Source organism: Camponotus vicinus, unplaced genomic scaffold (assembly GCF_025532165.1).
Source record: "Camponotus vicinus isolate PSW18456_S1 unplaced genomic scaffold, iyCamVici1.0 SCAF_5, whole genome shotgun sequence".
NCBI lineage: Eukaryota > Metazoa > Arthropoda > Insecta > Hymenoptera > Formicidae > Camponotus > Camponotus vicinus.
Genome location: NW_028141977.1, coordinates 4,879,243 through 4,951,331, shown reverse-complemented (window position 1 = coordinate 4,951,331; position 72,089 = coordinate 4,879,243). Strand labels below are relative to the sequence as shown.

At 37.9% G+C, this 72,089-nt stretch overlaps 4 protein-coding genes, 1 long non-coding RNA gene and 1 pseudogene across 6 annotated transcripts in view; 2 read left to right on the top strand and 4 right to left on the bottom strand.

The window, feature by feature from the left end:
- Positions 1–12,371, top strand: part of Sidpn (bHLH protein similar to Deadpan) — a 35,226-nt gene extending 22,855 nt beyond the window's left edge. For both annotated transcript variants that reach the window (XM_083100489.1, XM_083100488.1), the window contains one exon: positions 1–12,371. This exon is cut by the window's left edge and continues 784 nt beyond it. In XM_083100489.1, coding sequence (XP_082956615.1) covers positions 1–236 — 236 coding nt within the window. In that variant the 3' untranslated portion in view covers positions 237–12,371.
- LOC145971914 (uncharacterized) lies at positions 5,103–6,213 on the bottom strand. The gene is made up of 2 exons (XM_083100012.1): positions 6,079–6,213; positions 5,103–6,035 (listed from the first exon to the last, which is right to left on the bottom strand). Exons 1-2 carry the CDS (start codon positions 6,211–6,213, stop codon positions 5,103–5,105), a joined length of 1,068 nt encoding a protein of 355 aa, XP_082956138.1.
- A 4,260-nt stretch (positions 12,372–16,631) lies between the features above and the next one.
- Positions 16,632–26,363, bottom strand: LOC145971912 (uncharacterized; annotated as a pseudogene).
- An 11,222-nt stretch (positions 26,364–37,585) lies between these two features.
- LOC145971911 (uncharacterized) lies at positions 37,586–38,874 on the top strand. The gene is made up of 2 exons (XM_083100007.1): positions 37,586–38,769; positions 38,862–38,874. Exons 1-2 carry the CDS (start codon positions 37,586–37,588, stop codon positions 38,872–38,874), a joined length of 1,197 nt encoding a protein of 398 aa, XP_082956133.1.
- A 52-nt stretch (positions 38,875–38,926) lies between these two features.
- Positions 38,927–39,415, bottom strand: LOC145971655 (uncharacterized). Its single transcript, XR_014438918.1, has 3 exons — positions 39,368–39,415; positions 39,069–39,217; positions 38,927–39,010 (listed from the first exon to the last, which is right to left on the bottom strand). It is a non-coding gene; the product is annotated as an uncharacterized LOC145971655 (long non-coding RNA).
- Positions 39,416–40,524: 1,109 nt separating this feature from the next.
- On the bottom strand, positions 40,525–42,794 carry LOC145971910 (uncharacterized). Its single transcript, XM_083100006.1, has 3 exons — positions 42,676–42,794; positions 41,527–41,695; positions 40,525–40,807 (listed from the first exon to the last, which is right to left on the bottom strand). The coding sequence occupies exons 1-3, from the start codon at positions 42,792–42,794 to the stop codon at positions 40,616–40,618; spliced, it is 480 nt and encodes a 159-aa protein (XP_082956132.1). The 3' UTR covers positions 40,525–40,615.
- Positions 42,795–72,089: the final 29,295 nt, after the last annotated feature.

Genomic DNA, 72,089 nt, shown 5'->3' with positions numbered 1-72,089 from the left:
AGATTGCCAGTTCGAGGAGTTCGACCGCGCATTCTGGTGGCGTCGATCATCATCATCATCTACGGCAACAGCAGATTTCGGCCCGTTTGCCAACCGAATCTGCTGGCGGCCCCATTGTTCATGAAGACAGGCCGTCTAGTCACGCGGACAGCGAGATCGCCGTTGGCATATCGTCTCCTTCGCCTGTCGGTCAGCAACCCGTTAAAGATGAAGAAGGCATGTGGAGGCCGTGGTAAAAGACTGTCCATGATAGCTCTCTATCTCTGTAAATAAAAATATATCTCGTGGGATAGAATACGCACGAAACCGAAAATCGTACTGGTGTGTGATTGCGTCGTCTATTGCGGAAATATTCCTTGGTTAGGGTAAGATTGTGTATATATGTATGTGTATACATACATACATATATACACTCTCTTTCTCAATATATAGATATATATATCTAGAAAAATGTCAGCGATCGGCCAGTGAAATTGACATATAACATATATGACTGAGAATAATTATATGGAAGTATTTGGATAAATATATGAAAAATACTTTAATTAAACAGAAATTACACTTTCTTTTAATCCGCTTTTTTCTTTGCATAATCTTAATATTTGAATAATTTAAAAGAATAGGATGGTTTAATCATAATAACATTATCTAATTTTTCACATATAAGTCGCATACAGGATGTTTTACAAAGAATTATAAAATGTTTTTTTAGAAACTTGGTCCTACAAAAAATATTTCAGAAATTTATAAGATTTTGAGGCAAAAAAGTTGATAATCTTGAATTTTAACTAATTGTAAGATCATTTTTCAAGATTATTTAAAGGTTATAATCTAGTATTTTAAATTAAATTATCTTAATTTTTTTATAAATCAATTTCACAATATTGTGTATAAAAGATTAGTATTAATAATTAGTATTAAAAATTAATATTAAAAATAAATTAGTATTATAAAGTAGTATTAAAAAATTAGTAATAAATCAAAATAAGCCAAAAATTGAGTAGTTTAAGATATATTTTATACTTTAATTTGACATAATTTTATAAAATTAAGATATTTCATAAAATATTCATTTTTCTATTATTCATTTTTATATTTCTTGTCTCAATACTTTTACATACAAAATAAGAGAAGAGAATCGATTTGTATAATAAAATTAAAGTGGTGTTCCATTTAAAAAAGCTAAGTCGATCTTCACAATCTTGGAAAATGACCTCAATAAAAATTCAAAATTATCAACCTTTCTCTCTCAAAACTTTATAAATTTTATTTGAAACATTTTCTATGCAATGTCAAGTTTCGGAGTAAACATCTTGCAACACTATGAAATATCCTATACATATTCACGACTATAGATGATCTTACAAGACGGACACCAGACACCATACTCATCGAGATTTCGATGAACTTTATATATGTTGTAGTTCCATTCTCCCACTAAATCACCTTAAAGTAATACAACGCACCTCTCAAGTATTCGCGAGAAAAACGCATTTAAAGATTTATGCGTGTTAAGTACCAAACGAAAGTAGCAGATTTTCAGCTGACTGCATAGGACAATGGTTGAGGCGCCTGATTAATACGCTGCGTGTCGCTGGTTCAAATCTTACTTTTGAAATTTTTTTAAATACTTTTTTTTACATTGAAGTTAATTCTATTATATATTTTTATTATTTTTACAGACAAATTAATGTTTTATTTATAAAATATATTTAAAAATTAATTGAATTTATTTGCTATGCAAAAAATTATAAATAATAATTATTACATGCAATGAGAATTATAAATAATTTTTGTTAATTAATTTTAAGTTTTTTAAGCAAAAAACATTTTAAAAAAGGAAGATAGGCAGAAAAAGTTAATAAGAAAATTTATCTCTTTTTAATTTATATTTAAAACTCATTGTGTATGTGTCAAAAGCTTTTATTTTTAATAATCAAAATATTCACATTTGATCAATTAGAATCAGATTCATAAGAGTGATCACATATTTTAGGGTGATACTTATCAAAAAAACATTCAAAATATAATATATTTTTACAATAGGCGCATTGAATAAAACTTGGATTTTTACAGGCGCATTTTTTTAATATTGCTAGTGAGAGACAAATCTCATTCATATTTAAAAATATGGCCTTTCTTATTAACTCTATCTATTTTCCTTTTTATAAAAGGTTTATTGCATAAAAAACTTAAAATTAATTAAAAATGATTGTTTATAATTCTCATTGCATATAATAAGTATTATTTATAATTCTCTGCATAGAGCAAATAAATAAATTCAATTGATTTTTAAATATATTTTATAGATAAAACACCAATTTGTCTCTCAAAATAATAAAATTATATAATTTGCCTCAATGTGAAAAAAATATTTAAAAAAAGATTTCAAAAGTAAGATTTGACTAGCGACACGCAGCATACTAATCAAGCATCTCAACCGCTGCGCTATGCCGAAAATCTACTGTTTCTGTTCGGTACTTAATGCATACGTAAATCTTTAAACCTGTTTTTCTCGCAATTAAGAGCTCCGTCGTATTACTTTAAGGTGATTTAATGGGAAGGTGGAACTACACATATATAAAGTTTATCGAAATCTGTGAGTATGCTGCTTGGTGTTTCCCTTGTTAGATTATTTGATAAAATAATATTGCCATTGTGGTTGTTAATTTTCGATAAAAAATCAATTTTTGCGCAATTATATAAAACAATTTACATAATTCTAGAAAGATAAGAAAGATTGTTATATATAAAATAAATATATATACATATACAGGGTGTTCGGAAATTCAATCGACAAATTTTCAAAGATTGTCGGGGGCACTATAAGAATCATTTTTTGCAAATGAACCTGGGGTCAGAAACGTATCATTACATCGCTACGGCATACGGAGTGTTCGAAAGAGTCGGGACCTCGAAATATCACAAAAAATAGAAGTTTTACAAAAAATTGTTTCAAACAAAAGTTGTAGGGTGTAAAAAGGTCTATTTACTGGCGCCATGTATTTGACCTTGGATGGCGTCGCCAAGGTCACGACAAGGCCACCTTGAATTTTTGAAATGGAACCCTCCACTTTTTATTACATATTCTTGTAGCCCTTCTTGAGACCTTTTCAAAGCACTAATTTTACCAACTTTAAGTAAGCCGTTTCGAAGTTATTGAAGTTATAAAGTTTTTCCTGATAAGTCGACAACTGTAGCTATCGTATTATTATCCGCGAATGAAGGTAGAAGTGGTAAATGATGGTGGATCTACTTTTATAACTGACCGAAGCGTATGATATTTTGGGCCATTTTTTATTACAGATTTGAGCAAATAAAAACCTTCATTTTTTTGTAGACGAGTTTGTACTCCAAACAGTACTGTTGTGCACTGTTGATAAAGCACGTATCCGATTGAAATCATCATCTAGAAAATAAAGTATTTTATTTCTGATTTCTGATATTATTTCTTTCTGACCAAATGCTGGATCAGGCACCGATCTTGCCTTCATCGACTGGATCAGCCACCGATCTTGCCTTCATCGGCTGGATCAGCCACCGATCTTGCCTTCATCGGCTGGATCAGCCACCGATCTTGCCTTCATCGGCTGGATCAGCCACCGATCTTGCCATGGTTAGCTAGATCATCTTCCAATCTGAGAATCGAATTTGTGTTTGAATTTCTTGCCTTCGTGGGCGAGACATCTTACCATGAAAAGCTCGATAAAGCTTCGAAACGGCTTACTTAAAGTTGATAAAATTAGTGCTTTGAAAAGGTCTCGAGAAGGGCTACAAGAATATGCAATAAAAAGTGGAGGGTTCCATTTCAAAAATTCAAGGTGGTCTTGTCGTGACCTTGGCGACGCCATCCAAGGTCGAACACATGGCGCCAGTAAATAGACTTTTTTACACCCTACAACTTTTGTTTGAAACAATTTTTTGTAAAACTTCTATTTTTTGTGATATTTCGAGGTCCCGACTCTTTCGAACACTCCGTATGCCGTAGCGATGTAATGACACGTTTCCGACTCCAAGTTCATTTGCAAAAAATGATTCTTATGGTGTCCCCGACAATCTCTGAAAATTTGTCGATTGAATTTCCGAATACCCTGTATACACAGGGTGTATCTGAAATGATGCACTAAACTTTAGGAGCGTATTCTAAAGGTCAAAATAACTTTTTTTTTTATGAACATTGATCCGCAAATGAACCCCCCTCCGAGTTAAAATTCGAAAATGTGTGAAATTGACCAAACACCCGCAACGCAAATTTATTTGTCTCTCAAGAGAGGGTGATAGGTAACGTCAAAACCAAGGTCAAATAATAAGGCAATCCATAATACAGCCAATTTTCAATTTTTTCCCCAAACTTTAGGGGCCTCTAGTTCGGAGGGGGGTTTATTTGCGGACCCATGTTCATAGGAAAAAAAGTCTTATTTTGACCTCTAGAATACGCTCCTAAAGCGTTCAGATACACCCTGTATATACATATATGTATATATGTACATATATATTTATTTATTTATTTTGAATTCACGCATGTATGCGTATGTGTGTGCATGCGCACATGCACATGCGTGTACGTGCGTGCGTACGTGCGTGCGTACGTATACGTACCGGCAGGAATAGTTCTTTAGTAGTTGTATATGTGTATGACAATCGAAAAACGTCACATGCACCATGCGAAGTTCACGTACGTGAAGCGCGGAGGAGAAAATAGTAGGAGGCACTTCGATTTTTATAATAATAATTTTTATATTTTATTCTTGTCCTACAACTATCTTACTCATTCGATACTCGAATGGAGAAAGTGCGAGTAAAGCAATTGTAACATATCGCGCTGGCGAAATATCGCCAATATGCCATTATAAAAGTTAATATTATAAAAATTATTATAAGAATTTATATTATTATTCTTCTATTATTTATATTATTATTATTATTCTTTATTAAATTTCAGCCCTTTACATAATTTAATTATTAATAGACTGAATGCCGGCCTTTGGTGCACGCAATTCAGCCATATTTCTTCTTCTTCTTCTTCTTCTTCTTCTTCTTCTCAAAGGCAACGTTGCCTGTTCCAACTGGTCCATTATTTTTCCTGTGAAGTCGACTGCCAGCTATCGCGCCATCTCTTGGGGGGGCCTGCCGAGAGGTCTTTCGCCATGGAGGATGCCATCTCTGGCTATACGAGCCAGTCTACCATCCGCCATCCTGCTAACGTGATCGTTCCACTGTCTGCGGCGTGCCCTCACCCATCTAACAACGTCGTCAATGGTAGTCTGTTGTCGCAATTCAGCGTTCCTCACTCTATCCTGAAGTGTGTGTCCCGCGATCATCCTGACCGTTCTCATTTCCGATGTTTGCATCAATCTTTTGGTCTCTGCTGTGTCCGCTCTCACTTCGGCAGCGTATGTCATGACTGGCCTGACACAAGCCTTGTATATGCGAGCTTTGCAATTCGTGCTGATTGCTCTGTTTCTCCATATGCTCCTCCATATGCGGAGATGACCGCTTTGTTTATGTTCCTCTTGGCATCGTCTGTCGAGGTCTCCTTTGCTAGAGAGCCTGCTTCTCAGGTAATCGAACGTCATGATCTGTTCGATTGGAGAATCATCTATAACGAGTTTACATCTGATTGGTTCTCTTGCTATCACCATACTTTTGGTTTTAGTTTTCGAGATCTCCATGTTGTAGATGTGGGCTGTTCTGTGGAATGTTTGAAGCAGTCTCTGGAGGTCGTCCTCTGAATTAGCAATCAGGACGGCATAACATAGGAGCCTGATCTCATGGTTTCCCGTTCTATAACCCTGAGCCGTAGCTCTGATTATCTCCGCGATCTTATCCATGATCAGGTTGAAAAGCATGGGGCTGAGACTATCGCCCTGTCTTATTCCGAGATATGTCTTTATCTCCCTCGTGAGTCTATCTCTTACCCTGTCCTGCGTTGTGTTATTAGTATTGAGGTCTCTTATGACTCTGATGATATTCTTTGAGGCGTTTTTCTCCTCGAGGATGTTGACGATATCTTTGAGCTTCACTCTATCGAATGCCTTGGTGAAATCTATGAAGCATAGATAAGCTGGCGTCTAGTACTCTAGAGCTTTCTCGGCAATTTGGAGTATAAAGATAGCGTCCGTTGTCGACCTGTTCCTGCGGAAGCCTTGTTGTTCCTCGTGCAGGGGAATAATGACTCAGCTCGGTGGCAAAGATGCTGGTTAGCAGCTTCATGGTGGAGCTCAAAAGTGTTGTGCCTATATAGTGGGTTAGATCCTTTCGGCCTCCCTTCTTGAAGAGCGGGATGGTGGTGCTTTTCTTCCACTCTTGCGGGGCCTTTCCTTGGTCAGGATCTTATTAAAGAGGTGAGTTATTTCTCTTTCTAGAGTGGTCCCTCCGTATTTGATAAGTTCATTAGGGATTCTATCTTCGTTCGGGGCCTTTCTGTTCTTCAGCTTGCGAATTGCTGTGGTGACTTGTTCTGTGGTGGTCCATGGACTTTCGAGCGGTCCTCATGTTCTTCGGTTTCCTGCTTCAGATACAATGTTTCAAAGTACTTCACCCAAGTCTCTTCATTAATGGTTTTGATTTCGATGTTTTCGTTCACCGTTTTTTTCATCCTTCTAAGAACTTTCCATATCCTCTTTTGAGCTCCATAAATATCGTGTTCTAATTCTCTGCCGAATCTTTCCCAGTAGTCGTTCCTTAGCCTTTGCACCAGATTCTTCCTACTCAAGACCGGCGTGCGTGGTGAAGAGCCACACCCTAAGAGGTGCCACCGTCTCGCAGAACACGTCGGATCTAGACCAGAAAAGGTCGACAAAAAATCCTGCTTCAGCGAGGCCAGCAACTTACTGAAACAGAACCAAACGACCCAAGCTCATAATACTGGAAACATAGCCTCGGATTACGGACGGACAACTCGGAAAACGATCTCTGCAACGAATAGGAAGACGACTTGGAAAAAGAAACAATTGCGCATAGCCTGCTGGAATGTCCGAACCTTCAACAACAAAGAACAAGAGATCATCCAAGAGTTGAACGACCATCACATCGACATATGTGCAATTTCGGAAACAAGGAAGAGAGGGAAAGGGAATACGCGATGCGAGAATTACATCCTCATCTATAGTGGCAAAAACAAACACAAAGGAGCGACATCGGGGGTCGGCCTATTTCTACATGGAAAGTATGAAAACAACATAGAGAACATCGAGTATCACAACGACAAATTGCTGACTTGAGATTTAAAGAAAGGCCACTCTATATCATATCGATATATGCCCCAGACATCGGAAAACCCGACACTCAAGTAAATGAATTCTATGAACAACTCCAGACATCCATCAAGAAGCTATCAGATAATGATTGCACCATTATTATGATGACTTCAACGCTCGAGTAGGAGACAGGGTAGTCGATGAAGTGAAGCAAAGGCATAATGAAAACATTTCCAACACAAGAGGAGACATACTCGTCGACTTCTGCGCACAAAATGAATTGCGCATCAACAACACCTTCTTCCAACACAAACCCCAGCACAAATTTACGTTCTGTGACAATAGGGACAACAAATCCGTGATCGACTACATCATCACCAACCGGAACATCATCCCAAAACAGGTCCTGAATGTCAGGAGCCTCACCTCCGCCAATGTGGGATCGGACCATCTATTAATCCTAGGCAAACTGAGGATGATCACGGCCCCAGAGAGGAGGGCTCCTCGAGACGGAGAAATTCAACATCGAATCTCTGATCAACGAAAGTACTCAGAAATTGTACGAGACACGGCTCAAACAGCACATTGCAGCCAATAGCGTAGGGGAAGAAGACTCAATCGACGAAGGATGGACAAGATCAAGAACAACATCTACGAGGCGGCCAAGGAAGTCCTGGGATGTCGCCGGGTCAACGCAAAGACGCAAAACCGTGGTACTCTGCGGAGGTGAAGGCAATAACAAGAGAAAAGAAGATTGCCCACCTAAAGTACATCAACACCAGAAACGAAGAAGACCGGGAAAGCTATCGTATAAAGAGAAATCAAGCCGTATTTCTTAACGAAAGAAAAGAAAAGTATGGCATATCGATATTGAAGCAAACGAGAAACAGTGCGGTATCCTGCGCGGTATATAGCTGTCTCGCTCGCACTCTCTCCGTTCGAGCGTCGAGTGAGTGAAACGGCTATTGGACATCACTAACTCCGTATCACGTTTTGTAATGCTTTCTCTCTTGATCTTATGACGTGCGCTAAGGATGCAACAAGTGCCTCCTACTACTTTCTCCTCCGCTGCTTAATCTCTTTCGCGTTTCACATATGTGTGTGATTTGCGTGTGTGCACGGGACGTTTTCGATTGTCATATATATATATCGGAATTCCATTCCTGCTAGTGCGTGCATGCGTGCGTGCGTTGTGTGTGTGTGTCTGTATATGTGTATGTATGTATGTATGTATGTATATTTGTATGTATGCATGTATGTATGGATGGATGGAGGGATGTTCGTGCGCGCGCGCTCGCGCGTGTGTGTGTGTACATACAACAAAAAATATTCATCTCGAATCTAAGAATACATCTCTAAGCGAAAATGCGTGTATACTATAGAAAAGTACTTTTCCAATTAACATAAAACGTTATTCTTAAACAAAAATAGACGAAACAGAAATAATTTTCGCGAATATTTCTTTACGTTATTACTAAAATAGTAATGATACAATTTTGCAGTAATTCAATCAGAAATCAAAATTAAGCAATCGGCAAATACATTGAGTACAGGAAATTAATTAATTTCATTCGGCGAAAAATAGAGAAGCTGAATATTAATTGACAGGAATCAAAATTATATTGAGTTTCTAAAATGATTACCTATTTTATCAAATAATAAGAATTATAAAAAATATCTTTAATATATATATATATATATATATATATATATATATATATATATACGGAGTTGGGATGTAATGCATTACTTGTAACGTCGTTACTGTTATCATTACTTGTTTTCGGTCATTATTTTTTTCTGTCTGTATCAGTAATAATAACATTGTTACATTTTTACAGTAACGGTAACGAATTTAAACGTTACTTTTATCGTTACTTTAGTTATCTCTATTTAATAAATCAACATGAGCAGTTGTAATATTGAATACATGCAATCATATGAGAAGGCGCTGTAAGCGTTTATGGATGTTTTGAGCCTACAGAATCGATGGTAGAAATCAACGATTAGCTTAACTGTAATAGAGTGTATCCAATAGCACGATTGCTCACTAAGTAGCAATGTACTTGATTGGATCCAAAAGTAAGAACTAATCACATTTTATTGCTACTTAGTCGCTATAAAATATATATGATATGTCATTAATACTCGATCGTAATTCTGCAATCCTTGATATCTTGATAATTGGAAAATTTACTTCTATTGCAAAATATCTTACAAATATTTTGGAAAATTATATACATGCGTTTTTCTGTATTGATAAATCTAAAATTTCTAAATTGCAAATGGAAAATGTAATATGGAACATATTTTAATGTGTTGGAATAATTTAATTATCGAATATAATAAAAATAATAATTATATTATTTAAAATCAATTACGCATTTAATTTTAGTATTCTAAAAAGTAACGAAAAAATAACAAATTGTTACTTTCTTAGTAACGGTAACGAGTTCTATTCAAAATTGATAACGAGTAATGATAACGAATTACTTTTTACGAAAAGTAACGGTAATGGCAAAGCGTTATTTTTTGAAGTAACATCGGTAACGAAAGGACATGAAACACGGCAACAAAAAGATAAGAATCAAAGTACGTACAGGTCAACCTTTCATTACCATGTGACACTCGTCGCTGGCACGCCTAAAGCGTACAATAAGCGACAACGATTCTTTCCTAGGCGAGGCAAGGGGAGCGTAGAACTGGCCAATCAGCCACTGCTGTGCTGCCGCGCTGATTGGCCAGTTCTACGCTCCCTTTGCCCCGCCTAGGAAAGAATCGTTGTCGCTTATTGTACATCTTATGGTCTAGCTACGCAGATCGCGCGCGCGCGCTCATTGATCAATCTTCTAAAATTAATATCTCGAAATTTTACGTGATTGTTTACAAAACGGTATAAAACTTTTTGAATTAATTCAACGAGATCTACTTGTATATTTTCGATGGGACACCTTACATCAAACACTGTGTGTGTGTGTGTGTATGTATGTATGTATGTATTATTTCACTGACTGGATTCTTATTCTCGAAGCGAAAAAACACTGCGACTAATTTTTTCACTGTTATATTATTTGCTGAGATATGGAAATGAGTACACGCATCGGCAGGAATGTCCCGGTATGTATGTGTGAACGGTCGACGTCATACGCACACACACGAAGTGCGCACGTACGTGAGCCAAGAATTTATTCTTTATTAAATTTTCTTTTTTTATAATTTAATTGTTATTTAATTTAATAGAATGAATGACGGCCTTTGGTGCGCGGTTCAACCGCATTTCTTAAAGAAAGAAAAAAAAAGTATGTATATCGATGCTAGAGCGCACGAGACACGTATAGCAACAGCGCGGTATCCCGCGCGATATATAGCTGTCTCGCTCGCACTGTCTCGTTCGAGCGCAGCCCCCTGCAACTCCTATTCATTTGCTACCCCTCTTAGCATCGCCGTTCCCAAAGTTGCCACAATGTTCACTACGTGGCGCTATTGATCTTGTGCATTTCGGCCATGATTCTTTTCCAAATTCGACGGGTTCCCTGAATGATACCCGGCACCGCACACGCAGGAATTATGAAATAATACACAAAAAAAACTTCAGAAGTTTCACTGGTTTCACTGGTTTCACTTTACTCCACTATAACCTATATACACTGTACGCAAAATAGAACGAGTGGCGTGATGACGAGCGGGAGTGAAGGGAGTGAAGGGAGCGAGGGGAAATGTACAAGACTAACAGCGCCACTGAACTACGAACGGCGTGCTAAGCGGGGTAACGTAGGCATATATGAATATAATAGGAGTTGCAGGGAGCTGTTCGAGCGTCGAGTGAGAAAGACGACTATTGGATACCTCTAACTCGGTATCACGTTTTGTAATGCTTTCTCTCTCACTCTTGAGCGCGAAGGACACAACATCGGAACGCTCCCCACTACTCTACCCCCACTTTCTTCTTCGCTGCCCGGCCCACGTACATCCGCGCTTCGCTTATATGAGTATGACGTCTGTGAGCGTCAACACAAACATATCGGGACACCATTCCTGCCGGTGCGTACATGTACAGTATATTCAAAGGCGTATGCGCAATCTCGTCTAATAATGTCATGCTCTTGCGTGTATGACATCAATAGTATGCGCGTTGTTTCTTGCGACGATGTTAATAAAGCCTTTAATTTGCATCACGCCTAAAAGTGCCGCAATCGCTAAATTCGCTGCAATGCCATTCGAATAATGCGATCGACGCATCTATTATATTTTTACGCTGATGTCACTTGTATGACCCGAATCATAGTAGAACGAATTAAAAAATATAATGCGTCATATATGCTTTCTTTTAAAGGTTGTATAGAAATGCTTTTGAAAAGATAAGACGAAAAATCTTAATTTCCGTTCAACTATTCTAGTTTTATTTAAAATAGTTTTTCAACTCTTTTCGTAGGAAGGAAACTGTTTTAGCCAAATACGGAAATTTATTATCTATCTTATATTTCAATTTGTAATTTGTATATTTTCTTTCAATTATTTAATTAATCCGAATTATTTTTCGCTTTTCTATCGAAGAAGCAACATGAAAAAAACAAGAATAGAAATGATTCGCAATTAGATGCGAGTATGAATACCAAAGCAGCGTATATATGCGAGACAGAATTGTAAGATATATAAATGCCTAACAAAAATTTTTGTAATTTTTTTCGCAAAAAAATAATGGAGGGGCAGTCCTAGCTTTCCTCGTCGAAGGCGATTGATTCCATGAGGTGCAGTTATGTGAACGACAAAGAAAATAGTTTTAACGTAATTACGCATTACAAGATAACTGTATGTATGTAAATGACAAAGTAAGTAGTTACGATTATCGAGGAAGAAAGAGAAAAGGCAGTAAACGTGCGAGAAAATAAGCGAGTGCATTTTAGTCCGCTAATCATGTACATAGCCTCTCGATAACTATTGTCTATTTGCAAAATATAGATTTATTTTGATGTTATCTAGATCTATACGGCGAAAGAAAGGAAGAGATAAGTATGTATGTGAAAGCATGATTAATAATTGCGGCTTAACGTAGCGAAGACTCACTATTTAATTTACGTCTGTAATTACTAAACATCTTGGAATTCAAATTCCTTATTCAATGTACTTAGAGCAGTCAATATAGATATATATATATATATATATTGAACTGTACATCCAGATGTGTTTTATTTATTCTGCCTATTAATTGAGAGTGCGGATCAATATTGATGATTATCTCAATTTTTATTTTTCTCTAAAATACATATACTTTGTCTCTTTAGTAGCAAAATAAATAATTATTTTGTTCTCTTTTTCGTCAAGGATCAATTCTAACAATAAGATCAAGCGCGCATGTAAGTGTGTGTGTGTGTGTGTGCGCGCGCGTGCGCGCGCGCGTGTGTGTACGTGTGGAATAATAATTAATAACCAGATTAGGTAAGTAATATATAGGGTGTTTTATACAAAGTATTATTAGTGTTTTTGTCGAAATTTGACGTATAAAATAAATATTTTAGCAAAATTTATAGAATTTAAAAAAAAAGATGATTAACTTTGAATTTTAACTAATTGTAACATCATTGTTCAAAATCATGTTAAAGTCAATCTGATTTTTTTAAATAGAGCCGCTCTAATTTTTTTATATAAATTGCTTTTTCGCAATATTCGGCGTAAAAAGTTATAAGAATAGAATGGCCAAAAGTTAAATAATTCGCAAGATATGTGTGTGTGTGTGTATGTGTGTGTACTTTAATTTTAGATAAATTATGAAATATTTCGTAACAAATTTTTTTCAATTCTTATCTCAATACTTTTATACACAAAATAATAATAGGGATCAATCTATGAAAAGAAAGCACATAGTTCATTATATTAGTTTTTAAGAAAAAATATGAATTTGAAACGAACTATATATTTTATCATTTCAAAAATTTTTTAAATTGAAATTTTTCTCAAAAGAATAAGGTTCTTTACACTTTCTTATGCAAACATTCTACAATTATCTAATTCGCTTTACATTTTTCTCCGCCTTTCAGTTTTAAAATATCATCCGAGAATCAGCTGAAGGCCAGCTGGTATTCGTCAGGTCCGATTATTATATTTTCGCCTGACATCTCTTTTATATCACAATTCGACCTTAAGCTTTTTGCGAGAAAAAAGTAACGACAACAAAGGATTGTTAATGCAATTTTTCCCAGCTATTAAATTTTTTTTATCCCAAGTTCTAACGACTGTGCGTGGTACCAAAGAAACGAATTATTGATTGTTAAAAGTCTGCTTGTTTGCAACACATATACAGAGTGTCCCATTTTAAGTGTCCACTCCAAATATCTCTCTCATTTTTGATTTTAGAGAAAAATGGTTCAGACATGTTTTGTATGGTTTCGAGGGGGCCATAAGATGGTATCATTGATTTGACCTTGAAGAGTCATTTGAAGGTCACGTGAAGGTCACTTCAATTTTTTTAAATGGAACACCCTATATATTTTTACACATTCTTGTAGCTTATCTCGAGGGCTTCCCAAAACACTATAATTAAGTTAGTTTTCATTAAGTACTTTTCGAGTTATGAAGCTTGAAATCATTTCTTAATTTTACATAAACCGTAAAATATCTTATAAAACATTCATTTTTCGATTATCTTACCTTAATACTTTTATGCACAAAATAATGAGAGGAATCAATTGATGTAAAGAAAACACATAGTTGTTTCGAAGAAAAAAAATGTAATTGTTAATTGCAAATTACATTTTTTTTTTAAACAATTATGTGGGGGTGCCTTGTTGGCATGGGATATTATTCCCAATACACGCTGCTGCCAATGCAGTCGACAGATGCATTTAACAAATAACATGATAAGATTTGCGTGGCGATGTTCCAGACTGTCCGCAAAAATGCGAAAAATGCACATGCGAAGGAACCTTTTTTGAAAAGGTCAAGATCTATTCTTAAGTCGTCATTAGACTCCTCTACCACTTCCTGGTTAAGGATAGTAAGTTGACTTTTGCCGCTTTCCAGACGCATCTCCTGAAAAAGACCGTTATAAATTGGTACAATTTTTTCCGAAATAATGGACGTCATACAAGATCATGACTTTCGCCCAATTGGCGGAAGTCATGACGTCGTGAAGATAGACGAAACTCACTTGTTCACCAAAAAATATCACCGGGAGCGCAATCTACGCATTAACCAACACCAAGTTTGGATTTTCGGACAATCAGTCGCGCTACCGGTGATATGTGGGTGGAAATTATTCATAACAAAAGTCGCACAACACTCGATCAAATAATGGCGGTCCGCTTGATGATTTATTTATTGTCTGATCAACATAAATCTTACATAAATTGCCACGAACGTCTACAAATGAAAGGACGCTTCAATAAATCACCAACATCAATTCGTAGAAAGCACAGTGTAAATAAATGGAGTACTGCCATACTTTCACTCAGCACTACTCTTCAAGAGATTAAAATACACACCAATACAATTGAACGACAGTGGACTTAAAAAAGACTTTCGCACATGCTACTGTATATCCCAAATACCCATGTGTATCGGTGCTTTTCTTTACCATAAAAACATTTTATTGCACCTAGCTACCGTTGGAGAATAAATTGCGTTCATCTCTAACATGAAACGCGTTAATGCAAGGTTTTCGGGATATAGACGGTTCAGAGACCTGGAAATTGCCGATGCATCACATGTTAGCTACTCCAGTCACAGCGCCGAAACCGGCCAATCTAACCTAAACAACAGTTTTTGATCCATCCGAAGATCGGATAGAGGATTGGCAACGGTCGCCAGTCTATCCGGGGATCGAGAAGAGTGGCCAACAGTCCCAAATCTATCGGGGGATCAGATAAATCTGACAACAACCTTAGTTCATCCGGAAATTGGATGGAGGATGGGCAACGGTCCCCAGTCCATCCGGGCATCGGGTCAATCCGAGCATCACTCTTAACATTTGAAGTTCATTATTTCATCACAGTTACTTTCAAGGTCAATTTTAAGATTGACAGAGGCACTTTTAGAAAAAACGTTTGATACAAAAGTTTCTTATTTTTTCACGTACAATTCGAATCTGTAATAAAAAGTACCATGTTCCCCTAAAAAAATTCAACTTCCGAGCCGGATGGCGTATTTCCAGTCGGAATCAAAAGTAGAAAACATCACCATTTGATAGAGCGTACCCGATTTACTTAAAAATTGTTCGCGATTTTTGATAAAAGCCATTTATTTTCATTTAAAAAGGGGTGTACGGGTGGTCTGAGACACCCTGTATATATATATATATATATATACAGGGTGAGCCATTTTAATTAACGCACGCAATTATTTCGGAAACAAAGCATTTCAGAGAAAAATGTTTCAGACAAAAGTTTTATGGTTTCGAGGGGGCCATAAGATGGTATCATTGGTTTGACACTGAAGAGTCATTTGAAGGTCACGTGAAGGTCACTTCAATTTTTTTAAATGGAACACCCTATATATTTTTGCACACTCTTGTAGCTTATCTCGAAAGCTTTCCAAAACACTATAATTAAGTACCTTTTCGTTAAGTACTTTTTGAGTTATGAGGCTTGAAATAATTTCTTAATTTTACATAAACCGTAAAATATCTTGTAAAATATTCATTTTTCGATTATCTTACCTTAATACTTTTACGTACAAAATAATGAGAGGAATCAATTGGTCTAAAGAAAACACATAGTTGTTTTGAAGAAAAAATATGGAATTGTTAATTGCAAATTACAAATTTTTTCTTCAAAACAACTATGTGTTTTTTTTACACCAGTTGATTCCTCTCATTATTTTGTACGTAAAAGTATTAAGGTAAGATAATCGAAAAATGAATATTTTACAAGATATTTTACGGTTTATGTAAAATTAAGAAATTATTTCAAGCCTCATAACTCAAAAAGTACTTAACAAAAAAGTACTTAATTATAGTGTTTTGGAAAGCTATCGAGATAAGCTACAAGAATATGCAATGACAAATAGTAGGTTCCATTTAAGAAATTGAAGGTGACCTTCATGTGACCTTCAAATAACTCTTCAAGGTCAAACCAATGATACCATCTTATGGCCCCCTCGAAACCAAACAACTTTTGTCTGAAACATTTTTCTCTAAAATGCTTTGTTTCCGAAATAATTGCGTGCGGTAATTAAAATGGCTCACCCTGTATATATATATATATATTGATAGGGTGTTGATGCACGAAATAAAACTATATATAAAATATATATATACAGGGTGTATCGTAACATGTGGGACCCACTTCAGGGATGGATAGGGGGCACACCAACAATGAAAAAAGTTCATATTAACATGTGTCCTATTTAACCTTGTTACAAAGTTACAGGACGTTTAATATTTAAATAATAAAATCTTAGACGAAAGATTTCCACGGAAAAGGATAGGTCGTGGAGGGCCTACTGCCTGGCCTGTTCGTTCCCCAGTTTTAAATCCATTAGATTTTTATCTATGGGGTCACTTGAAGGCAATTGTGTATTTTGCACCCATTGCCAGTGTTGAAGTTCTACGTGCACGTATACAAGAAGCTTGCCAACAGATCCGACATACACCTGGAATATTTGAAAGAGTGTGACAGTCTTTGATACGGCGACTGCATGCTTGCATTCAGAGCGGGGGTAGCCATTTCGAGCACCTTATACAGGTGAGCCATTTTAATTAACGCACGCAATTATTTCGGAAACAAAGCATTTTAGAGAAAAATGTTTCAGACAAAAGTTTTATGGTTTCGAGGGGGCCATAAGATGGTATCATTGGTTTGACCTTGAAGAGTTATTTGAAGGTCACATGAAGGTCACCTTCAATTTCTTAAATGGAACCTACTATTTGTCATTGCATATTCTTGTAGCTTATCTCGAGAGCTTTCCAAAACACTATAATTAAGTACCTTTTCGTTAAGTACTTTTTGAGTTATGAGGCTTGAAATAATTTCTTAATTTTACATAAACCGTAAAATATCTTGTAAAATATTCATTTTTCGATTATCTTATCTTAATACTTTTATGTACAAAATAATGAGAAGAATCAATTGGTGTAAAGAAAACACATAGTTGTTTTTAAGAAAAAATATGGAATTGTTAATTGTGAATTATATATTTTTTCTTCAAAACAACTATGTGTTTTCTTTAGACCAGTTGATTCCTCTCATTATTTTGTACGTAAAAGTATTAAGGTAAGATAATCGAAAAATGAATATTTTACAAGATATTTTACGGTTTATGTAAAATTAAGAAATTATTTCAAGCCTCATAACTCAAAAAGTACTTAACGAAAAGGTACTTAATTATAGTGTTTTGGAAAGCTCTCGAGATAAGCTACAAGAATATGCAATGACAAATAGTTGGTTCCATTTAAGAAATTGAAGGTGACCTTCATGTGACCTTCAAATAACTCTTCAAGGTCAAACCAATGATACCATCTTATGGCCCCCTCGAAACCATAAAGCTTTTGTCTGAAACATTTTTCTCTAAAATGCTTTGTTTCCGAAATAATTGCGTGCGTTAATTAAAATGGCTCACCCTGTATGAATGTAACCGGTTATTTAAATATTAAACGTCCTGTAATTTTGTAACAAGGTCAAATAGGACACATGTTAATATGAACTTTTTCATTGTTGGTGTGCCCCCTATCCATCCCTGAAGTAGGTTCCAAATGTTACGCTACACCCTGTATACAAGGTGTCCCATTTTAATCGGTCACCCCGAATAACTTTTTTAATTTTGATTGTAGAAAAAAACGTTTCAGACAAAAGTTATATGGTTTCAAGGGAAATATGAAACGGTGCCATTAGTTTGATCTTGAAGAGTCAGCTGAAAGTCACGTGAAGGTCACCTCCAACTTTTTTAATGGGACACCCTATGCCTTTGCATATTCTTATAGCTCATCTCGAGAGCTTTCAAAAACACTATAATTAAGTTAGTTTTTATTAAGTACTTTCCGAATTATGAGGCTTGAAATAATTTCTTAATTTTCATAAACTGTAAAATATCTTGTAAAATATTCATTTTTCGATTATCTTACCTTAATACTGTTATGTACAAAATAATGAGAGGAATCAATTGGTGTAAAGAAAACACATAGTTATTTTTAAGAAAAAAAATGTAATTGTTAATTGCAAATTACATTTTTTTTTAAACAATTATGTGTTTTCTTTACACTAATTGATTCCTCTCATTATTTTGTACATAAAAGTATTAAGGTAAGATAATCGAAAAATGAATATTTTACATGATATTTTACAGTTTATGTAAAATTAAGAAATTATTTCAAGCCTCATAACTCGGAAAGTACTTAATGAAAACTAACTTAATTATAGTGTTTTGGAAAGCACTCGAGATAAGCTACATGAATATGCAAAAGCATATAGGGTCCCATTTTAAAAATTGGAGGTGACCTTCACGTGACTTTCAGCTGACTCTTCAAGGTCAAAATAATGGCACAGTCTCATGTCCCACTTGAAACCATATATTTGTCTGAAACGTTTTTTTCTACAATCAAAATTAAAAAAGTTATTCGGGGTGATCGATTAAAATGGGACACTCTGTATATATATACCAGAGAGAAACCTGAGAGAGGCCATCCCGCTTCAGCAGCCGCATGTCCTGATGCGCCCCCTGAGAAAATGAATATAAACTACGTCGTTACGCTCGGTAACAGACGTAGTATATGGTTCATGTCCATGATATGGTTCGTATCCGAACTACTCAGATGTACAACTATCCAAACCGAAAATTAGACTCAAATGAAATGAGTTAGACAAGGACCAATAATCAATCGTTCTGACTTTGTCTCACTACAACGATAAATAGCTACGCAAAGCGCGATAGACACGAGTTAGCGACGATTTTATTGCAAAATAAACTACTCTTTCACCTGTCAAGCTTTTAACATACTGCGTTGCGCGTAATTAGGGAAGAATAGGATTTATTTATTTATTAGTAAATATACTTAATAACTTCATATTATGTATAAAACATATTTTTATTTTGACTTTATATCATGTACATATTTTAACTTTATATTATGTATAAAACATATTTTTATTTTGATACTTATTATATGTTATAATAAATTTGTATCCCGCCACTTCCTCCACCTCTTCCTCTTCCACGACCTCCGCCTCCGCCTCGGCCTCTGCCTCTGCCTCTGCCTCTTCCTCGTCCCCTTCCCCGACCTCTTCCCCGACGACCGCTACCTCGCTGCACCCCGGCGATAATGGCCGCTTGTATTATTGAATTTAGCGTTTCCGTCTGTAACAAAAAATAAATATTACGTATAAAAACATTTTCCCATGCATTACGTAAGGATACGTAAAAGCGAGACAGCAAAACATTCAACAAATTTTTGTATGAATACTTCGTCGGCCGCTAGCACATGCATAATGCGGCCGTCGAATTGATGTATAAAATTTAACATAATTAAATAATTAAACATAAAATTTATTAATTTTTATTCTTACGGTTAATACAATCGGCTCGGTCGCCGTCGGGGCCGCTGCCGCTGTCGTGGCCGTCGGGGCCATTAAAGCCGAGGTCGTCCCCGCTGAGGCTGCCGTCGTCGTCGTCGCTGTCGGGGCCGTTGTGGCCGGCGTCGCCGTCGTGGTCATCGTCGCCGTCGACGCCGTTATCGGCGTCGTCGTCGTCGTCGCTGTCGGGGCCGTCGTGGCCGGCGTCGCCATCGTGGCCATCGGCGCCGATGTTACCATCGGGGTCGTTATCGGCGTCGTCGTCGTCGTCACTGTCGGGGCCATCGTGGCCGGCGTCGCCGTCGTGGCCATCGACGCCGTTATCGGCGTCGTCGTCGTCGTCGCTGTCGGGGCCGTCGTGGCCGGCGTCGCCGTCATGGCCATCGGCGCCGACGGAGTCGAGATAACGACGGTTTCAGATCCGTCCTATAATAATTTACAGAATTATACATAATTATATATAATATGAGATATAAACTATATAATTAACATTTATATGTATACTCACAAAGTTGCTCTGGGTCGACAGACTTCGCACGTCGCACCAGGTGGCAGGTCGCACCAGGTCGCAGGTCGCACCAGGTCGCACGTCGCACCACGTTTCACGTAATGACGCCAGATACGAGACTCGGCAGCACACGCACACAAATGCGAACGTACACGTGTGCTGCGTAAAGCGTACTGCGCAGCATACGTACGCGTTCGCCGCATGCAAGATCGCGGGATAGCTTTTCGCATAAAATATCTTATTTTTTAAATTTTAAAATATTATATTTTTGCGTAAAATAATTTTAACATGTTTGTATGTATATATATATATATATATATATATATATATATATATATATATTGTTGCGCCCGCGGCGACGACCTCGAGATACGCGCGCGCGACACAAACGATCGGCACACGCTAACCACGCGGCACCCGCGCACTCGTAAATAATAACACGGTTTAAAGGAACGCAAGAACTTTAATAACTGAACACAGGATTATTCACAACACAGAGAACACGGAACATTGATAACGATAAGCCGCAGATCGAAACGCGACCGCTCAGCTTGACAGCTGGCTTCCGACTCAAATGACGGCTGCTCCATCAACAATTCCTTGACAACGAGATCTTCCTCTTTCAAGACAGACTCGACCGCGACTCAAACCAGGGACGTAACACTTGCCCTCCTCTTCGAAAGATTGTCCCGACAATCACAAAATGGCAAGTTTCTTCAGGAATCTGGTCGAATTATAGTTCCCGATGTGCTTCCATGTTCTCTATGAACTGCTGTTCCAGGTTACCGAACTGCACACCTTCTTGGGACCAAACGACTCCAGTGATTCCACAAATTTCCTCCAAAGACTAAAATCTTCAGGCCAGAGGGGGGTATCTTCCCGTGGACCCTCCGTTCTCTCAAGAGAACTCCTCAGGCCCCTGCCTCGTCATTCGCCCGAAGACCCACGGGAAAACCACGGGTCAAAAACCGTGGGTGAGGCAGCCTTCATCCCTTCCGGTAATCGTCGTCTTTCTCTCTCCTTCCTTAACCCTTCTTTCTTCCTCGTTGTCAAATTCGGAATTATCACCAAAATTTCTTTCCCTTAAACAACAAAAACAATTAAACGAGTAACAAGCACCAAACTTTTTCATTCAAAACTTTCTTTTCGGGCCTCGGATGTAGAATCATTCCCTAATCAAAATAAATTTGGGAATCCCTCCCACAACACTTCGAGGATTACTCTACCAATTACAATTCATTTAAAGATAATTAGAACCAATACAACCATTATTAAAACAAGCACCGGAAATCACGAATACTGCCATCCAGGCATACTAATGAAAGAATTAATCCCCTATCCAAGATACATCCGAGTCCGCCTTAACTTACACACACCAGTTTATTTAAAATAAATTCTTTAAACATTTCAATATTCTTTTACAAACTACGCGGATCTGATCGCGTGCGATCTAGCCGCTCCTACAAAACTATAATTATTTTTTTTTAATATTGGCGACTTAGCTGTTTATTCGAGATTCTTTCGCTCGTTTCTACAGTCGTCCGCTGCGCAATCATTGAATCGGGCATAGTTGCCCGGAGCGTGTTTGACTCCGCTGATAGTCGGGAGTCGCAGCTCGCATCCTCTTCCTGGTTGAGACGCCCGTCGCCAAATCTTGCAGTTCTGTCGTCGCCATTTTCCACACGAAATAAATTTTCGTCTCAGCTCAAAGCATCAACAAGATCACAGTCCGGTCGATCCCGGCTGGGCAAGTGTTACGTCCGTGTTACGTCCCTGGTTCAATTATCGGTCGAGTCAGCTTTGGAAAGCAAGGAAGATCTCGTTGTCAAGAAGAATATTGATTTGTCGAATGACAGTCGAGTCTGGTGCCAGCTGTCAAGCTGAGCGGACGCGTCTCGTTTTCTCGTGTTACCATTATCGTTATATCTGTTATATTCTGTGTTGTGTTCATTAAAGTTCCTGTGTTCTTGTTACAAATACGAGTTCTCATTTACGAGTGCGCGAGCGCGAGCCAGAACGCGGGTGCCGATCCTTGTGTCGCGCGCGATCGATAAATATCGTTCCGCGGACGCAACAATATATATATACACACACACACACACACACACACACACACACACACACACATACAGGGTAGGGCAAAAGTGTTACAAATGATTATCTCTGAAAGTTTACATTATATCAAAAAATGTTTCAAAAGTTATTTGACTCGAAGGGGGACATAAGATGGTGTAATTAATTGACCTTGAGTAATCGTGCCAAGTTTACGAGAAGGTCACCTTCAATTTCTTAAACAGAAACCTCTATTTTTCATTGCATATTCTTGTAGCTGATCTCGGAAGCTTTTCAAAACACTATAATAAAGTATAATAAAGTATCTGATGCTGAAGAATGAAATAGTCATGTGAATAGTCATAACAATAAGCTGTTTATACTTAAAATATGATACACATGTAAACAACTTATAAATTTACGAAATAATATTATTATTCAGTTGTAGTATTTTATGAACTATTTACAGAGTTTGCAACAAAAAAAATATAAATATATTAAATTAAAATAAATTAAAAGAGTTAAATAATTGTATTCTTTATTCGAGAAACTATTTCTCTATTTTTCTGCGGTTTAATGATATATTTTTCATGAATGACTTTATATAATAAAAAAAAACTTTATTATACAGTAAAACTAGTACATTTTAAGTATATTTTAGTATATAGAAAAAAGCAAGTTACTTACTATTTTGCGTGAGCTTGCAACGAATGAGATAGTTTCTAGCTCACATCGTTCATATGATAATTATAAATTGTAATATGTATTAAGTTATATTAGTATATATAAGGGAATATTTCACTTTTTGACTTTGTAATAACATTCTACATTTATTTTTTATTTGTTACATAGACATGCAGCTTCGTTTACTTTTTACTGATTTTCTATCTTCTTTTTTTAGTTTTTAAACAAAAATTATATTGATTAATAAAAACTTATGTTTCACAAATAAACAATATAATAATATATTAATATTATTATAATATTAATTATTTCACTGTGAGGTACGGAGATATGTGTATTATATGTGACGCACGTATATTAAAAATATCAATATACAGGGTGAGCCATTTTAAGTTACTCACCCCAATAACTTTTTTATTTTTGAATGTACAACAAAATGTTTCAAATAAAAATTGCTTGACTTCGAGGGGGACAGAAGATGGTGGCAAAAATTTGACCTTGGATAGTCATTTGAAGGTCACATAAAGATCACCTTCAATTTCTTAAATGGAACCTACTATTTTTCATTGCATATTCTTGTAGCTTATCTCGAGAGCTTTCCAAAACACTATAATTAAGTACCTTTTCGTTAAGTACTTTTCGAGTTATGAGGCTTGAAATAATTTCTTAATTTTACATAAACCGTAAAATATCTTGTAAAATATTCATTTTTCGATTATCTTACCTTAATACTTTTACATACAAAATAATGAGAGAAATCAATTGGTGTAAAGAAAACACATCATTGTTTCGAAAAAAAAATGTAATTGTTAATTGCAAAAATATGTAATTTGCAATTAACAATTACATATTACAAAAAATATGTGTTTTCTTTGCATCAATTGATTCCTCTCATTATTATGTGTATAAAAGTATTGAAGTAAGATCATTGAAAAATGAATATTTAACGAGATACTTTATAGTTTATGTAAAATTAAGAAATTATTTCAAGCCTCATAACTCGAAAAGTACTTAACGAAAAGGTACTTAATTATAGTGTTTTGGAAAGCTCTCGAGATAAGCTACAAGAATATGCAATGAAAAATAGTAGGTTCTATTTAAGAAATTGAAAGTGACCTTTATGTGACCTTCAAATGACTATCCAAGGTCAAAGTTTTGCCACCATCTTCTGTCCCCCTCGAAGTCAAGCAACTTTTATTTGAAACATTTTGTTGTACATTCAAAAATAAAAAAGTTATTAGGGTGGGTAACTTAAAATGGCTCACCCTGTATATTATATATAATGCATAGATTGATATATAAAGAAAAGATTTATGTTAATTTAATATGTACCAATAAAAATAAATATTAGGGATATGGATAGATTAGGTTGTAAATAAATAATACCAATATCTGGCTTCGCCAATAACTATGTATACATTACTATTCTACATTTATACACATTTGATAAAAATCGAAAACAAATAAATGAAGTATGTAGTTTTTATTCGCGAAACCAGGTAGTAGCTTCATTTCAAATAATATGCATAACTTTTTTTATTCAGATAACTGCATAAAAATATTAATTACATAAAATTAACTGCATAAAAATATTAATTTTTAATTGCAACGTATAATATATTACATATTATGACATATGTTATATATTATGATATATGTTATAATATATAATATATTATATGTTGAATTATATATTATATATTATATATAATATATTACACGCGTAATAGTATGTGACATTCTTTGCAATGTCACTTTCAGTTCGAGATCTTTAATTTCTTGCATGCTGCTTCTTCTTCATATCAATTTTAATTTCAAAGTCATTTAATAATAATAATTTTATCAATATTTTTTACTATATTTAACACAGAACGTGTATGCAAACAAAAAAATTTTAGAAAGAAAAATTTATTTCTCGTTGACATTAGTAAGCATGACGTAAAGATCGCAATCACAATTTAAAAAATTGCATAAATGAAAAACTAGCAAATCTTCACGGGGAAATCTATATGTAGATTTCCTTGAAGTGTATGGACGTTTCTTTTCTCTGTAATTTTTAATTTTTATCGACGTCCTTTTTAGTTGTGATTTCTTAAAAATCACTGTTATATTTTTGTGTGTAATGTGTTATATATTTGCATGGTATTCGTTTACATCTTTTTCTCTAACTATTTAATATTGAATACCATGTGCCAACGAGTAAGATAAATAAATGCATTTCATTAAAATTTTTGTATTATTCGTGTCTTACGATCAATGATAATAAGAAATTTAATATGATTCCCCAATTTCATGGCATACTCGCCAACTTTTACAATTTTTTATTTCTTTCTTTCCGTGAGAGATTTGCTAGTTTATTTCATTTATGCAATAATTTCAATTGTGATTGCGATCTTTTATGACATTGGGAAATGCATATTACTTTTTCTCATTAAAAATAATATATTAGAATTTGGTTCTAAATTTATTTGCACAATGATCGATTTCTAAGACACTAATAATATAAAAATAATAAAGGAAATGCTTTTGTACCTTCGTGCACAAGTTATAAAATAAATTTTAAGTACGTTCTATGTTACTTATGTTTTTAACTGTACTCTAATTTTTTTACAAAATTTTATTTATTTGACAAATTTTTTACTTTTCTATTAAATGCACCGATTGTCTTTTCAGCACGATTATTATATCGATGTACGAGAATATATTTTAACGGTTAATAAAAATTTTAATGCTTGTATATGATGATTGTAACACTTCATCATTTATGTTAAACCATCCAGCATGCATTTTATTCGTTACATACATACCCTCATTCGCAATCTTCTCAAGAACCTCTGTGGATGCCCAATGATGTTGCCACGTACGATTAAAACTCATCATTTTGATGACATCGGTAAAGAGGCTTGTTGGTCTTGCTAATTTCGTAACTGTTGGAGCATCCTCATCTGCGTTGGAATATTCACGATATTCAATGTATTTTTCGTTTGGCGTCGCGTCTTCCATTGGCATTTTCAACATTGTTGCACGACAGTTTTGACAATTATTTCTTTCGATACATCGTCGAGTCACATATCCTGCAAAAAATGTTATCGCATTTTCATCATAATTACTGAGTATACTTACATTTTCTGTATCTAAATCACATTCTTCGAGAATGTCTGCATGTTTATTAAATAAATTTGTCATCGAGGCAACATTATCATCATCATCATCATCATCATCATCATCATCATCATCATCATCATCAACATCATCATCAATAATAGCAACATTATTTTTATTCATACGATTTTCAATCGTCTTAATAAGCTGATTTGGTTTATTAATAAGAGCCTCACTTTCAGGACATTGCACATTGCCTTTATCACTTGTTGTTTGAATGTAACCTGTGGAAATTATATGTCTGAATGACAATCGAACCATTCTTGCAGTTGGATTAGGATTAAATCCTCCACGTTGCCGAATTTTTGAAAAGAAATGTTCTACTACAAGTTCAAATCCTTCATTTTTACTTGCAAGTTCCTTATATAGCGAAAGAATTGCTTGTGTTGTAATGACAAAACCTTTGAAGCAAGGAACTTGACTTATTTTATTCGGAAATTTGGACCATCCTAAAGACCATTGCATAAAGTTTGATAATAGATCTTCAATGTCAGGATTTTTTCTTGACAATGGCCGTTTTCCACCGAATGTGACGTTAATACTATACGAGTTACAAGCATCAATTACGTTGTTCATACGCTCTGCAAAATCAGCTGTTGCTTTCCAAGTACTTGAATTTAATTCTTTTTCGTCACCAGCTATTTTAATTGCAGCTGCGAATGTATGGCTAAATAATTGAAATGCTCTTTTTACATTCATCGCTTCAAAACAATTTGGACGAATGTGTGCTTGTGTAATATGGGACAATAAATTTGTCCTTTTGTCGCATTATCGATGCACCAGGTATTTACAAAATCAGAATATGATGCAATTATTTCTCCTTTGCAATATATCTTGTCATGCATCCTAAGGAAACTTGCCAGTCTTTTTACTAAATGCGGAAAATCATATGAAGCATGATATCTTTTATTATTGTGCATGAAATACGATTCTTGTACATCAACGCCTAGTTGATTATAAGCAGCTTGATTATTTGTACCTTGATCACATGTTACTAGTTTCACGTCAGCACCCGTTTCAATCAATTTATCCAGACACATCTTGACTAAGAAAACTATTTCATGTGATCTCATATATTTGCCTGGGAAAAAATACGCCAATGGTTGTCGCCATGGATGATGTGCGTTCAAACTATCAAGGCAAAAAGATAAAAACGCATTTGGTTCTTTCTGGTTTTCTGCTCAGAGATCCTAGATCAACAAGACCTTCTATCTGGTCCAATTTTGAGGAATATTCTTCATAGCTTTTTATAGACATTTCATCCCATTTTAAGGCACACACTCTTTCTTCTTCAGGAATTTGTGCAATTTTTTCTTTTAATTTTTTAAATATAACATCATAAAATCCTGGTTTTATATTGTATTCTTCTATCCATCTTCCAATTGTTCTCTGTCCAGGAAAATTGCAACCTGCTTTCTTTAAACGGAAAAATGCTGAAGCTGAATAATAATATAATTGCTTGGAAAGTATTTTCTCTTCTTCAGTATATCGTGTACGTGGCATATGCAGTTGTAAATTTATCATGGTTTTCGCCACAGGATGCAATTTTTGTTCATTTATTAAATTCTTTAACATTTCTTTTTTCTGTTTTTTTCTGGTTTGTTTCGTTACATTTTTGTGCCATACATCGCAATTGATATTTTAACCGCTTTATTTTTTGACGTAAATTGAGATTCTCTATTTTCAATTTTCTTATTATTATTTTTGGATTGTTTTTCTCATTCCATTTCTAAAAAAGGCATGTTATTGATTCTCGAATGTATCGAAGTCATCTCGAAAGTCTCGAAGTGTATTGTTGCCTTTATTCCGCGGTACTGATTGGTTCTTTCGCTGATCATGCCGCATGCTTCGTAGTGTTTGATCGTTGACAGTTTTTTTCGTTTTGACAGTTTTTACACATTTGAATGTGGAGTATATAATATAATTGGTTAGGATTGAATGAATTAAAACAAACAGCTGTGATGATGCATATAACGTAATAGTATTAAATTTACGAATGTACAGTTATTCAAATTAAATGATATTAAACATTTTTAAGTAAATCATGAGTGTCGAATCTCATCTAAATTAAATGAAACTAAACAACAAAATATTTATATACATGCAACATTAATATTATTCAGTACATGTATTATATAAATTTTTCGTCTCAAATTTGGTTTAGGAATTTTTTAAATTTTAATTGCATGGTTTTTTGATCAACCCGTATATAACTATGCATAATATATATAAAAAAATCTAGAATATTAAATATAACTAATTTAAATATAATAAAATATAATTAAATTATATTAAAAACCAGAATTAATTTTTTAGATAGTCCATCTTGATGGTGTTCAAACCCGAGCACCTAAAATTGCAGCCTTTAATAATGGGAATGTCCTATTTGAACTTCATATTAGAAGCAACACTGTTGTTTCTAATTTAGGAAAATACGAACCTATTAATATTATTCGTCTTAAACCCGAATTTATAGAATTAAGTGACCTTCTAAATACGTCTCAAAATTATATAATATAAGTAAGTTTTATATTTAATTATATAAATTACTAAAAAGAACTATTTTATAGTTGTTTCTTTTTTCATTTTTTTGGTGGTTAGCTATTCAGTCGATAGAGAAATAATTTCGTTCAATTTTATGTACTCAAATAATCCTCTTGAAAACGAAAAAATTCGAATCTATTTATATTTATTTAATTATATTTTCCGTCATTTATTTAATTATATTTTCCACCACATTATTTATTTTTTATTATTTTTAGAATAAATATTTATAAAATTTAATCAAATATTAAAACAATAATTTATAAACATCATTTAAATTAATTTATTTAAATTGATATTATTTAAATTATAAATATAATAAGAATTTTTTTAATAACAATATTTTATGATAATAGTAACATTTTATAATAACATTTTATTTCAACAATAAAATTTACGAGTTTGAAACAGAATTTAATTAATATAATATAGAAAGAGATTTTATAAGATATTAATTAAATGTGAGAATCACAACTCTTCTTATTCTGCACCTAAAAGAAAGGATTTTAATAATTAATTCTAATAATCAAAACAATTTAAAAATTAACCTAAATATATATACAAATAAAAGAAAAATCGAAAAAATATAAATTGAATATTTAATACGAAAAAATTTACAAATAAAAAATTCGAAAACAAAAAAAAATAAAAAAAAAGCTAACAGGGTGAAACTGAAAATGATTCGTTTTATAAACAAATGTTTAAAATTTAAAACGCTTGATATTAATAGCAGGAAAAACATATAGAAAAAAGTAGATAAATAGCTATATTATACATATTTAGATATTAGAAAATTTTGAAATGTAACATCTTATTGCGAAAGATTAATATTGAAGGTGGTATGAAAGCTAAATTAAAATATATATCAATTGATTACTTTTTAAATTAAGTATTTTAATTTTTTGCGCAAAATAATTAACATTATTCTTTTTCTTTAATATTCTTTTTATAAATGTATTATTAATTATTTAATTTTTTTTTTTGGCTTCCGGTTCCGGAGAGTGTGTGAGTGACAGGTGTGAGAGTGTGCGGTCAGAAAATTGTGAGAAAGTAACGGTCAGAGTGAGAGGAGAATCTGAGAGTGTGGCGTGGGCTGCAAGGGAGAAAGAGAAGAGTGGCGAAGGAGGAAGCGGAGGAAAGGGGAGTGGAGGCTAAAGAGAAAATACAGAAGGAAAGAGGCAGTGAGGTTAGGAGGTAGGGTGGCACGTGGAGACGGGAGTGTAGGAAACGGGTGCAGAGAGTAGAAGGTAGGTGTAGAGTCACTAGGAAAGACACTAGGGAAGGTGCTGTCGGCAGGGACAGTTCGCTTAGGCCATAGAGTCTGTAAGAAGCAAGGTAGGATAGCGGAAGATAGTTCTAGGTAGTGATAGAATTTGAATAGTGAAGAACGGAAAAGAGATGGAGGATGACGGTAGAGAGGGAAAATTAAAAGAGGGTGAGGAGGGAAGATTGGGAGGGGAAGAGGGAAGGAAAAAAGTAGGAAGGCCAAAGAAGATAGAGGAGCTGGGCAAGGAAAGGAGAGGTAGTACAGGATGTATTGAGGACTTCCTAAAGAGGAAAAGGGAGGGGGCAGGAGATGAGGAAAAGGAGGAGGATGAGTGGACGTTAAGGAGGAGTAGAAGGTCGGAGAGGTTGCGGGAAGAGGGGATGTGGTTGGAGAAGGAGGAAATAGGTAAAATGATAAATGAGATGGGAGAAAAAATGATGGAGAAATTTTGTGAGGAGTTTAGGAATTTGAGGTTAGAGATATTGCAAAGGGATAAAGGAGTGGAGAGAGGAAAAGAAGGAGATAGGGCTAAAAATGGAGACTATGGAAAGAAAAATAAAAGAGTTAGAAACCAGATTGGGGGAAAGGGAGAAAGAAGCAGAGGGAGTGGGGGTGGGGAGTATAGGAGGTTGCATAGGCCTGGATGAAGCGACAGTAGATAAGATGAAAGGAATAGGTAGGAAGATAGAACTAAAGGAAAGAGAGGAAAGGAGGAACAACATAGTGATTCGTAGATTGGAGGGGGGAACAGGAGAGCCGGAAGTGAGGGTGAAGAAAGTGTTTGAGGCCATAGGGGCGGAGGTAAAGATTGAGTGGATTAGGAGGATTAGGGGGAAAGAGGGAGAGAGGGGAAATGGTGGTGGTAAGGCTAGGAAGCAGGGAGCAGAAGAGACAGATGATGGAGAAAAAGAAGGAGCTAAAGGGGAAAAAGATCAGAGAATAGATGACGATCTAACGTGGGCTGAGAGGAGGATGAAATGGAGAATTGGGGAAATAGCGGAGGAAGAAAGGAAAAAAGGCAATAAGGTATGGACAGGGTACGGAAAAATCAGAATCAATGAGTGTTGGTGGAGATGGGACGAAGAGGAGGGGAGACTTAGGAACTGGAAGGGGGAATTAAGGAGAGAAGAAATGGATAAGGGGAAAGGAGAGGTAGTGAATGGGGAGCTGAAGATGTTAGAATAGATTATGAGGGGGAGAATAGAGATGAAGGGGGAAGAAAAACGAAGAGGAAAGAGAGGGAAAAGGATAGGAGTGAGGGCGAAAGAAAAGGAGAGGGATGGAGGAAAGGGGATAGAGGAAGAGAGGGGTGGAAAGTAGGCTTCTGGAATGTAGCGGGGGTAAAGAATAAGGAGGAAAGGTTTTGGAAAGAAATTAAGAGATGGGAGATTGTAGTAATGGTGGAAACTTGGGTTGATGGGAAAGGCTGGGACAGGGTAAAGCGAATGTTACCAAAGGGTTATAGGTGGGAGAGACAATTAGCGAAGAAAAGGAGTAAAAAAGGAAGACCGATGGGGGGGATAATTATTGGAGTAAAAGAGGAGGGGGGAGTAGTCTCGGTTGTTGAAGTAGAGGAAAAAGAGGAAGGGGTGTTGGCAGTAGAAGTATGGGTGGGCGAAGAAAGATGGAGGATAGTAGGAGTGTATGTGAAGGGAGATATGAAGGAAAAGCTAGAAGCGTTGGAGGGATGGCTAGAGGAGCAGGAGGAAAGCAAATGGACAATAATAGGGGGTGACTTTAACGCGAGGACGGGAAAGTTGGGAGGAGGTGTAGAGGAGGGTGAGGAGGAAGGAAGAGTAAGAAAATCAAAAGATGGAAAGGTTAATGAAGAAGGAAGGAAATTGATAGGGGGACTAGAAAAAAGGGGATGGGGAATACTGAACGGAATGGTGGAAGGGGACGAAGAGGGGGAATTTACATATACGGGGGGAAGAGGAGAATCAGTGATTGATTATGTGGTAGGGGAGGAAAAGGTAAGGAAAAGGGTGGTCAGGATGGAAGTAGGGGATAGCGTGGAGTCGGATCATCATCCAGTGGTAGTATTTTTAGAAGGAAAAGGAGAAAGGGCAAAGGGGAGAGGGTGGGAAAGTAAAGAAAGAAGGGGGGAGATGGACAACAGGAGGAGGGGAAAAATAAGAGAGGAGATAGACTGGGAATTAATGAGAGATAAGGGAGTTGATGAAGAGTTGGAAATGAAAATAGGGAAGATAGGAGAGAAATTGAAGGAGGGGGAAAGAGAAAGTGGGAGGAGGAAAAGGGTAGGATGGTGGGATGAAGAATGTGAGGGTAAAAGGAGAGAAGTGAGGAGAACATTAAGAGAGTGGGGGAAAAGGGGAGGGGAGGGGGAAAGGTATAGGAAGGAGAGAGCGGAATACAAGTTGCTATGTAAAAGGAAAAGAGGGGAGGAAAACGAGAGATGGATTAAAGAGGCGCAGAAAGTAAGGACGGAAGGGGAGGATGGGGACGGATGGGGGATAGTTAATAAGGAGAGGAAAAGGAGAAAAGGGGTAAATGAGGGGATAGAAGGGAAAGAATGGAGAGAGTACTTTATGAAGTTGTTAGGAGGGGTAGAAAGTAGGGTGTTAAGAGGAGGGAAGGGAGGAAGGGCAGAGGATGGAGAAGAGGATCTGAGGAGAAGTGAGATAAGGTATGTTTTGGAGAAGTTGAAAAAGGGGAAGGCGGCGGGGGCGGACGGGGTGCCAAATGAGGTATGGAAGTGTGGGGGCGAAAGGATAGATGAATGGATCTGGGGCTTCTGTAACAGGGTTTGGAGGGGAGAAGGGTGGCCGGAGCAGTGGAAGGATGGAATAATTGTTCCTTTAGTGAAAAAGGGAGCAGGAGAGAAGGTAGAGGACTATAGAGGGGTAACGTTGATGCCAACGCTATACAAAATATATGTGGGGGTGTTAACGGAGAGGTTGAAGGAGGAGATGGAGGAAAAAGACATGGTACCTCAGAATCAGACAGGTTTCAGGAAGGGGATGGGAGTAATAGACAATATTTATGTTTTAAATTTTCTGGTGAATAGGCAGCTAAAGCGGAAAGGTGGAATGGTGGTGGCGACGTTTGTGGATCTAAAGGCGGCGTTTGACTCAGTGGACAGGGAAGTGTTGGTGGAAGCAATGAGGGGAAGAGGATTAAGGGAAGGATTAAGGATTAGGATAGAAGAGGTATATAGGGAGACAAGGAGTAGAGTGAGGGTAGGAGAGAAATTAGGAGAGAATTTTTGGACAGCAAGAGGAGTGAGGCAGGGATGTCCAATGAGTCCGTATTTATTCAACCTAGTTTTAGCGGATGTGGAGGAGGTGTTGAGAAGGGGTGGATGGGGAGGGGTGAAATTAGGAGAGGAAAAAATTTATTGCTTGGCATATGCGGATGACATGGTGCTGTTGTCAGAAAATGAAGAGGGGATGGCACACATGTTAGGGAAATTAGAGGGGTATATGGATAGGAAAAGGTTAGAGGTAAATGTGGGGAAAACGAAAGTTATGAGGTTTAGAAAAGGAGGAGGGAGGAGGAAGACGGCAAAGTGGAGATGGAAGGGGAAAGAGATAGAGGAGGTGAAGGAATTCACATATTTAGGATATAAGATGCAAAGGAACGGAGGACAGGAGGCGCATGTGAAAGACAGGGTAAGGAAGGCAGGGGCAGTGATAAGACAGGTGTGGGGGATAGGTAAAAGGAGGTTTACGGGAGATTGGAAAAGAAGAATTTGGCTGTGTGAAAGGTTGGTAGGAACGGTAATGGAGTTTGGTGCAAAAATATGGGGGTGGAGGGAATGGAAAGAGGTGGAGGCAATGCAGGAAAGATGGATTAGGTGGACGTTAGGGGTAGACTGGTGCACACCGGGGTATATGGTAAGGGAGGAAACTGGGAAGGAGAAGTTTAGGATAGGGACGGGGAAAAGGGCAGTAGGATTTGAAAAGAAGCTGGAAGAAGGGAGAGGTGGAGGCTTAGCGAGGAGATGCTTTGAGGAAATGAAGAGGAAGATAAGAGAGGGAGGGGAAATGACAGGGTGGGAAGAGGAGAGGAGAAAATTTTTTGAGGACAGGGGAAAAGGAGTGAAAGAGATGGAGGAGAAAAGAGGAAGGGGAGAAGAAGTATATGATGGATAGGAGCAGAGGGATAGAGAGATGCAAAAGGAGGAAAGATGGGAAAGGATTAGAGATTCAAGGTACAATAGATGGTATGGGGAGGTGAAAGAGGAGGGAATACCGGCATATTTGGAAAAGGGATGGGGGGAGAGTAGATGGAGGAGAGTGATAAGGTTTAGGCTGAATAATGAGATGAGAGGAGCGAGATATTGGGAAACAGAAGAAAGGAGGAAGTGTAGGCGATGTGGGGGGGGGTGAGGAGACATGGGAACATGTACTGGGAGAATGTAGAGGAGAAGGAAAAGAGGGGAATTGGTGGGAAAGAATGGAAGAGATTTTGGGTCAGGAAGGGGATGAGGAATGGTGGATGAGGGGGATAGAGAGTGAAAGAGAGATGGAAAAGGGGGAGCAGTGAGCAGAGGTGGAAGGAGAGGGTATGGTGAATGGAGGGGAGTGTGTGGAGTGAAGGAGAATATGTGGAGTATGTGGGACCGGAAGTCGAAAGTTAGGGATAGATCTCTCTCTCTCTTAGTTAGGTTAGATAGGGTAGTTTGTAAGTTAGAATGTAAGGCAGACATAAGCCGAGGATAGTAATAAGTTAGTAGTAAGCAAAGCGAGCGGTTGTCGGATAAGCGTTGTCTTCCCTGGCGCGGTGAATTACAGCATAGGTGTTAGGTTTCTGCTGTACGATTTATGGTGTATTTTTAGTTTTATTTTTAGTTTATTTTTATTTTTATTTTTATTTTTTCCATATTTCTTTATCTTTATTTACACCTTGATTTATTGTATTATATTGTATTCATTTTTATTTTTTGTTTTTATCTTATATTTTCTTTGTATTTTCTTTTGGTTTAGTTGGATTTGCATGATTCTGTATTTATTCTGTGAAAAGGTTGTAAGAGGTTCGGGTACGCTCCTCGAAAAAGCGCCTTCAATCCCCAAGGGGACGAATAAAGATATCAATCAATCAATCAATCAATTATTTAATTTTTTAAAATGTAAAAAAATTATTTTGGAAAATTTACCTCTTCTGAATTTTCTTGAAACATACGCTTTTTTGGTGTTCTTATGGCCTTTAATAATATAGAAAGCCATATGTCCGTCAATTTTTGTAATATCGGTAAAATTGGTGACATTTAAATATGGAGGATCAACTATATTCAAAGAGAAATTGTGTATACATATATATATATAAAATTTTTTCAAAAAAATAATTTAATAAAATAATTATAAAGGAAAAAGAAAAATAAGCGTAATTCGATGTATTATTTATATTATATTATATTTATATTATATTATATATTATAGATTAGTAAGCAAATAAAATTTATTACTTCATATGTTATGCAAATTGTATTAATACTTTTTAATTAATTTATAAAATAAATAAATTTTAATTTAGATACCTGCATTACTTAGTATTCCAATAATTTCAATTTTGTCTCCTTTATTTAAATTTAAGTTTAAATATTCTTCATTGTTGAAATTTAGAATATGAACTTCTAATTTAAAATTTCCGTCTGTTATGGATCCATATCCAATAATTTTATTCAATTTGTTATTGAACATTTCACTGAAGTTCGTTTTAATATACACTCTCAATTCTTTAAAAAAATATATTTAAAATATTAATATTAGAATTAGTAGTAAAGTATGTGTTTAATATATAATAGTGTACACACACACACACACACACACACACAGAAAAACAGACACACATGCAGACACAAAAACAAAAACATATTATATATATAGATACACATACTTTATATATATATGTGTGTGTGTGTGTGTGTGTGTGTGTGTAATATATACATATATATACATATATATAAAGTATGTGTATCTATTTTATTAAAATATATTTTGTATATTCAAACAAATAAAGAGTCATTGAAATTTAATTATTAAACTTTAAAAATGCATTTCTACAAAAAAACATTACCATCATTATTATTAGAAATATCATTGTCATCATTATCATCTACAACAACATCATCAATATTAACAGCAATATCATCATCAGCAATATCATTATCATCATCAACATAATCATCTTCATTTTAATGTTTGTGGGTGAATATTCGTGTTGCGTATATTTGCATGTGTGTGTGTGTGTGTGTGTGTGTGTGTCTGAGTATTTGTATGGGTGTGTACACATATAAATATAACTAAAAGATAGTCTCTAACTATTTAAAACTTGAAATCAAAACTAGATAACATTGAAATGTTAACGTTTTAAAAAATTTCAAATTTGAATTATATTGATTAGAAAAGCATCAAAATTAGAATGGAAGCTAATTTCATAACTGAGAATACAAAGGTATGACGGAAAATATAATTAAATAAATATAAATAGATTCGAATTTTTTCGTTTTCGAGAGGATTATTTGAGTACATAAAATTGAACGAAATTATTTCTCTATCGACTGGATAGCTAACCACCAAAAAAATGAAAAAAGAAACAACTATAAAATAGTTCTTTTTAGTAATTTATATAATTAAATATAAAACTTACTTATATAATTGTTGCGAAAACAAGTCTCAATCAGTTACACGAATTTAAAAAGATCGCGTAACGTTTGCGCGGCCGTGCGCAAGATCAAGCGCGCGTCCTGAGTGCGCTGCGCAAACGATTTTTGGGCTGATCGCGGATCACTGTGACGTAGTAACCAATAAAGTATCGCCACAACCTCGATAGAGTGAAATTCTATCTCTCGATTCGGCGAATCCCAGCCTGATTTCTGGAAGCTTCCATACGCGCACCCCCGGATATGAAATTTTAATTCTAGACGGTAAAGAAGCTTCCAGAACTTGAGCTGAGATAAGTAGACGCTCCTGCGAGGGCTCAGCGCAGTCTATCTCGCAATCCCGCTTTAGATCGCGCTAGAATCAGAGTCATTAACGGTGTCGAACGGAAAGTCTCAGGCAAAACGAGTGGAAATAACGTACTTATAATTAATTTCTATGCGTAATTAGAGAATTGTTGTTTTTTAAATAATTATTTGTGTTAAAGAATAAGAGATCTTCCTTCAGAGACCTATTCCAGCCCATCGTTGGCAACGATAACAGCCTCAGTAATGTAGAGAAACTCCATTACCTAAAGGTAAGCCTGAAAGCCGAAGCCGAATGTTTAATAAAAAACCTCCCGACTATTGCCGAAAATTATTCTCGAGCCTGAAAACTACTCAGCGACCAATATGAGAATAAAAGACTTCTAGTGCGATCGTGTCTAGCAAAATTTGCGTCGCTTCAAAGGATGAAAACGGAGTCCGCGAGTGAGTTGCGTAAAATTATCAACGGCGCATCCTCGACCACGGGAACTCTAGAAAGTATCGGGCGTCCTGTTTCAACTAGCGAAGATCTATTCGTATTCTTTATTACGGAACTACTGGATGCTCGAACGCGACGCGAATGGGAAAACTCCATAAGCGATTCTCCGGAACCGCCTGCCTTCTCCGCGTTAAAGTCATATCTAGAGCGCCGACTCCAAACGTTGGAGATCGTTCAGCCGTCGAAAGCGGATGCCCCGTCACACAAGGCGTCGGACGGTGGGAACCGCAGCGCACGTAATCACCATGCTCAAAAACGCGACTCAGCTCCCGCTCGATGTGGCCTTTGCAAAAGACCACCTGCTGATGTTGTGTGACGACTATAAAAAACGATCGGCAGCGGAAAGAAAACGTTTCGTCGATAACGAGCTCCTTTGCGGTAACTGCCTGGGAAAACACACAATTAGTAATTGCGCGTCAAAGAAATTGTGTGCTGTGTGCGGAGAAAAGCACCATACTTCACTTCACGATGCTCTCCGGAAGGCACCAGTTGAGGCGAACGTCGGACGAACCGCTCTCTCCGCCTACAATGCCTCTCGTCGCTCGTCAGTGTTGCTGGCTACTGCTCGAGTGACGATCTCAGACCGATTCGGAAATCCCCAGGAGGCAAGGGCGCTGATTGATCAAGGTTCGGAGGCGACGATAGTCTCAGAACGCCTGGCACAAAGACTGCGCTTACCACGCCAACGCGCTTCTGTGATGGTAATTGGGGTCGGAGGACAGAGAACCGGTGTCGCCCGGGGCCGTATATCTCTGCGCGTGTCTTCACGATCAGGAGACTGCGAGGTGACTACGACCGCTTTAGTTTTGCCGCGCCTCACGGGTTACACTAATCCTGCCAGCACAACTCTGGAAAGATGGTCTCACCTCCGTGATCTTGACCTAGCCGACCCAGATTTGAACCACTCCACAGATCCAGTCGACATCCTGTTGGGTGCGGATATTTACCCCACCATCCTACTCGAGGGATTGCGCAAGGGCACTCAGAACCAACCTATAGCGCAGAAAACGATATTCGGGTGGATTCTATCCGGAAAAATCCAAGCAACTGGACCGGACTACGATGTTGCTACTCACCAGTGCAATGTAGCAGAATCACTTTCGGAGCTCGTTCGGTCCTTCTGGGAACAGGAAGAATGGCCTTCCTCCTCCTCGTCTCTTACGCCGGAGGAGCAAGAGTGCGAGGATCTGTTCGCTCTTACACATACTCGCAATCCAGATGGTCGATATATCGTTCGATTACCACTCAGGAGAACGTTGCTCGACCTCTCGGAGACTCGCGTAGCAGCTGAACGATCACTCAAAAGGACAGAAAATCGCTTCCTGAAAGAACCAACATTTAGACACTTGTACACGGAGTTCATGGGCGTTTATGAAGAGTTGCAGCACATGAGTCGGTTGGATCCAGCTACTCACAACCCCAGACAAATGTGCTACCTCCACCATCATGGAGTGCTTCGGGAATCCAGCGTCTCAACTCGTCTGCGAGTCGTTTTTAACGGCTCTTCCCTCACTTCCTCAGGGATTTCCCTTAACCAGCATCTGTTGGTGGGAAGAAATTTACTGCCTGCGCTGCAGGACATTCTCCTCCGTTGGCGGTGGCACCGGTTTGTGTTGACTTCAGATGTGGAGAAAATGTACCGTCAGATACTTGTCCACGAGACGGATCCTCTGAAGAAAAAATCGAGATGAGGAAGTCTCAGAGTTTCGTCTTAACACAGTGACTTACGGGTTGGCTTGCGCCCCATTCCTAGCCATCCGTACGCTACAGCAGCTTGCTAAGGATGAAGGTCAGCGATTTCCTAAAGGAGCAGCGGCCTGATTCGCGACACTTACATGGATGATGTCCTCTCAGGAGCCGACAGCATTGAAGAGATTCTGGAATTACAAAGTGAACTGTTGGAGCTGTGCAGGGCGGGCGGTTTCCCATTAAAAACCGCGAACGACCCGCGTATCCTAGGTGGAATTCCCAAAGAGGATAGACTGCGGCAGGAACCCGTAACCTGGACGCTCGGCGAGGACACTCACTCCATTCTGGGATTGAGATGGAATCCGGACGAGGATTGTTTCTCTTTCTCCGTAACCTCTCTCCACGAATCCGCCATCACTAAGCGCACTATTTTATCTGATACAGCACGCCTATTTGACCCTCTAGGTTGGTTGACCCCTGTAATCATCAAAGCTAAAATTACTATCCAAACCACTTGGTTGCTGGGTCTCGATTGGGACGCTCCGTTACCGGAGGGCGAGGCAGTCCGATGGCGTCAATTCCAAACAGAATTGCCCCTGCTGACGAAAATCCGGGTTCCTCGGGCGATCGCCAAGAGCTCCTCCTGCGGCCTACGGACACTGCACGGCTTCTCGGATGCTTCGGAGCGGGCCTTAAGCGCCGTTCTCTATCTAAAAACAGAAGAGGGCTACGAATCCAGGGTAAGCTTACTCACTGCGAAAAGCCGGGTTGCTCCCGTCAAGCAGGTGACACTACCCAGGCTGGAACTATGTGGAGCACTACTATTGGCTCGGCTGGTCAACCACGCGGTCAAAATCCTTGAGCTCCAAGGGATACCTACGTATTTGTGGACAGACTCAACGGTCACCCTTGGCTGGATACGGGGTCATCCGAGTAAGTGGAAGACTTACGTTGCCAACAGAGTCGCAGAAATCCAGAGACTGGTCCCAGACGCTCACTGGAATCATTTACCTGGACGAGATAACTCGGCGGATTGTGCTACGCGGGGCCTTCAGCCCGGTGAGCTGGTGGAGCACACCCTGTGGTGGCAGGGACCCCCGTTCCTTCATGAGCGAGAACCGCTAACTAAAGCGCTAGCTGCGACACCTCTGGAAGAAAACCAGATTGAGACTCGAGTCATGACTTTAATGACGACGGCTGACACAGACCCTGAGGAAAGTCCCTTATTAGCTCGGTTTTCCAGGTTACATCGATTCCTTAGAGTGACAGCATGATGTAGGCGATGGTTACCGAGTGGAATCCGTACTAAATCCACGGACATTCCGAAGCGGGCATTTCAGGACATACGCCCCTTGTCAGCGATGGAACTGCAGAGCGCGGAAAGGACCTGGATCCGTCTAGTTCAAACTGAAAAATTTAAATCTGAACTGAATTTGATTTCAGCTAAGGCCAACCTTCCTAAGAAAAGCCCACTTACTGCACTTAGACCGTTTCTGGACTCAGAAGGCGTTTTGCGGGTCGGAGGTCGAATCAAACACGCCCCTCTCATGGTGGACGAGCGTCATCCTATTAGCCTGCCCTCCTTGTCAAAATTCACCAGCCTTGTGGTCGAAGCTTGTCACTTGCGGGCCTTGCATGGGGGCACCCAACTGACGCTCAGTATGGTACGTCAACGGTATTGGATACCGCAAGGCCGCAATCTGACGAAGCAAGTAATACGCCGCTGCGTTACTTGCATCCGTTGGCGGGCAACAACATCCACGCAATTGATGGCCGATCTGCTAATTTGCAATTAACAATTCCATATTTTTTCTTAAAAACAACTGTGTTTTCTTTACACCAATTGATTCCTCTCATTATTTTGTACATAAAAGTATTAAGATAAGATAACTGAAAAATGAATATTTTACAAGATATTTTACGGTTTATGTAAAATTAAGAAATTATTTCAAGCCTCATAACTCAAAAAGTACTTAACGAAAAGGTACTTAATTATAGTGTTTTGGAAAGCTCTCGAGATAAGCTACAAGAATGTGCAAAAATATATAGGGTGTTCCATTTTAAAAAATTGAAGTGATCTTCACGTGACCTTCAAATGACTCTTCAAGGTCAAACCAATGGTACCATCTTATGGCACCCTCGAAACCATACAACTTTTGTCTGAAACATTTTTGTTTGCTGGGCTTAGTTTTTGAGATATTTTACTGTCCAAGTTAAAATGGGGCACCCTGTATATCACATACAGCACTAAAAACTGTTATAATATATTAAAACAATAGATTTTATAATTTTATTAACATGCAATAATGGAACTATTTTTAAATATTTTATATTTTAAAAATAATGAAACGATTACTAATTATTATTTATAATTTATTAATACTAATTAATAACTATTACGTAAATCCTTGTAGGGCAACTCGTATATGAACATAATAATTATAAACAAAGTTTTTTAATTAATATAATATAATAAAAAAATACTTAACACACTTACAAAATTGGTTTTTATTAAAGGTTCAATTTCGTCGATGTCATCATTCCAAGTTATAATTTGAATACGTCGTCCATTTCCATTATTTAAATAAAATTTAAAAATTTTATATTGATTATTAGTTCCAACAAAACGGGAAGAATCTATTCCATCCACATAACCAATAACTTCGCTATATAAAGTGTTTAATAAAAATGATCAATGATTTGTATATTGTTAATAAAACTGTTTGTAAATTAATTTTGAAATTAATTATTTTTATTATAATATAAATTTTTGAAAAAATGCAATTAATTTATGCTAATAAAAATTGAATAAAATAAAAAATAAGGAGAACTATAATAATTAATAATAAATAGAAATGACAATAGAAATAATAAATAACTAATAATAAATAGAAGAATTAATTTATTATTTTATTGAATCTATTCCGCAAAAATAAGAAAATTATAGAATTTTATTGTGTATTTGTTATTGTTATTGTTATTGTTAATAAAAATGTTTGTAATTGTTAAATTAGTTATTTTTATTATAATATAAATTTTAGGAAAAATAAAAAATTACATTAATAAAAATTGAATTAATAAAATTTGAACTAAAACTGTAAATTAAATTAAATTAAATTAAAACATTTTTTTCTTTACATTAACATTTTTTTTAAATATTAATTTATTATATATTATATATTAACATTTATTATATATTATATATTAACATTTTTTTTAAATTAATATTTAAAAAAAATGTTAATATAAAGAAAAAAAATATTAATTTATTATATATTATATATTAACATTTATTATATATTATATATTAACATTTTTTTTAAATTAATATTTAAAAAAAATGTTAATATAAAGAAAAAAATGTAGGAAGAAGTGTTAATATAAAGTAAGAAAATATGTATATAAATTTAAAAATTAGAGAATGGTATTGTTTATGGTTAATAAAGATATTTTCTATTGTTTAAATTAAAATTATGCTTTATATTAAATTTTTGGAAAAATGAGAATAATTTATAATAAGAAATTTTGAATTAACATATTTTAAACTAAATTTGCAAAATAAAATAAATTCAAAAAAGAAAATATAAAAATTTCATTATTAAATTAAACTAATATTGTGAACCCCAAATAATTAAAATAGACTTACACAGTTGAATCAAATATTTTGATATTATCCAAAGCTTCATTTGAGGAAAATGAACTTATTGGATCAACATCTTCGTCATCCTCATTGATTACGGGATTAGGAATATCTTTTTCAGTCATAATTTTATAAATATTCTAAAGGAAGAAAAAGATTGATTATAAAGTATATATCTAATAAATCATTGTTTATAAATGAAAATTAAATAATCAAAAAAAAAGGTTTATAATTCTAATGTGCGTTAGGATTATTTATTATATTAATTTAAATTAATTACATAATTTAGTAAAATTTGTATTTTATGTGAAAAACTAAAAAATTAGTACAATCAATGTTCTTTAATAATGTATAAAATTAGTATATTAAATATTTCATTTTTGAACATTTAAATTATGATAGAATAATGGAAAATTTATCAATAATTTTGAGAATTACAAAGTTGATTCATTGCGTTAAGATAATGTATTATATTAATTTATATTAATTACATAATTCAGTAGAATTTATATTTTATGTGATATAAATTTAAAAATATGTACAATAAATGTTTCTTAGAATGTATAAAATTAGAATATTAAACATTTTATTTTTTCTTAAACATTTAAATTATGTTAGAATAATGAATAAATAAAAAGATGTATGATATGATTTCTTACTTACGTTATTGAAGGCACATAGTAAAAAGATATATCAATATGATAATTGCTCTGTAGAAATTCAGGATATTCAACAAAGAAAGAGATGATATTAACACTAAGAGTAGTCGCACAAGATAACTAATATTAAATCAATAAACAAAAAACACTAAATTAAACAAAAAATATTTTACATGAAATTGCATGCAAGTCAAATGACGAGAATTTATAATGCATCTTCCTTTCTATATATAAGATGTATGATAAATATTGGACCAATAATTGAACCTTAAAAGAAAGGAGAACAGATTAATCTGAATAGAAAAGTTTTTGAAAATATGGTATTTACGCAATTGAAATGAATTTGAAAAAATAAATATATAACAATAATAATAATATGATAATAATATAAATATAAATAATATATTATATAATAACAAAAATGTATATATATATGTGTGTGTGTGTGTGTGTGTGTGTGTGTGTGTGTGTGTGTGTATGTGTGTGTGTATGTATATAAATTAAGGAATTATATAGTAATATAAAGAGAAAAAATGGCGCGCGCGAAGCTCGCGCAAAGTAGTGTTATAGTAAATTATATAATAGATGTTTCAATCTGTACATTTGATATCATGACGCTCTACTTTTATCTTGTATCATCATTTTTAATTTTATCTTTTGATGAAATGTTTTGATTCTTGACATCATTACTTTTGTGAAATGTCTGTTCTATGTAATTTATTTTAATTTAAAAATTGATATGACATCTTGTTGCATTAATGCTTTTTTGCAGTAATTGCAATTATATTGGTATTAGTTTGTGACTTATATGATTTTGTGCATATATCATTAAAAATGTATAATAAAAGAGAATAAATGACGCGCGCGAAGCGCGCGTTTTGCGTTGTTCTAGTATCATATATTTGAGATTTGCTATTATCTTTGTATTTAACATTTTGATCTATAGATGGCTCCAGATGCACCCATTCCATTACGTCTTCCTCTTCCGCAGACATATCAAAATTTAAAATTGCAGGTTTGTATGTTCGCAGAGTATACTCTTGAAGCATTTGTTCCTTTATTGTGTTTTCATTATTGGGAGAAACTGTTGTACGTCTTTCTTTCGCTTTAATATTTTGTTCATTTACGAGTCAGCGTTGTTATATGCAATTGGTATAGCATCCCGTCTCAATCGTACTTTTGTTGCGTTTGTAAATGATGTATCAGAGAAATGATCTTCACATAATCCCAATTTTCTAAGGGTATTATCAGACAGTTTATACAAATTAGTATTTCCTGTAACAGAAATATAACAAAATAAATGAAAATTACGATTACATGCATGTTTACTTGAAGTATATACTGGGTGTTCCATTTTAATTGTGCACCTCGATTAACATCACAGAAAGTCGTCGGATGAAAAAATGTTCTAAACAAAAGTTGTAGGATTCAGAGGGGGACATCTAACAATGACATTAGTTTGACCTTGAATGAAGGTACCAAGGTTATATGAAGTTCAACTTTGTTTTTTTAAGTGAAACTGTTTATTTTTTATTGCATATTCTTGTAGCTTATATCGAGAGCTTTTCAAAACACTATAATAAAGTATTTTTTTGTAAAATACTTTTCGAGTTATGAGGCTTGAAATTATTTTTTAATTTTATATAAATTATAAAGTATCTCGTAAAATATTTATTTTTCGATAATCTTAATCAATACTTTTATACTCAAAATAATGAGAGAAATCAATGGTGTAAAGAATATAAATAGTTAAAGAAAAATATGTAATTTGCAATTAACAATTACATATTACAAAAAATATGTGTTTTCTTTGCATCAATTGATTCCTCTCACTATTATGTGTATAAAAGTATTGAAGTAAGATCATTGAAAAATGAATATTTAACGAGATACTTTATAGTTTATGTAAAATTAAAAAATTATTTCAAGTCTCATAACTCGAAAAGTATTTAACAAAAAAATACTTTATTATAGTGTTTTGGAAAGTTCTCGAGATAAGCTACAAGAATATGCAATGAAAAATAGTTTCATTTAAAAAAAACAAAGTTAAACTTCATATGATCTTGGCATCTTCATTCAAGGTCAAACTAATATCACTATCAGATGTCCCTCTCTGAACCCTACAACTTTTGTTTAAAACATTTTTATCGATCAAACTTACTTTCTGAGGTATTTTGCTGTTCAAGTTAAAATAGAACACCCTGTATATGTACATTTATTATATTAATAATTATTAACAAGAAGATGGCAAGAACTGTCAAATAAGATACGTCATAGTTCACTCGAAGGGGAAGGGGAATAGAGTCTGTGAAAACTGTAAAAGAGTTTGAGTACATGGGCCTTAGTTTCTGAAAAATTTGCAATTCAAATTGAGCGTCCGCCCAACAATACGTTAAATACATTTAGCAATTAAGTTGAGCGAATTGACGTAGTTGTGTTGTCTCATTACAAGACTTATTAAACTACAACACGTATTAAACTTTTGCAACTGCGGTCGATGAGTTGGAATTCCCGCAGTATCAATTTTTTTTTTTTATAGTAATTAATATATTTTATAATGTATTTAATTTTACTTTATAGCTTTAATTTTTCTTTAATTGTTTTATAATAAAAATATTAACAATCAATATTACATATTAAAAAATAAATATGTACATATTAAAAAGTAACGAATTTGTTTTTTTCAAATTATTTATATAATTCAAATATTATTGTATAATGTTTCGGATGAAACTTTACATAAAAACATTGAAAATATACATAAGTTAGACATTACAAACATTTTAAAAAAGAGTTATTGCAAAGGGAGTGCCTTGTTTGACAACGTTGCGATTGATCACAGGCAATTATATCGACCTGTGTCTAAGGTAACCAGCAATCAAGCAATTAAAGGATTTTATAATTGGCTAATTAGTGACGTGGTCAATCGGGTGTCATCGCATTGCAAACACATTTCATATTGTGCATATTTGAGGGAAAACATAATTGATTAACATTGTAAAAAATTTCATGCTTAACTTGTTATAAAATGTTCAACGTAAAATTGTATACAATGTTAATCCAATTATGTCTTCCCGCGAATACATAATATGTATTTTACAGAACAAATATCTTTTAAAGTGTTCGTGATATGCAACTTATTTGTGCTTTAATGTTTGTATGTAAATTTAATCCGAATTGTACGTATTTTGCAATTCTTGATATCTTTTTGTAAGTATAATTATTGTAAGTATAGCAATTTTCACTGGCTTTTTCCACAGATGCTCATGAATTGTATCTTTTGATGTACGTAAGGAGCTATAATTAAGACAAGACATGACTTAAATAAAACATAAGATATAATTATTGCATAAAGACTTACCTGTATTGCGTATCCATATATTGCATCTTGAATCCTTTTGCATTGGGAATCTGAATAGCCGTTTTCCATGCGAAATTTTTCCATTCTTGCACGACTTATACATGCACTTATTATAATTTACGGGACACTGACTCGACATCGCATTGTGATGTGAAAAGAAATTAGAAAATTAAAAACGGAAAAAATACAGAACATAAAAATAAATAAAAAAATAAAAAAAGAAAGAAGAAAGAAATAAAGAAGAAGTAAAAGAAATATAAGAAATAAAAAAAGAAATAATAAAAGAAATACAACACGTGAAAGGAAATAAATAAATGAAAAGAATGAACTGACACGATAAAAGTACACGCGTACGCGCACGTGAAAATATTTTCAGTTAATCGTGTCAGATAAAAAGAATAGTAACACGTGTTGCAAAATAATATATTGCTAAAAGACTAATGTCGTAATAAGAAACACTAAATTAATCCAGAGCAATAATGCACCGATCGCGAAGCACCACAGAATCGAACGTTATTCACAAAGTTCGCCGCGCTGACTGTTTACTCTCGGTGATTGAATTGTCGAGATGCGCTTGTCGCGTTTCTTTTGTTTTGCGTCAACAAGTAGTGGGAAAATCACGGTACAACGCTCGTATGATTTATCGAAAACATTAAACGCGCTGCTTTAAAACTTAGTTCTTTAAATCATTAATCATTGTGTGTATATTAGAATATATATATATATATATATATATATATATATATATATATATAATATACATAACATTTTATATAATAATATACACAAAATAATACACACAAAATAATTTTAATATGTGTGTGTGTGTGTGTATATATTGTATGTGTATATATATATATATATATATATATATATATATATATACACATACAATATATACACAATACAATATATACAATATATACTATATAATTAACATTTATATGTAATATAAAATAATTTTAACATGTTTGTATGTATGTATGTATATATATATATATATATATATATATATATATATACATACATACATACATACAAACATGTTAAAATTATTTTACGCAAAAATATAATATTTTAAAATTTTAAAAATAAAATATTTTATGCGAAAAGTTATCCCGCGATCTTGCATGCGGCGAACGCGTACGTATGCTGCGTAGTACACGTGCTCTACGCAACACACGTGTACGTTCGCATTTGTGTGCGTGTGCTGCCGAGTCTCGTATCTGGCGTCATTACGTGAAACGTGGTGCGACGTGGTGCGACGTGCGATCTGGTGTGACGTGCGACCTGGTGCGACCTGCGACTTGGTGCGACGTGCGAAGTCTGTCGACCCAGAGCAACTTTGTGAGTATACATATAAATGTTAATTATATAGTTTATATCTCATATTATATATAATTATGTATAATTCTGTAAATTATTATAGGACGGATCTGAAACCTTCGTTATCTCGACGGCTCCGTCGGCGCCGATGGCCATGACGGCGACGCTGGCCACGACGGCCCCGACAGCGACGACGACGACGACGCCGATGACGGCGGTAACGTCGACCGCGACGGCGACGACGGCGACGGCAGCCTCAGCGGGGACGACCTCGGCTTTAATGGCCCCGACGGCTACGACAGCGGCAGCGGCCCCGACGGCGACCGAGCCGATTGTATTAACCGTAAGTATAAAAATTAATAAATTTTATGTTTAATTATTTAATTATGTTAAATTTTATACATCAATTCGACGGCCGCATTATGCATGTGCTAGCGGCCGACGAAGTATTCATACAAAAATTTGTTGAATGTTTTGCTGTCTCGCTTTTACGTATCCTTACGTAATGCATGGGAAAATATGTTTTTATATGTAATATTTATTTTTTGTTACAGACGGAAACGCTAAATTCAATAATACAAGCGGCCATTATCGCCGGGGTACAGCGAGGTAGCAGTCGTCGGGGAAGAGGTCGGGGAAGGGGACGAGGAAGAGGCAGAGGCAGTGACAGAGGCGGAGGCGGAGGTTGTGGAAGAGGAAGAGGTGGAGGAAGTGGCGGGATACAAATTTATTATAACATATATAAGTATCAAAATAAAAATGTTTTATACATAATATAAAATTAAAATATGTCACATAATATAAAGTTAAAATATGTACATGATATAAAGTCAAAATAAAAATATGTTTTATACATAATATAAAGTTATTAAGTATATTTATTAATAAATAAATCCTATTCTTCCCTAATTACGCGCAACGCAGTATGTTAAAAGCTTGACAGGTGAAAGAATAATTTATTTTGCAATAAAATCGTCGCTAACTCGTGTCTATCGCGCTTTGCGTAGCTATTTATAGTTGTAGTGAGACAAAGTCAGAACGACTGATTACACAGGTCTACAAGGTTTTGTTGTTGGGCAGCTGGGGGTATTTCCGAAGTAATTTTCTGCGTAGAATCCGAATCCGAGATCAGAATTGGCTCATCACGTCAGGATTTTGAGATATTTGAGGTTATATACTCGAAAAATGACTTTTTGAGCTACTTTTGAGGTTATGTACAGGACGCACAAAATTTTTTAGCTCTTTTCTTCTAATTGCATCATTAATACGCAGAAGATTACTTCGGAAATGACCCCCAGCTGCCCAACAACAATCATGACCCCATTTTTTGTAGACCTGTGTTATTGGTCCTTGTCTAACTCATTTCATTTGAGTCTAATTTTCGGTTTGGATAGTAGTACATTTGAGTAGTTCGGATACGAATCATATCATGGACATGAACCATATACTACGTCTGTTACCGAGCGTAACGACGTAGTTTATGTCCACTTTCTCAGGGGTCGCATCAGGACATGCGGCCGCTGAAGCGGGATGGCCTCTCTCAGGTTTCTCTCTGATATACAGGGTGACCCATTTTAACTTAGGCAGCCAAATAACTCGAAAAATAAGCAAGATAGAGAAAAATGTTTTAGACAAAAGTTGTATGGTTTCGAGGGGGCCATAAGATGGTATCATTGGTTTGACCTTGAAGAGTCATTTGAAGGTCACGTGAAGGTCACTTCAATTTTTTTAAATGGAATACCCTATATATTTTTGTACATTCTTGTAGCTTATTTCGAGAGCTTTCCAAAACACTATAATTAAGTACCTTTCCGTTAAGTACTTTTTGAGTTATGATGCTTGAAATAATTTCTTAATTTTACATAAACCGTAAAATATCTTGTAAAATATTCATTTTTCGATTATTCTTACCTTAATACTTTTATGTACAAAATAATGAGAGGAATCAATTGGTGTAAAGAAAACACATAGTTGTTTTTAAGAAAAAATATGGAATTGTTAATTGCAAATTACATATTTTTTCTTCGAAACAACTATGTGTTTTCTTTACACCAATTGATTCCTCTCATTATTTTGTACATAAAACTATTAAGGTAAGGTAATCGAAAAATGAATATTTTACAAGATATTTTACGGTTTATGTAAAATTAAGAAATTATTTCAAGCCTCATAACTCAAAAAGTACTTAACGAAAATGTACTTAATTATAGTGTTTTGGAAAGCTCTCGAGATGAGCTACAAGAATGTATAAAAATATATAGGATGTTCCATTTAAAAAAATTGAAGTGACCTTCACGTGACCTTCAAATGACTCTTCAAGGTCAAACCAATGATACCATCTTATGGCCCCCTCGAAACCATATAACTTTTGTCTAAAACATTTTTCTCTATCTTGCTTATTTTTCGAGTTATTTGGCTGCCTAAGTTAAAATGGGTCACCCTGTATACAGAGTGATTCAAAATAACCCTATTGTCCTTGAAATGACACATTCTTGAGTCAATTCTAAGACGATTTTTCCTTTGGCAAAATTTCGTCCGACGTTTAGTTTTTGAATTATTAAAGGAAGTAATTAACTTATGACGGGTCAGATACAAGAGGCAGGCAAGGGTGGCGCGATTCACCGTCAGACGCGAGTTACGGTAGGTTACGGTAGGTTACGGTAGGTTAAGATACTACCACTCATGCGGACCTCAGCGTCCTCGCGTACAGGGCACAAATGGAGCGTGGAGGAGAGGGAGAGGAAGTTGCTGGCCTCAGGAAAAAGGTCAGGGGGCTGCAGCTGGAGAAGGACAGGATGGAGAGGGAGGCGGAGCAAGCTGCCCAATATAGAAGGGAGGCGGACAGGACCATGTGAGAAAACGAGGAGCTTCGACGTAAAGTAGGGAGATTGGAGGAGGAGATCCGGGAGATCAAGGAGAGGCTCATCGAGGAAACGGACGGGGGGGACCGGCGGGCTAGGAGGGGTGGTAGGACTCACCCCTCGGCTCGCTTGTCTCCTCTCCCCTGCGCCTGTCCCATCCTGCCGGGGAGGGGGGCGCGGGCTTCCCCCACTGATGGGGGGCGTCCCGTGACTCCCCCTCCCTTGAGGGGGGGTGGGTGGGCTTGATACGAGCCTACACTTCATCCAGCAGATTGACGGAGCGGTCGAGAGGATTGTGGAGCGGGTGCTGGGGAGGATCAGCATCCGAGAGATGCTGGGACCCTTGATGATCCCACGGACCCCCGTCGCTAACATGTGGGCGGTGGGGGGCCTTCCCCCCCCGTTTAGGGGTGGGAGGATCTCCTTCACTGCCGCGGTCACCATCACGATCCCCGACGGTACGCCGAGGTACTGCGTAGGGCGAGGCAAGGCGTGGGCTCCGAAAAACTGAGGAGCCTGGGGATCGAGGACATGCGGGCCCGTCGTGGGATGACGGGCTCGTATGTCCTCGAGATCCCGGGCCCCACGAAAGAGGACAGGGAGTCCAAGGCGGAGGCCCTTGCCACGGAAATGTGGAGGATCTTCGCCGAGGACCCCTCTGTAAGAATAGTGAGACCAATGGCAGCGATCCGTATCCGGGGACTGGACGAGGCGGTAACGGTGGAAGAGGTGGTAGCCGCCATTGCGGACAGAGGCATCGCCAGGCCGGAAGAGATAAGGGTCTCTATCAAGACCCGCCAACGGGATGGGTGTGGCCTGGGTCCGCTGCCCGGTCAGAGCGGACGACCTAGCCTCAGCCACCCGCATCAGGATAGGGTGGACGACCGCCAAAGTGGAGCTGGCTGTGGCACGTCCCTCCCACTGCTTTAAGTGTTGGAGGGGGGGGCATGTCGCAGCCAGGTGCAGCGGTACCGAGGATAGGTCCCGCACCTGTTATAGATGCGGGACGGTGGGGCACATGGCCCCCTCGTGTCGGTCGGTCCCCCGCTGTTTGTCGTGCGCAGATGCGGGTAAAAGGGCGGATCATCGGATGGGAGGAGCTGGCTGCGGACAGCTCCCGGGACGGGCCTCGCCCACCCCCGCACCTCAGCGGCGACAGGGGCGACAGCAGCAGCGGCAGCAGCAGCAGCAGCGGCAGCGGCAGCAGCAGCATCAGCCGCAAGGAGCGCCGCAGCAGCCCCAGCCGGAGCCGCCACCGAAAGAGCGGAGGCTCCCTAGGAACGGGATAGGAGGGAAGGAGAGAGAAAAGGAGAAGGAGTTGACGGAGGAGAGGATGAAAATAGGGGACGCCCATGAATAAGGGTAAGCCAGCGCCCCTATCTATCTTGCAGGCCAACCTCAACCACGCCCGCCGTGCGCAGGATCTTTTCCTGCACACGATGGCGGAGCGTGGGTGTAGGTTGGGCGTGGTATCGGAGCCGTACGCGGCCCCTCCCAACCACCCGTCCTGGTTTCCGGGCGGGTGCTTGGGGGGGGCCGTCCCCCTGGTGGCCGTCGTGCGGAGGGACGACGAGGTGTCATCCCCCTGCGAGATGGGGATCAGGGGTCGGCACTTCGTGATGGTGTGGTGGGGGACCACTTGTGTTCTGGGAGTGTACCTCCCTCCCTCGCTGAGCCTGGCCCAGTTTGAGGCCGAGCTCGGCGAGATAGAGGAGGCTGTGAGGAGCGGCCTTCCCGGGCCGGTCCTCATGATGGGCGACTTCAACTCCAAATCTGGGAGTTGGGGCTGCCCATCCGAGGATCGGCGCGGGGAGGCGCTGCGGGACTGGGCAGGGTCACTTGGGTTGACCCTGCTCAATGTCGGGTCCGTTGCCACGTGCGTGAGGCCGTAGGGGAGGTCCATTGTCGATTTGACGTGGGCCTCCCCGGCGGCCTTGCGCATGGTGAGGGGATGGAGGGTGGCCGCCGAGACCCTATCGGATCACAGGTACATCGAGCTCAGTTTGGTCGCCCGACATCCGCCCACTGGACCGGACACTCGAGAGGAACGCAAGTGGTTCCTCACCAAGCTGAACCCGGACCTCCTGATGGCCTCGATGCAGGCCATGCTATGGGTCTGGGGGGAGGATTCCTTGACATGGGAGGGAAAAGGGGTGGAGGAGTTGGCATCGAGGCTTCCCGGTGGTCTCTGAGGAGCTTGTGACGCCTCGATACCAAGGGTAAGGAAAGGATACGGGAGGAGATCGGCGTACTGGTGGACCGAGGAGATTGCGAATCTTCGCGACGCCTCGGTCCGGGCCAGACGCCGACTTCAAAGAGGTATGCGAAGGAGGAACCGTAGCGAGGCCTGTATTGAGCAGGCGCGGGGGGAGTATCGGGAGGCCCGGCATTCCCTCGGCGCTGCCATCGGGAGGTCCAAGACTAGAGCCTGGGAGGAGCTGCTCGCCTCCCTGAATGAGGATCCGTGGGGGCGCTCGTATAGAATGGTCCTCAAAAAATTGAGGCCGCGGGCGCCTCCGACCACGGAGTCCCTGGCCCCTGGCTTCCTCGGGGGGGTGGTTGAGACTCTCTTCCCCGGGGGAGCCGGGGGCGCAGTGCCCTTCCCCCTTTCGGACCGTATGCCCGAATGGAGAGAGGGCTGGGAGATGACAGCGGAGGAGATGGAGGATGCCATCCGGAGGATGAAGCCGAATAAGGCTCCTGGTCCGGACGGCATCCCGGGCAAGATCTGGACCCTGGTCATGGGGGAGGTTGGCGGCTCTCTGAGGTATCTCTTCACGGGGTGCCTCAGGGAGGGGGTCTTCCCCTCCCTTTGGAAGGAGGCGAGACTAGTCCTCCTCCCGAAGGGAGGGAGGGACCCCGACGACCCATCGGTTTACCGACCTCTCTGTTTATTGGATGAGGTCGGTAAGCTGATGGAGCGTGTATTGGTGGGGCGTCTTAACGAGCCCCTGCAACAGGTTGCGGGGCTCAATAACCGCCAGTTGGGGTTCCGGGCGGGCCGGTCGACCATCGACGCTATCGATTGTCTGCGGGCCTGCTCGGACCGGATAGTCCAGCACGGGGGGGTGGCGTTGGCTGTGTCCTTGGACATAGCCAACGCGTTTAACACCCTCCCGTGGGTCAAAATAGGGGCGGGGTTACTGGCGCACGGGGTCCCGGGTTACCTGTCCAGGGTAATCCGGGACTATTTCATGGGGAGGAGCATCTCCTATCCCTGCGATGCCGAGGGGGTGTGCAGGCGGCGGCCCATCGTGCGCGGTGTTCCGCAGGGGTCTGTATTGGGCCCGTTACTGTGGAACATCGCGTACGATGAGGTGTTGGGGAAGATCCTCCCCTTCCGGCTGCCATGTCGTCTGTTATGCAGACGACACGTTGGTGGTGGCCGGGGGGAGGGACGCGATCGCGTTGGGCAATATCGCGGTGGCCGGGGTGGTCCGCGGTATAAAGACGTTAGGCCTGGAGATGGCCCCCCGGAAGACGGAGGCCGTCTTTTTTCACGACGGCTCCCGGGGGGCCCCCCCCAGGCTCACCTTCATGGTGGACGGGCACGACTCCAGGTGGGGACCCGGATGAAATATCTGGGTCTCCACCTGGACGGAAGGTGGACCTTCGAGGAGCACTTTGCCCAGCTGGCCCCCAGGATTGGGGGGGTGGCGGCCTCACTGGCGAGGCTGTTACGCAACTTGGGGGGGCCGGACGGCCGTGTCCGCAGGTTATATGTGGGCACGGTCGGATCGGTGGCCCTTTACGGGGCTCCGATCTGGGCGGATGCTGCCTCGGGGTCCAACAGGATCAGGGGCGTGCTGCGGGGGGTGCATCGTCCCATAATTTTGAGGGCTGCGCGCGCGTACCGCACGGTCGCGTATGCGGCGGCGGCGGTTTTGGCAGGCTCCCCCCCCCTGGAGCTCCTGGCACGTGGGCAAGCGACTGCATACTGGGGGGTCCGGGGGCCAAGAGGGCCATCGGTCGTAGAGCGGCGGAGTGGGTCATCGTGGACTAGCAACGGCAATTAGCCGGGCCGGCCCACGAGGGTCAAAATGTGGTGGAGGCCGTTCTCCCTGTATTCAGGGAGTGGATGGGGAGGACCTGGGGGCGCATCACCTTCCGGGTGGCGCAGGTGATGACCGGGCACGGTTGCTTCGGTTGTTACCTGTGCCGCATCGGGAGGGAAGCGACCCCCGGGTGCCACCACTGCGGTGGGGACCGGGACACGGCGCAGCACACTCTCGAGGTCTGTCCGGCATGGGAGGTGCAGCGCCGTGCCCTGGTTGCGGTGGTAGGGGAAGATCTCTCCCTCTGCGCCGTGATGCGGGCTATGGTGCGGGGGGAGGAGCAGTGGCGGGCAATGGCCTCTTTCTGTGAAGAGGTCATGCGGAGTAAGGAGGAGGCGGAGAGAAACCGGCGGATGATGCCCCCCCCGGCGGGGACGCGAGGAGAGGCGGCTGCAGCCAAGAGGACCCGGCGAGGGAGGAGGAGGCTTCCTGGGCCTCTGGCCCCCCGCGGGATGTGACCTGAGTGGGGGGAGGAGCCTCTTTTGAGGCTATTCTCCCCCCCTCACTGCAAAGAACGAGGAGGTAAGCGGGGCGTACATGGGGGGAGGTTTCTGGGGCTGCGGAAGGTCCTGTGACCTATTCGTGCGGCCCCCTCCTCCCCCCCGCCCCGCCCAGCAGTGGAAGAGGCCCCGTGTCTGGGGGCGAGGGGTGCCCGGGGGAGCGGGGGATCTCCTACCGGGACAGACCCCAGGAGGCGGAGCCGGGAGGTGGACGGGTGTCCTCCCTCCCGGCTACAACGAGGGAACGCGGTGGGGGGGTTGCGGAAGAATGCCGGTGGCGTACCCGTGGCCCCCCCGTGTCACCGCCGTGGAGGACACCCGCAGGGGTTTTAGCCGGTAAGAGTACGGCATAATCCCCTCTCCCTCCCCGGGGAGAGGGGATTATGCCGTACTCTTACCAGTATCCATGAGGATTTCCCCTGCGTACAAAAAAAAAGGTTAAGATACTAACAGCGCTGTCGAACGTGAACATGTGTTTGATTGAAACACCTACCATAACTTACCATAACCAAAAACTGTTTGTTGTCGCCGGCTAAATATCGTCGCGTTGTCGCGTTGTCGCGTCGTCGCGTCGTGTAATAACGCATGTGCGCGTGTGTTTCTTTAATCGAGTGGTTTTTAATTGCTAACAGTGATTATTCGACAGTGATTGATAGTGATTAGTGATAGAGTCATTGGTAAATTTCTCGTCCTATCGAGTGAGTGAATGAATGTGATTATGTTGAAGTTTATAAAAGAATACAGTTTATAAAAGAAAAAAACTTTCGATTAATTATTTAGTGTGGATCTCTGTCTGTTCGAGCTAGCTCGTTGTGAAAGAGCTTAGAGAACGCGGAGGCGAGTGAGACCAGAGGAATCGAATATGGAGACAGAATAATCAACGGAGCTTTTACGTTTTATATATAGCACGTCACAGTTTAATTTAATAATAAGTATTTACAACGAAAACTAAATAATAAATCACAATCTAAATCAGCGAGCAACTGATTTCACACTCCGCGAGCAACGGATCAGAAAATTCGTAAAATCGCGAGCAACGAGAATACGTGAACTTAGCAGCAGAACTTTTGAATAAAAGGCGACTCGACTTTTGAGACGGCGGTTTATATAGGCTCCTTCTTCGAGAAAGATCTGGATCCTTCCCGAGGGTAACGGACGTCCTATTATAGTTTTTATTTTTATGACTTGCCGTTTTGAACATTGTCAGAGGGCAAAATTGTTATCGCGGGCCTCTGCCAAGCAACTCGCGGTGGTCGTGATTGGGCGCCAGTGGCGTAGCGATGTGGCGCGATAGGCGCGAGGTGACGGCATGGATAGAGCTCGCGATTCGCCGGCAGTTTTGGCTCTCTATACGTCACCGACGCGCCAAAATATGATAGCTAGTAATGCGCAATTTCTTGCTTCGGCTTAATTCTCAACACTGTCCCTTAGAACGTGATATCTACGTTAAATTTGAATGAAAGTACGATCTATTGGAAAATTCATTTTTCAAGAAATTACAGCAATACATCGAACAAGGTAATAATAACTATTCTTTGGTGTTGTGTGAAAACAGATTTCGGGATGTCAAATAAACAGTGTTAGAGAAAATTCGCGAAAGAGAGGGATTTTTAGTGGGTAGGGAGTACCGAGTTGGTAATTCGACTTGTTACTCGAGTCCCACATAACTCACCGGACCGGCCGGTGAGTATGTATAAAATGCATTTTCCCCTCTCTCGTTAAAAAAAAAAACAATTTAAAAAATAATAATTAAACCGAAATGTAAATAATAATAAAAAGTAAATAATAATTGAAGTAACAGTAAAAATGACCAAGTGAGTGAGCAAATGAGAGAGAGAGTGAGGGAGGAAGGGAGAGAGAGAGAGAGAATGAGAATGTATGTATTCGCATGTGTGTGTGTCGTATGTAGCGATCAGTTGATCGCAGCAGGCGCCCCGCGTAAGCACCCGCGTCTGACGGTGAATCGCGCCACCCTTGCCTGCCTCTTGTATCCGACCCGTCATAAGTTAATTACTTCCTTTAATAATTCAAAATCTAAGTGTCGGGCGAAATTTTGCCAAAGGAAAAATCGTCTTAGAATTGACTCAAGAATGTGTCATTTTAAGGACAATAGGGTTATTTTGAATCATCCTGTATACAGGGTAGTGCAAAAGTTCCGGAACGACTAAATATATCAGAAAATATTAATTTTTTGAAAAAATTATTTAGACAGAAAAAAATGGCTTAAAACAATCTATTAGCTGATGGTATTTATTTGACCTTGGGATGACCTTGAAAAGCGCGGTCAAGGTCACCATAAAAATCATAAGTAGCAACCTCTATTTTTTATTACATATTCTTATAGCTGAGGTCGAGAGCTTTCCAAAACACTATAATTAAATATTTTTTCATCAAGTACTTTCCGAGTTATAAGACTTGAAAGTTACAGTACCGCTGGCATTAGCATTACCCAAGGTGTACCACGTGGAGGTTGCCCAGTCGGATTTACACCTCTTGTATGGGTGTGTATGAGGGGGGTGAGCCATAGCAAAGATAAGGACCCCATGGTTCGTCACTCCCGTAGTATTTTTTGACTCCAAACCCTCTCTGCTGTGTGTGTGTGTGTGTGTGTGTGTGTACGCTCTCTCTCTCTCTCTCTCTCATGTATCTTTAATAAATGCTCATTAATTTATTAAATGTTCAAATTGATGTCCTTCTGCTACTTGGCAGTGTCCTAAGCGAAAGTAAAATGTATCTGTAACGTTTCTCAAAATTTCCGGTGTTATTAGATTTGAAACGTTTAATATTCTTTCTTTTAAATCGTCTACACTTGTAGGTTTCGTTTCGTAGATCTTACTTTTTAAATATCCCCAGTAAAAAAAGTCTAATGGGCTTAGATCAGGAGATCTCGGTGGCCATTCTATCGCACCTCTCCTATCAATCCATTGACCAACAAATGTTTCATTTAAAAAATTGCGAACATTTAATGCGAAATGAGCTGGAGTCCCATCGTGTTGAAACCAAACATGTTCGAAAGCATCTCCAACAACATTTTGGATACGTGGTATTATTCGGTTTCTCAACAGATTCAAGTAATTTACTGCTGTTAAATTACCGTCAATGAAAAATAGTCCTATGATATGATTGTACAATATTCCGGCCCAAACGTTTACCTTCTCAGGATACTGCGTGTGATAATCTCTCATCCAGTGAGGATTTTGATCAGTCCAATATCTCATATTATGCCTATTAACTGATCTACTTAATTCGAAGATAGCTTCATCGGAAAAACAGATCCAAGTAAAGAATTGGTTATTACCATCAAATTGTGTCATCATTATATCGCAAAATTCAAGTCTTCTGTCAAAGTCCTCTTCGAATAGCTCCTATACAAAGTGTATTTTGTACGGATGGTAATGATGTTTCTTTAAAATTCTACCAGTTCATCTTCTGCTAATTTCATTTTGTTGAGATGATTTTGAAAGTAATTTATGAGGATTTTCAGTTACAGTTAGCAAAACTTCTAGACTCTTATCATCGTTGGTAGCATCTTTGGGTCTTTCAGATCTTAGTTCATCTTTAATTGAACCAGTTCTTTCAAAACGATCAACAGTTCGATAAACAGTTGACTTCGAGATTGGAGGACGATTACCAAATGTGTCATTAAATAAATTTGCTACTTCTTGATAAGACCTAATTCTATCACCGAACCCTCGCTTCATAAGAATAGTAATTCTTTCCCTATCAGTCAAATGCATTGTTCAAGATAGAAAAATAATTAAAAGAAAAATTGACAAAATATTTGAGTACTAGGACAGTTCTCACCAAGATTTAATAATGGAGTATATCAAAATAAATTTAGTTTTCTGTTATCGTTCTGTAAATGATCTTGTTGAACGAAAATTCGAATGATAGCAATGTATTGCCGGTATTACTAGTACTGCTTGAATGTGAAATATCGAAGCGGTTATTGAAAATTTTCTCCTCTTTGTAAATTATTAATCTACTTTTTAAATTATTTTGTTATAACGGTATTGATAAATACTTAGGATTTCGAGAAATATCGATACTTCTTAACAGATCTGACGAAATCTTTTGTGATAGCCGGGAGTGACGAACCGTGGGGTTCTTATCTTTGCTGTGGCACACCCACACTCACACACACACACACAAAAGAGGTGTAAATCCGACTGGGCAACCTCCACGTGGTACACCTTGGGTAATGCTAATGCCGGCGGTACTGTAACTTTCAAGTCTTATAATTCGGAAAGTACTTGATGAAAAAATATTTAATTATAGTGTTTTGGAAAGCTCTCGACCTCAGCTATAAGAATATGTAATAAAAAATAGGGGTTGCCGTTTAAGATTTTTATGGTAACCTTGACCGCGCTTTTCAAGGTCATCCCAAGGTCAAATAAATATCATCAGCTAATAGATTTTTTAAACCATTTTTTCTGTCTAAACCATTTTTTCAAAAAATTAATATTTTTTGACATATTTAGTCGTTCCAGAACTTTTGCCCTACCCTGTATATGATTAGATCAGGTCCAAAATCCATACATAATTATGTTTACACAATTATATATAAACCATTTTCCCACGTATTCATTTAAGATCCAAAATTCGTCCATGTAAGATCCATAGTTCGTCCATTAAAGGACGTCTTATGGATGTCCACTGGAGTTGCAAATGGACATACAATGGACATATAGTGGACATTTCTTGTACGTTTACTGTACTCGGTATGGCCGTCCGTCTTACGTACATAAGACGTATTTGTGTTATTTGGGTTTCAATTTAGAAATAAAATAATCATATTTACTGTGCAATTTTCAAGCGTTTATGATAACTTTAGAAATTTTGATAAGTATAGTTAAATAACATTAAATAATAAGATAAGAATTCTTTTTTATTTTATATGTTAGTAATATAATGCACATTTAATTACAGATTATTTATTTAAAAAATGCAATTAATAAGATAACCAAATCTTTATTTTTCTAACATTTCATTGCAATATTAAAAAGATATTGTTTATTTTTTATAATTATTTAGTGCATAAGATATTTTGATTCTGTGTTTAATTGAAAAAAGTAGACATATTTGCAAAAATTCTTTATTTTCCTCATTTTACAATATTTAGAATTTCCATAAATTATTATTGACAATCTATCAACTTTACATAATGAAAGATGTTTAAATATAATAAGTAATAAAAAATTATATGTAAAGCTAGCTTTTCTTTATTATCGTTTTTTTATTTCTTTCCTTGCCTTGAGATTGGACATATTCCATGAATTCCTTTTTTTCTTATAACTAATTGTATGTTTATTATGCTTTATGACCAAGTACTCTTGCCACGGTACAGCTCCTGATTCATTAAAATATGTAGTCCAAGTGTCTCGAAGGACGCAGGCATCAGTTGCATGACGGTTTCCATCTTGGCACAATTGTGCTAAGCCATTAACTGGTTCCTGTCTCCATTCACCAAGTCTCATGTAACCTGTTAATTCATCTTCTTTCAAGGAAGTCTGATGGAGTATACATGGCACCCACCTGTAGATTGACTATGTAACATATTATGAAGACAGCAGCAGGTCATTGTGATTCGATTTGCTTCTTCAGGATCGTATCTCATAGCTGTTCTAAAAATCTGAAATCTTGCATCCAGCACACCAAATGCATTTTCTGAACAGCGTTTGGCGTGATAATCTATCAAAATAATGTACATAATTGCATTTTTCTGATTAACATTAATTTCCATAATTTGTCGATTTTCATGTAATTTTATAATTTAGATTAAACGATCATAGTATACAAATTTAAATCATGTAATTAAAAATTCTCCTGTCTAATCGATTGCGACATTGTTCTTTTGGATATGGAATAAGTAACTTTGTTATGGATATGGAATAAGTAACTTTGTTCTTTTGGATATGGAATAAGTAACTTTGTTATGAGAGGGAAAATTTCATCACCAACTAGTACGTAAAGAAAATTAATAACACATCCAGGAAGTGGAGATGGTTGAGGCAAAGGAAAATTATTGCTGTACAAGTAAGATTTAAAGTTATATTTATTCCATATGTATGAATCACTCATTCTGGTATAAATCTCTCATTCACCATTGGTGCCTAAATAGTATATGTATATATATAAATCTCAACTGTGCATCAACAACAGCCAATAATATAATACTATAAAAATCTTTGTAATTATAATAAACTGATCCCGATAAAAAAGGAGGATCTATTCGCACATGTTTCCCGTCTTCATCACCAACGCAGTGATGAAAATTCCATCTCTAATCATAATCGTTAGCAACAATATTCCATTCTTCTACAGATGTTGGCATTCGGAGAAACTCATCTATTAAAATATTAATCAACTACTCTCTAAATTTCTTAGAGTGAAATCTAACTCCAAACGAGTGAATATTCACTCCAAGTGATAGTGAAAATACTGCCACTCGTAATTAGTGAACATTCACTTTTCACAAAAGTGAACTGTTTAACTCTGAACGTAAAGTGAATGTGTCACTCAGTTCGAAGTGAATAATTCACTCAATCAGAGTGGAGTCATCACTTTCGTCAAGTTATTTTTCACTCAATTACGAGTGAACAGATTCACTCTTAGGAAATGAGATTCTAAGCCGTCTTTCATTAATAATAAAATAACGTTACGTATATGACGTGAAGCTTCGATTAGTTGAAATGAGAAGCAATCATTGCTTTTTACTTGAATTAATCGAAGCTGAACATCGCACACAGCATGTTATCTCATTGTCGATGTAGAAGCCGATTAACCTCCATTTTCCTTGTCACAGCCATATAAATATATTTAACGTTACACACAAAAAAATATGTTTACACTCTTTCGAAATATGTTAAAATAAAAAGATATATCCCTAAAAAGTTACTTTAATATGTCTCGTATACCAAGTACACGTGCAACGAGTTGGTAACGTCGCGAGACAACGATACGACAGTGTTGCTAATGGCGGACTCATGCGCGCTTCACATGCGCTTTACTCATTCTTCATGAGTAAAAATTTTCACTCTATATAAGTGAAAATGCTACATAGAGTGAAAATATTCACTCTACAAAGTAGAGTATACATATTTACTCTATTTTGCAAAGTGAATTTTTTACTCTACAACAAAAAGTGAGAAGAATTCACTCCTATGAGTGAAAAATCACTCTAACTAGAGTGACTTGACCAGCATGGCTCACCAGATTCCGCGCTTTTTACAATTAATAATATAGTATGCCGCTGTGCGTCCCATGTCGATTCGAGATTCGATGACGAACTGTATAAATGTCCTATAAATATGTTCACGCGTCGGTATGTTTGTTATCGTTGAGTCAACTGCGCATGTCCTTGGTTGAGTCCATGTTTACGTCCTGACAACCGAGGACATATTTATACAGTTCGTCATCGAATCTCGAATCGACATGAGGCGCACAGCGGCATACTATATTATTAATTGTAAAAAGCGCGGAATCTGGTGAACCATGCTTCTAATTATTAATTTAAGCAAGAAAGCTTATTCACGTGTAATATCTTTCGGTATTTATTTTATTATTTTTATTCGATTTGTAAGATCTGCTGTGACGTCGCATAGTATAACTATAGTATATTTAATTGACTGTTGGAAGCAGAGCGCTTACTAGACTTCCGCGGGATGCAATTTAGCGTCACCTACGCATCGAAAACAAATTCGTTTAATGTAATGCGTCACTATCTGTAATATAAATTGTTAACATCGCGCTAAAGAAGGATTAAAAGATGATCCGAAACGTTCGTTTTTTGTTATTATAATGTGTTTTTTAATAAACTAATATTGAAAAAAGAAAGAAGTGTTGTTGCTTCTCTGCGCTCCAACTACCGCGCGTTGGCTCTTATACCATTTTCTTTTTAATTTTTTAAATCTTTAATGTGTTGAAAAGTTCGAGAGAGCATTCCTTCGATTATCGAACTGGAAAATGGCGGATAAACGGCGATTCTCGATTGCGCGGCCACGTGTACGGCCTTTCTACGACGATACGCACCGCTACCGGATTCCGCGGCTTCGAAAACCTTATCCGAGTGATTATTAATAATAAGTAGGTCCGACTTGACCACTTCGTCTAACTTCGAGCCCGACTTGACTACTCCGCGAAAAGCGAAAAGATACTGCTCCGAATAGTCTCGAGAAAGCCGACTTGCTCCGCTCGCTATCGAATTGCTTCTCTTCTCTCCGAGAGCGGCGCACAGTATATGGTGCTCCGTTTCTACGCCCCCACTCCAACCTCACACATTCCAGAAATTGCTAGTCAAATTATCTTACAATTTCGAAACTCTTACAGCATTGTCATGGCAAATCGTTTTACCTCTTTAGGTTAGGTAGAATAGCGTCGGCATTGACAAGATTTATTCTTACTTCTTTTTTCCTTTTGTAATGAAGGAACAAGTAAATCATCAAACTCATTACTCAATTTAGAAGCATCGTTTTCTACCAAAATATTTTTGTTTTGTAAAATTTTAAATAATGTTTTTAAATTCTTAATATTTTTCTCTTTACGTTGTATGCTTTTAGTTAAAGCTCTATTGTGCTTCTTCTTTGATTTCAAGCTTTGTTTTAATGCAGCTTCTTTATTATTAATAATAATATTAAACATGCTTGCTTGTTGCTTTAATCGTTCTTCCTGTAATATTTTTAGGTCTATTATTTTCTGTTTCAACATTTCATTCTCTACAAATAACTTCTCACAGTTTGAACCTGTAACATATTAAAAATAATTAAATAGTTATAAACTGATATATATATATATATATATATATATATATATGTATATATACTAGAAAAATTGCTTTTAATTTAAAAAAAATTTATACATACATTTTGATATCAGAGAAGTAATATCATCTTGTTCTTTATCAATGGGCTTATCATTTTGGTCAATTTGTTGCTCATCAATGAGCGTAACATTATTTTGCTTACAAGGGAAACACCAGGCAGTGGAATCACCGATTTCGCTGAATTTAATATATATTATAGTTCCACCCTCCCACTAATTCATCGTAAAGTAATACGACGCATCTCTCAAGTATTATTCGCGAGAAAAACATGTTTAATAATAGCTGTCTCGCTCGCACTCTCGTTTGAGCGTCGAGTGAGAGAGACGGCTATTGGACACCTCCAGTGATGCCAGAATGCCCACGCGAGCAACACGCAACCGTAGTGGAGGAGATGACGCGCGCAGGCATAAACTGCGTACCGTAAGAGCCGGAGCCTCGGCTAGCTTCGGATCGTAGAGGAGGACAGAGATATTGTTTTCTGTCTCCTTCTCACTTTCCACAGTCGGCGACGAAGCATTGCTTCTCGTTCTCGTTGCCTCTGGCCACTCGCTTTATTTAATACGAGTAACAGCGTTAAATGTTGTTACAGCCTTTTTGTATTATTATATTTATATTATGTATGCGTTATGTATTAAATATGCATATCTTAAAATCGCTAATATATAATACATAATGCATACATAATATACAATATATATAATACATAATAATTAATGAATGTGCCGATTGCGTCGTGCACATTGCGATATATCGAAGTCGTTCCGCAAACGTAACAATATATTTGCAATAATAACGACAGCAAATGTATACCTATCACTTATACGTTTGTGTCGTGATAGTAATATAAAAATAATATAAATGAATGGTGACTTTCCTCGCCACCTATGGGGTATCACCAATGGCGCGTAAGGTTCTTTTTAGAGTGTGGACCTTCTCCTGAAGCTCTATTGTACCACACTTTAACTAATATTATATTGTACTATATAATATATCTACATATAATTATCTATATTACATTTATGCAGAAGTTATGTTTTTTAAGAAGATGTTTTTTACACGCTAATATTTTGTGAGTCTGGTGTCAATTAGCGACAAGATCTTTTAATATTTTGTGAGTCTGGTGTCAATCAGTGAGAAGATATTTTTTAATATTACATAATATAACATAATATAACATAATATCTGAAAGAGAGAGGGAAAAAGAGGATTTGTTCATTTGTTTCATGCGCATTTGTTATGCGCTATTTCACTTCTTTATTTATTTCATGGCGCTTCTGTGAGATAATTATTACCTTGTACTTGTTAATATTATTATATATATATATATATATGTGTGTGTGTGTGTGTGTGTGTGTGTGTGTGTGTGTGTGTGTGTGTGTATATATACAGGATGTTCAAAAAGTCCCGGACCGGTCGAATAACTTGTAAAGTAGGCGTCGCACTGAAAAATGATCAAGACGAAAGTTGTAGGAAATGTCCCTGGCTATCCGATGGTGACCTTGGCTGTGACCTTGACCTTGACCTTCAAGGTCATTTGAAGGTCAAGTCGATTTTTTTAAATGGAACCCCATATTTTTGACCCCGGAAACGATAAGAGCGGAAAATTTCACGTTCAGATATGACCTTGACTATTTTAAAAATTTGACGTCTGAAGGTCGAGCAATGATCAAGGCAGGGTCAAGTACAGGTCGGCCTGATACCTTGAAAAGTAGGCGTCGCACAGAAAAATGACCAAGACAAAAGTTGTAGACTATTCGATGGTGACATTGGCTGTGACCTTGACCTTAACCTTCAACCGCCATATTGGATCCGTCATCTTGAATTTTCAAAATATGATTTCAGATTCGTAACCAGCGATCTCAAAAACCCATGTACTATACAGTTTTCAGTCCAAATTCGAGAAAATTAAGAATTTTTGTCTACCATGTTGGATTTGTCCGCCATATTGAATCTGCCATCTTGAATTGATTTCAGATTCGAAATCAGCAACCCAAAAAAAATCCCAGAAACAAATTATTACGCTTTTGAAAAAAACAGAAATTTTCACCTTTAACCCTTATTTTTCACCCCCTTAGGGGGTTGCAATGTGAAAACTAAGATTGGGAATGAAATCAGCAACCTAAAAAACCCCCAGAAACAAATTTTGGTGTATTTTAGTTAACAATTGTCGTCTACCACTTTTGGCACGAAATTTGGAAGAAAGCCTACCACTTAACCGGTTAAATATTGAGTTGTGAGACTGCAGTAATTCTATCTCTAAATCGGGTTTATTTTACTTACGCAAATGTGAATATTAGTAGTTCATCAATTTTAATGTTCATCATTGAGTACTCTTCTTGCTTCTGCCATTTCATTATTACTTTCAAGAACTGTGTGTGACTTTCTTCTCTGATAGAGCTGTTTTTTTTTTCATAGCTCATCTCTGTAATTTTTATATCAGGCGTCTTTATCGCTGTTTATGTTATTTTTTTATTTTTTGCTTGAACGTCTTGGATTTTTCCTATACCTTAAGATAACATGGCTCCTCTCACTGAACGTGAGCGAATACTTATTCTTATGATGAAAGGCTATGGAAATATGACGAGATCTAATGAAGATGTACAGATTTTATTCAACGATACTTTTAGGGTAGGAGCTGAACAGATATCCAAGTCGACTGTACAAAGGACAATTGCACGTTTCAATGTGAGTGGAAGTGTAAAGGATCTTCCTAGATCGGGTCGCCCTGTTACAGCAACTAGTCCAGAAAAACAGCTGGATGTTGCTCTCTCAGTTACTGAAGATCGTCACAGTACGGTTAGGAAATTAAATCAGCAACATGATATTAGTGTTGGATCTACACATAATATTTTGAAAAAAAAATTAAAGTTCCATCCATACAAAATTAAACTTGTACATGAACTGCTTGAAGATGATTCTGATAGACGCCTTCAGTTTTGTGAATTGATGATGGCCCAAATAGATGCTGATGGATATTTATTGAATAGAATTTTATTTTCAGACGAAGCTACGTTTGAACTTAATGGCAATGTCAATAGGCATAATTTTAGGTACTGGAGCGATAACAACCCAAGATGGATGTCTGATACTCGCAGTACTCAATATCCTCAAAAATTGAATGTTTGGGCCGGAATTATTAATAACAGAATAGTTGGGCCCTTCTTCATTGACGGAAATCTTACTGCGGTGACGTACGAAGACATGTTGCGAAATGAAATCATACCGGCGATTCAGGCAATTGTGGGCGATGATTTTCATCAGACGTGGTTTCAGCAAGATGGTGCAGCTCCTCATTATGGCCGAGATGTTCGTACCTACTTAAACACAGTATTTCCAACAAGGTGGATAGGGAGAAGAGGAGCTATAGAATGGCCAGCCAGATCCTCTGATCTTACACCACTTGATTATTTTTTGTGGGGTTATCTCAAAGATAGGGTATATCGAACGAAACCAGCAAACCTCGATGAACTTCAACAGAGAATAACAGATGAAATCATTGCCATTGATGCAGACATGATTCGCCAAGTTGTAGCAGCATTTTACAACCGCATAGCGTATTGCCAGACAGCTGGGGGCGAAAACTTTGAGCATTTGCTCAAATAAATAACTTCCAATCTTGCTGCAATTCCCTGGCTTCACCCTTCCATGCCATAAACGGCTAGGATGCTCGTCAGCCTTGCCTTCACTAGCCGGGCATCACCCAACCTTGCCTTAACCGGCTGGGATGCTCGTCAGCCTTGTCTTCACTGGCCGGGCATCACCCAACCTTGTCTTAACCGGCTGGGATGGAGGTCAGCCTTGTCAACCATCAGAGGTCAAATTTTTAAAATGGTCAAGGTCATATCTGAACGTAAAATTTTCCGCTCTATTCATTTCCGAGGTCAAATATATGAGGTTCCATTTAAAAAAATCGACTTGACCTTCAAATGACCTTGAAGGTCAAGGTCAAGGTCACAGCCAAGGTCACCATCGGATAGCCAGGGACATTTCCTACAACTTTCGTCTTGATCATTTTTCAGTGCGACGCCTACTTTACAAGTTATTCGACCGGTCCGGGACTTTTTGAACACCCTGTATATTATATATACAGAGTGTCCCATTTTAACATGGACAGTAAAATATCTCAAAAACTAAGCCCAGCAAACAAAAATGTTTCAGACAAAAGTTGTATGGTTTCGAGGGGGCCATAAGATGGTACCATTGGTTTGACCTTGAAGAGTCATTTGAAGGTCACGTGAAGGTCACTTCAATTTTTTTAAATGAAACACCCTATATATTTTTGCACACTCTTGTAACTTATCTCGAGAGCTTTCCAAAACACTATAATTAAGTACCTTTTCGTTAAGTACTTTTTGAGTTATGAGGCTTGAAATAATTTCTTAATTTTACATAAACCGTAAAATATCTTGTAAAATATTTATTTTTCGATTATCTTACCTTAATACTTTTACGTACAAACTAATGAGAGGAATCACTTGGTGTAAAGAAAACACATAGTTGTTTTTAAAAAAAAATATGGAATTGTTAATTGCAAATTACATATTTTTTCTTCAAAACAACTATGTGTTTTTTTTACACCAGTTGATTCCTCTCATTATTTTGTACGTAAAAGTATTAAGGTAAGATAATCGAAAAATGAATATTTTACAAGATATTTTACGGTTTATGTAAAATTAAGAAATTATTTCAAACCTCATAACTCAAAAAGTACTTAACGAAAAGGTACTTAATTATAGTGTTTTGGAAAGCTCTCGAGATAAGCTACAAGAATATGCAATGACAAATAGTAGGTTCCATTTAAGAAATTGAAGGTGACCTTCATGTGACCTTCAAATAACTCTTCAAGGTCAAACCAATGATACCATCTTATGGTCCCCTCGAAACCAAACAACTTTTGTCTGAAACATTTTTCTCTAAAATGCTTTGTGTCCGAAATAATTGCGTGCGTTAATTAAAATGGCTCACCCTCTATATATATATATATATATATATATATATATATATTTTGTGCTAGTAATTTATTTCACCTTGTGACTTGTGCTGCGTGTTCAAGAAAGAAAGAGAGAGAGAGAGAGGGAGAGAGAAAGAGAAGCTGAAACAATCATGATTGTAAGTTCCAATTGTTTTTAAATTCTTGTATATTTTTATCTTCTTTATTTTCTTTCATTCATTCTTCTTGAATTCTTTGTTTCTGTCTATTTTTTGTTCTATAAAAATGTCTGATGAATTAAGAAAAAAACCTAAACGAAGTTTTCAGGAAGCTTGGCTTAGTTAAATCTTGGATACGTAAAGTATCTTCTAATGATAGCTTGTATCATTGCACGATATGTAATAAAAATATTTCTTGTAACACACATGTTTTGAGGCATGCGGATTCTGCGGCCCACAAAAAAAATATTCAGGAAAATACTTTGTCTTTAAATGATAATAATGAAAATTTACATAAAAATATATACAAAAAATCTACATTTCAATCACAATGGATGGAAATCGAATTATTTAAACCGTGGTTACGTGAAGTGCCGCATAATAAAAGTTCATTTTTTTGCACTTATTGTGATAAATCTATGGTTGGTGATTTATCACATATTTATCGTCACGCAGAATCCAAACCACATATAAACATGTCTAAAAAAAATAAAACAGAAACAAAGAATATAGATATAGACATGATAGACGATTCCCTTTTGCCATTTGATGAACGTAAAAAAGTAGCGGAAATACAATATGCCGCTTTAATTGCAGAAGAAACATACCTCATCAAACTGCACAAGAAATTTTAAGTTTTTTTCAACACGTAGGACAAGATCCTAATGTGTTAAAAAAAATGTGCATGGATGTTACAAAAAATGAGCATGGGTCGAACGAAATGTAGAAATATAATTTCCAATGTCTTGTATTTTGTTGAGAGTGAAAATGTCGCTAATAAGCTTCAAAATACAAAATTCTCCGTTTTTATTGATAAAACATCAGATATTTGCAATTAAAAGTGGATGACATTTTTCGTTCGATATATTGATCCCGAGACATTAGATATTCGCTCACAACTAGTCAAATTAATTAATATTGATGCGAAAAATTGTAGTGCTGAAAAGTTTGTCGTGCCGTGTATGGCACGAGATGTGGGAGATTGCCGGGAAAACCAACCAAGGCCTCAGGACCTTTTAAACTCCAACTTTTTTTAATTATAATTATAGTTCTTTTACAAATACATACACTTATTTTATTCAATTCGGTTTCTTTTAAGCCTTCTCTTCTAATATCGTCTTCCCTTAAATCGCCTCGTTCTTAGATTTCGAGTGTTAACAAACTTCTTCAGCGTTTGATGCACAGAATAGCGGTTAGCCCCAGATTCGCACTCTTTATTGATTGAATTTTAATTAACGACTGTCCGCCGCGGACCCGCGGTGGACGGTTTTTAACACCTCATTTTTAGGGGTATTTTGGAGGGAATCGCCTAGCGACATGACTATATATGGTCATGGAAGATTTTCGTAGCGGTCAAGTCCAAGTGCAAACGAAGGAGGTTCAAAGTCGAATCCCTTCGTTGGCATTTTCACGTTTCCTGCGAACTCGCGCGTGGTTCGCTGAGATAGCGGTTTTACGCGGTTCGCGAACATTCTTCGCATTTTAATTGTATAAAATAAAATAAAGTTATAGTCTTTCGGACTATAACATCCCTCCCCCGTTGGAAAAGAAAAACGGAGGTTCTAAACGGAGTTTTTCTATACATTGTGACGTTGCCGTTCCGACGCGCGTCCATCCACCCCGAAAATCTTAACGGGGCGCGAGCCGAGCGGCCGCGCCAGAAAAAGATTGCGAGAGCCGTATCGAAATCTCCGGAGAGACGAGCCATTATCATATTTCGCGCTATTATTAATTTATTTTATTGTATTATTTTTACGTCGGGCAACCCGCCGGAAGGAAATCGGAAGAGGCCAACGAAGAATTCTTTTTGCGACAACCGACACGGCGCTCACGGATTTCGAGCCGAAAGCGGAGGTAGCGTCTGAGGACAGCACAGAGTCGCGGGTGGATTTCGCCCCTGCAATTGAAGGAGGAAAAGCGACAAAGAAACAGCTGTCTTGGACCGAGATAACCGGGCCGGATCGGCGCCACCCTCCGAGGACGGAGGACGAAAGATCTGCCTCCGGAAGATCACAGATAGCAGGGTCGCCGAAATTCCGAATTTCAAATTATCGGGGCCGTTACGGCCCCCGATACGGCGTTGTCGCGGGGCGCATTGATACCTCGCGTGTCGCGGCGCTATTGGCCGCGAATCCGCGCACCCCTGCGCGCAGGATTGACGCCGCTGTCGACCCTGGATCGCGAGATCCAGGGAATCATTCTGGTGCGGGCGAAGTATAGCCGCTTTTGTAAAGTATCGTCGTTGTCGTTATCTTTGTGTGCGTCGCAGCCGAGGTTGTCGAGAGGACGAGACTGAGGATCATCCCCTGTTCACGGGAGTAAGTATCGGTGAGGTTACCCATCGCTAATTGTGAGCTACGTACGCGATTCCGTCCGCGGACCGGCCGTTCTGTCGTCATTTTCGTGTCTCGTTGTTGCTCGGGCTTTGTACCGAGTTCGCGAGTTTCGTGTATTTCGGGCGACCGGAGACAAGCGACCGAGGCATCAAGGACGATCGTAACGTCGACCGTAGTTGATAAGGAACCATTCGTCTCTCTCCGGGATTTGGGGTGTCGTAAAACGCGTAGTGACCGGCTCTCGTATATCGACCACGTGCGCGGTAAATCGCGGGGAATGCGTTCGCTATCCGTGCTGTCGAAAAGAGTTGTCGAAGCCGCGTAAGACGTCCCCGCAATCGACCTCCGGGCGA

Bases quoted from the DNA above. Each gene is read 5' to 3' on its own strand.
- LOC145971914 (XM_083100012.1), bottom strand. From the start codon at position 6,213: ATGAAGCTGCTAACCAGCATCTTTGCCACCGAGCTGAGTCATTATTCC. The intron at 6,036-6,078 runs GTACTAGACGCC...GATTTCACCAAG, and splicing joins ATTGCCGAGAAAGCTCTAGA to GCATTCGATAGAGTGAAGCT.
- LOC145971911 (XM_083100007.1), top strand. From the start codon at position 37,586: ATGCTCAAAAACGCGACTCAGCTCCCGCTCGATGTGGCCTTTGCAAAA.
- LOC145971910 (XM_083100006.1), bottom strand. From the start codon at position 42,794: ATGACTGAAAAAGATATTCCTAATCCCGTAATCAATGAGGATGACGAA. The intron at 41,696-42,675 runs GTAAGTCTATTT...CACTTTATATAG, and splicing joins AAAATATTTGATTCAACTGT to CGAAGTTATTGGTTATGTGG. The intron at 40,808-41,526 runs GTAAGTGTGTTA...GCAAATTAGCAG, and splicing joins CTTTAATAAAAACCAATTTT to ATCGGCCATCAATTGCGTGG.